Source organism: Triticum urartu, chromosome 5A (assembly GCF_056163025.1).
Source record: "Triticum urartu cultivar PI428250 chromosome 5A, HENAU_Tu73, whole genome shotgun sequence".
NCBI lineage: Eukaryota > Viridiplantae > Streptophyta > Magnoliopsida > Poales > Poaceae > Triticum > Triticum urartu.
Window position 1 is genome coordinate 576,617,694 of NC_141877.1, and position 72,089 is coordinate 576,689,782.

The following is a 72,089-nucleotide window of genomic DNA, read 5'->3' on the forward strand; positions in this document are numbered from 1 at the left end:
GCGGTGGCTATTAGCTGGCGCTTGAAGCGCTCCTGCTCGAGAGGTTCCTCAGGCACGATGAAATCTTCGTTGCCGAGGCTTTCCTCATCCTCGGAGAGCGGATGATAACTATCGTGCTCCGAGTCGTTGGGCCTGGCCTGTTCGTCGGGGCTGGCTTGCCCGTTTTCTTGCTCCTCCAGTTCGGATGTTACCTCAGCAAGGTCTTCATTGTTTTCAGCGTCGTCCAGAGTATTATTTTCTCTGGTGCCAGCATTGTTGTCTTTTGAATGACGTGACTTAGAGTGGCGCCGAGAACGCCAGCGCTTTTGCTGTGTCTCAGGAGGTTTATTCTCAACTGGATTTTCTTTGTCATCGTCGTTGGTTGTTTTGGGTGTGTCCACCATGTACACATCGTACTAAGAAGTGGCCGTCCAGCGTCCAGTAAATGGGGGATTTTGGTTTTGCTCCTCATCAGCATCGTCGTCCATACTGTCGATGTCTTCGGAGCCGTAATGGAGCGCGTCGGTTAAATCCTCCACCGTGGCTATGAAGTGGGTGGCGGGTGGGAAGCAAAATTCCCTGTCATCAGCTTCTAGTTCGAACCAGATATAGTTCGGCTGTGAATCCCCCGCTAAGGATAGATTTTTTAATGAATTCAGCACATCGCCCAAGGGTGAGTGTCGGAAGATGTCCGCGGCGCTGAATTCGGCGATCGATAACCGATCATGCTCGACATGTGCGGACGCACATGGTTCGGAACTTTTAGCCAGAAACAAGCCCGAGGTTCCAGTGACACAGGCATTACCAGAGGTTAGGTCTATGTGCGGCTCCAACGCCGTGGAGTTTGCGGCTTCCATGGCAGGGTTAAGCTTCCTGTCCTCGGATGACGCGACCTACTCCAGATCTAAGGCCAGAGCGGTTACAGGTGCAATTTCCTGGGTATGGCCCGATGAAAGATCTAAATCATGTTCATCGAGGTGACGGGGAGCGATTGCCGTGGTATCGAATCCATCAAAGATCAAGTCTTCGCGGATGTCCGCGACGTAGTTCAAGCTCCTGAATCTGACCTGACGGCCAGGGGTGTAGCTGTCGATCTGCTCCACATGGCCAAGTGAGTTAGCCCGCAGTGCGAAGCCGCCGAACACGAAGATCTGTCCGGGGAGGAAGACCTCCCCTTGGATAGCGTCGTTGTGGATGATTGAAGGAGCCATCAAACCTTTTGAGGACGGCACAGTGGAACTCTCAATGAAAGCACCAATGTCGGTGTCAAAACTGGCGGATCTCGGGTAGGGGGTCCCGAACTGTGCGTCTAAGGTCGATGGTAACAGAAGACATAGGACACAATGTTTACCCAGGTTCGGGCCCTCTCTATGGAGGTAATACCCTACTTCCTGCTTGATTGATCTTGATGAATATGAGTATTACAAGAGTTGATCTACCACGAGATCGAGATGGCTAAACCCTAAAATCCTAGCCTGTATGACTATGGTAATCATTATTCGGCCTTATCTATGGACCTAGCCCTCCGGTTTATATAAGCACAGGAGGGATCTAGGGTTACACAAAGTCGATTACAGAGAAAGGAATATTCATATTTGGTCGCCAAGCTTGCCTCCCACGCCAAGGAGAGTCCCATCCGAACACGGGTAGAGTCTTCGGTCTTCGTATCTTCACGGGCCATCAGTCCGGCCCATATCCAATAGGTCGGACGCCCGAGGACCCCTTAGTCCAGGACTCCCTCAGGGGGCGCCGCCCCTTCCCCTAGTCCTATTTGGACCCAAGGGGGGCGGTCAACCCATTGTGGCCCTTCCTCTCTTCCCACTAAGGCCCATGAAGGCCCATTAGTTTCCGCGGGGGGTTCTGACGGTGTCCTGGACTAGGGGGTACTCACCACATCATCTCCTGTTCAGTTGGATTGGGCCGAGGACACCCATGGCCGTTTACTCATGGGCCAGTTCGGACAGCCGAATACATATACGAGGAAGATTCCACAAGACTTGGTGATCAAGACAAGGACTCCTCTCCACCAACGTATTCGACTAGGACTCTTGTTATCCTAGGCCTCTGGTATGTTATATAAGCCGAGGCCAGGCTAGTCAATGGAGATCTATGATATTATTCATCATACCCTTAGGTTTTAGACCACAACATATGATCTCGAGGTAGATCAACTCTGTACTTGATACTCCATCAATATAAACAAGAGCAGGACATAGGGTTTTACCTCCATGAAGAGGGCCCGAACCTGGGTAAACATCGTGTCCCCTGTCTCCTGTTACTCATCGATCCATGATACACAACTTGGGACCCCCTACCCGAGATCTACCGGTTTTGACACCGACAATGGTGCTTTCATTGAGAGTTCCGATGTGTGATCGGCAAAGGATCAATGCCTCGCCCGTAGATTAACTGCGACGCCGGCATCTTCGTCGCCGGCTCGACTGGTCACCTTGGCTCGACCGAGGACCACGCTCCATCTCCGATCGTCATGTTCGGACGGGGGCCTTCATCAATATCAACTCCGATCTCTATCATGATCGTAGAGTAATCATCCATGGAGCTCAGGGGCTCAACGTCAACATTGCCCTCGGGCGGCCGTGCTGCGTTTTTGGACAGCGAACTTGTATCCGCCGTCACTACCTCCTCGAGAATCGGTTTGACGATTGGTTCGGTAGAATTGTGTGGAATTAAGTCTACAATAGCCATGAAAATTTTCGTCGAGTTCCGATGGAGGAATGTCCGGCAATCTATGATATGCCTGAGCCCTGTCAAATCTGGACGGAAATCTGGATGAGTTTAGGGCGTGGTCTCCAGAGCCCAGCTCGGAGGTCCGTTGGAAGATCCAACCGTTTATCTGCTGCGGAATTCCCATATCTACCACCCCGCAAAATTTCAGCTCGATCCGACGGTTCAAACTCCGGGAACCTTCCGATGAGTGGACCAATTTTCAGACATGTTTCCTGCGCGAATACGGATCCGACCCAAATTCATCTTTCTTTATGAACGCGATATTGGACAACCTTGTTAAAGGAATTTTATTTATGAATCTGGACGAGTTTTTAAACACGTGCCTATAAGATTTTAAGCCTCCTCTGAGGTAATCTTCACCATCATGCTGGTGTCAAACCAGTCCGGCAATATTGCTCCACGGCTGCTGACCTGCGCTAGACACATCGTCGCTTTTTGAGCCGAGCTCAACTTCTTCGGATCATCATCTCGGCGAGCGAACAAGAGTTCAGAATCACCAAGGATAAATCATCACCAACATCGCCGCCCCACGGACTACACGGAGCAGGCACACATGCATCAAGCCGGCATTGACCGCGTCACAAGTTACGACCTGCGTCGGCATGGCCGCACTGTTGCTTCTTCCAGCCGATGTCCATCACGCTGAACTGCTTCAACACCTCGGCTGACATGGCAGCTGCAATGTCTCCTTACCGACCTGCTCCGTCTCCTCGGCTAGACCGAGGGCTTCGCCATCTCTTCATCAACCTACTTCGGAGACTTCGGCGTCACCAGCCGACCAGCTTCATCACATTAGCTGGAGCACGGCCTTTGCCTCGGCGAGCCAACCTTTGCCAGCATCGCCATGTCACCGCTTCATCACCCATCAGGCAATGGGTGTGCAGATCGAGTCCTAATTTTGGGAGTAACCTTTCTTCATATTGCTACAACAGATAAACCAGGTGCTATTAATCCTAGTTTTTTTCTTTTTTGAGTTTATATTTTCCAAGGAATTATTACACTGGTTTGTTTCATCATCTATACGCAGGTCTATCAAATGGTGGCCACATTAACAACGGTCGTGTGGTGGTTCGGTCAGTTTCCATATACAATTTGGCGAATGCCGCATCCGGAACTCAGACCGGCCTGTGAAGTCAGGCTTTGCCACACCTTCGCCGCGTCACGCCGATGCCCTGCATCAACATTGACTTCGGCGCCAGGCTACATCTCTTTCAAGAAATTATTTTTGCGAAAAGCAATTATCCTTTTCGGACCGCACTATTTTATGTGTGTAGGTGATCGACTTTGATTGCGTCACACCGTCACTTTGGCAAGCCGACGTCGTTTTCCCAATCGGCATAAATCGGCTCGCGTGATCACCTTGTTGGTCGAATCACCATACCGACATGTTCGGTTGCCTCGGGGACTTCGGCATCACTGAGAGAGCTCTACCTCATCGAGTGTTCGGCACACGGGCCATATTTTTTATTATTATTCACTTTGCTTAAATTATTAATTATGCAGAGATTTTTTATTATTATTATCATTATTATTATCTCCAGATTGCACTATTTTTTGTGCACAGGTAAATGATTTCGGCCGGGCAGCGCTATTACCTTGGCGCACCAATGTGCTGATGTGGGGGTTCTGTCGTCACCTTGCTGACCTACCGCATCACCTCGGCTGGACAGGGGCTTCATCATCACTTCATTAACACACGCTGGGGGCTTCGGCGTCACACTGCCGGCCTGCTCCGTCGCGCGGTCGGACTGGAGTTTTCATCTCGCCCATCGACTATGCTGCGTCACCACTTCATCAAGCTGAGCTATTTACTCGGGCATCTCGGGGCCGGCTTGGGGGCTGGGATCTCGTCCTGCCACAATCTCGGCCTGCGTCATCGACATCGAGCACATTAACCAGCTAAGTCGCTTTCATGCTCAAAAACTTTCAGTTTTAAATTTTGTTCGCTTCGACCAAGCATTATACTTTTTTGGCACAAAGTTGTTTGTGACAACATTCCTTGTCAAACCTTTGTTTGTGACACACAAATTCAAATACCCCGTTTATTTAGGGGCTTCCTTTATGAAGCCTTTCCTCTTGCATATGATTATACTTGTACGGCTTCGTTCCTTGTTCGTATATTACGCCACAATATGCACCATGTTGACTTAAGTGTTTCGCAAGCTGGGTTGCCTGGCTCCTGTCCTAACCCCTACGTTCCCGATTGTTTGGCTAGGGAGTAAAGGGAGCACCTCTATGATTGTTACTACCGGGTCATCCGAGTTAGTACCTCAGACTGGGTGAAGCCGAAAGCTAGCGCTCTTATTATTTTCAATCATGGTCGGCACACAACGGAACTCATGAGTACAAAAAAAATCTATTGCACAAGTCTCATAGTAACAATGAGCAACCAAAGAAAGGTATCGGTGGGGGTACTATTTTATTTGAAGATGCTTCTTACACTTCATCAGTAATATAGCATAAGTTTCCTGAGCGCGCTTTGTCTGTTACAGTCTTATGGCCTGATTGCCTGGTTATCGGAAACATCATCGATATTCTCGACAAGTGGAATACGTAACACTTTTCGGCCCTGGGCCGAAGAGGGAGAAGCCGACGGTCGGTTAAGACGCGTTTAAAGTTCGGGTGAACACAGATATGATATAAGTACTTCGGTACATACAATCATTATACATAAAATTCTTTTACCCAAGTCACTTGGGGGCTCTTAAAATTTATATGATTTTTTTTATAGTAAATGTGTTTTCTTCTTGGTCGTTGCAAAGTCTTTTTCTACCGCTCCTTTTTCGACTCGAGTGTATGGTCAATAGCCGGATAGCCTGTCTTCTCTCTAGAAGCCGCTCGAGTTTAATTTGCTAAACTGATATCGTAAAAGTACTCCGTCTTTGGGATAATGAGCTTGAAGCCGTAGACTGGCCCGCGTGAAGTCTTGAGATCGGGTGTGTCATGTTAAAGCACGACAAAAGCACAATTTTTTTCTTCCAATTTTCGGATTGGCATCGAACAGTTGATCTTGTCGGACGTCAAGATTTTACTGACGTTTTTTGGTTTTCCAAGCTTATGGCACTTTTAAACTATTTGTGTGTTTTCAGCATAAGTCTCACAGTGCAACGCCAGACACCTTTAGAGATTCGGCAACAACATTCTCGGATATTGCTATATATGCATCGGTTTCAAATTGTCTCTTCGGTCAAATAGTTGGGTTGCCCGGCTCCTGTGCTTGCCCATACGTTCCGTTTTGTTCGGCTAGGTATACAAAGGGTAAACCACTGCGATTGTGCTTCCAGCTCGTATGGTTAAGCACCTCAGTGGAGAAAGCCGAAAACTGACTGTCACAATAAGCATAAACTGGTCAGCGATCCGATGACTATGTTAAAAGACGGGTCGTTCATAACATTGGCCGAAGTATTTATGGCTTGACCTCGGATGTCGCCGAACACTAACCGGGGGCTCGTAGCTAGCTTCCATCGTTTAAATCTCCTATGACTAAGTGAAAGTTATAAAGCCCACATATCTGATTGCCTCATTTCCGCTAACACAACCGCCTTCGGGCACCGAGACGTCGGCTAAGGGTTGTCTTGTTATTATGGAGACACCTTGCGTAGTATCTACAAAGGGGTAGAAGCCGATGGTGGGCCACTTTCAACTGATAAACGGTCGCAACGAGTCAAAATAAACATATCATCGTCATTTTTATTTAATATACAAGGGCTGCCTTCCGTAATCATCATTATAAAGCCATAAATATGCATCAATTTGACTTAAGATTTTTGCCAAGCTGGGTTGCCTGGCTCCTGTGCTTACCGCTACGTTCCCGATTGTTCGGCTAGGCGGTAAAGGGAGCACCTCTGTGATTGTTACTACCGGGTCATACGAGTTAGTACCTCAGACTGGGTGAAGCCGAAAGCTAGCGATCTTAAAGGATCACATTGGTCGGCAACGACGGAAGTAAAAAAATTGGTTCATTAATACCACAGAGTTTGGGAACTTTCACCGAACTAAATCCTCAATATTTTCTTCCCACATTGATCGGAGGTGAGGTTTCATGATCATGATACGCATGACGACCCAAAGAAAGGAACCGATAGCGGGACTATTTTCCTTGGAAGATGTTTCTTACATTAAGTAATATAACATATCTCTCCGCATACCTTTGTTTATAAAACCGTATGGCTGGATTGCCTTGTTTTCCATAAATATTCGCCCTTATAACGGATTTATAAAGTAGGACAAACACTCCTCGGCTACTGGCCGAGGAGGTGGAAGCCGATGGTCGATCAACAAAGTTTTATACAATGCGGATCCGAGCATTAATGATGTAAAAGTACTTGGATACATAGAATCATTACACATAATTTGTGATTTTACTCTGGATATCGATCCTTAATTCGGCCACCCGTGCCCGCATTAAGGCTCGGGGGCTACTGGGCTTCGGGCTTATCATTTACTAATATTAAAGGGCACATCGATCCCCTGATCTGGTGTTGCCACCCGACCAGTGTCTCGGGGGCTACTGCATTGGCAATCCAGTGCAGAAAATTTAAGTACAATATAGTTTTCAAGGAGATTATGATCCTCAGGTTGGTCGGCCGCACCCAACCTGAGTCTCGAGGACTTTGCACACTGCTTTTTGTGTCCTGAAGTATTCTGCCGAGCTAGGAGTTCATCCTCAGGCCGATTTTGAAAATCAACCTGAGTCTCAGCGGCTACTGGGATCAGCGGTCTTATGTCATCCTTCAGGTGCATCTCGGGTTTTAGACCGATACACACCTTGAGGGCTACTGGCTATATATCTCGGTAGAGAATAAATTGCACCAAACAAAAATATTAACAAAAATCGGCTCACAGTCAGGGTGGCGCACCACCTCGGAAGCAGTCCAGCATAAAGCAAGGGCGCCAATGGCTGGCTCCACAGAGGGCATTTCCGGCATTAAGCTCGGCTAAACTCCTTCAACTTTTTTGAACCAAGGTGATCTATGACACCTCGGATATGGTCCGGCGTTGGAGCTCGAATACATTCCGGCGTTGGAGCTCGGAAGCGGTCCGGCATTGGTGCTTGTCTGCAAAAGATATCTCGAATATAGTCCGGCGTTAGAGCTTAGACGCAAGAGGACACTGCTGCCCGGGAACAACTTCAAACCCGAGAAGTGGCATAAAAATAACGAGGCATTGATAAAGGCCGAAGACTTAAAGGGCTCTTTGGATACCCGACGTGTGAGATCTTCAGATTTAGCTCGGCAATCCTCAAGATGGAATATGGGAAGATTTGTTGAACCAGTTTTCAAGACCGATGACCGAAGATGAAGAACGGTTCGGAAGAACCGAGGAGCATCCCCAACTTTAAGACCGGTTCAGGGGGCTACTGAGGGTGTCCTGGACTAGGGGGTACTCACCACATCGTCTCCCGGTCAATTGGATTGGGCCGAGGACCCCCCATGTCCGTTTACTCATGGGCCAGTTCGGACAGCGGAAGACATATACGAGGAAGATTCCACAAGACTTGGTGATTAAGACAAGGACTCCTCTCCACCAACATATTCGACTAGGACTCTTGTTATCCTAGGCCTCTAGTATGTTATATAAGCCGAGGACAGGCTAGTCAATGGAGATTTATGATATTATTCATCATACCCTTAGGTTTTAGACCACAACATATGATCTCGAGGTAGATCAACTCTGTACTTGATACTCCATCATATAAACAAGAGCAGGACGTAGGGTTTTACCTCCATCAAGAGGGCCCGAACCTGGGTAAACATCGTGTCCCCTATCTCCGATTACCCATCGATCCATGATACACAGCTTGGGACCCCCTACCCGAGATCTGCCGGTTTTGGCACCGACAGGTTCTGATAACCCTCCGGCACTCCGATAATTATCAGGTACCTTTCAGAACTCATCCGGTGTTCGAATAATATCATCCAATATATCAGTCTTTATGTCTCGACCATTTTGAGACTCCTCGTCATGTCCGTGATCTCATCCTGGACTCCGAACAAATTTGGGTCATAAAATCACATAACTCATAATACAAATCGTCATCGAACGTTAAGCATGCGGACCCTACGGGTTCGAGAACTATGTAGATATGACCAAGACACATCTCCGGTCAATAACCAATAGAGGAACCTGGATTCTCATATTGGTTCCTACATATTCTACGAAGATCTTTATTGGTCAAACCGCATAACAACATACGTTGTTCCCTTTGTCATCGGTATGTTACTTGCCCGAGATTCGATCGTCGGTATCATCATACCTAGTTCAATATCGTCACCGGCAAGTCTCTTTACTCATTCCGTAATGCATCATCCCGTGACTAACTCATTAGTCACATTTCTTGCAAGGCTCTTAGTGATGTGCATTACCGAGAGGGCCCAGAGATACCTCTCTGATACACGGAGTGACAAATCCTAATCTTGATATATGCCAACTCAACAAAAACCATCAGAGACACCTGTAGAGCATCTTTATAATCACCCAGTTACGTTGTGACGTTTGATAGCACACAAGGTGTTCCTTCGGTATTCGGGAGTTGCATAATCTCATAGTCCGAGGAACATGTATAAGTCATGAAGAAAGCAATAGCAGAAGAACTAAACAATCATTATGCTAAGCTAACGGATGGGTATTGTCCATCACATCATTCTCTAATGATGTGATCCCGTTCATCAAATGACAACACATGTCTATGAAGGAAATATGCCCTAGAGGCAATAATAAAGTTATTATTTATTTCCTTGTATCATGATAAATGTTTATTATTCATGCTAGAATTGTATTAACTAGAAACATAATACATGTGTGAATACATAGACAAACAGAGTGTCACTAGTATGCCTCTACTTGACTAGCTCGTTGATCAAAGATGGTTATGTTTCCTAACCATAGACATGAGTTGTCATTTGATTAACGGGATCACATCATTAGGAGAATGATGTGATTGACTTGACCCATTCCGTTAGCATAGCACTTGATCGTTTAGTTTGTTGCTATTGCTTTCTTCATGACTTATACATGTTCCTATGACTATGAGATTATGCAACTCCCGTTTACCGGAGGAACACTTTGTGCGCTACCAAACGTCACAACGTAACTGGGTGATTATAAAGGTGCTCTACAGGTGTCTCTGAAGGTACTTGTTGGGTTGGCGTATTTCGAGATTAGGATTTGTCACTCTCGATTGTCGGAGAGGTATCTCTGGGCCCTCTCGGTAATGCACATCACCTAAGCCTTGCAAGCATTGCAACTAATGAGTTAGTTGCGAGATGATGTATTATGGAACGAGTAAAGAGATTTGCCAGTAACGAGATTGAACTAGGTATTGAGATGCCAACGATCGAATCTCGGGCAAGTATCATACCGATGACAAAGGGAACAACGTATGTTGTTATGTGGTCTGACCGATAAAGATCTTCATAGAATATGTAGGAGCCAATATGAGCATCCAGGTTCCGCTATTGGTTATTGACTGGAGACGTGTCTCGGTCATGTCTACATAGTTCTCGAACTCGTAGGGTCCGCACGCTTAACGCTACGATGACAGTTATATTATGAGTTTATATGTTTTGATGTACCGAAGGAGTTCGGAGTCCCGGATGAGATCGGGGACATGACGAGGAGTCTCTAAATGGTCGAGACGTAAAGATCGATATATTGGACGACTATATTCGGACATCGGAAAGGTTCCGAGTGATTCGGGTATTTTTTGGAGTACCGGAGAGTTACGGAAATTCGCCGGGGAGTATATGGGCCTTATTGGGCTTTAGGGGAAAGAGAGAAGAGAGGTTGGGCGCCCCCCCAAGGCCTAGTCTGAATTGGACTAGGGGGAGGGGCTGCGCCCCCTCCTTCCTTCTCTTCTCCCTTCCCTTGCCTTGACTCCTACTCCTACTACTTGGAAGGGGGGAATCCTACTCCCGGTGGGAGTAGGACTCCTCCAGGGCACGCCATAGGGGCCGGCCCTCTCCCCCCTCCTCCACTCCTTTATATACGTGGCCAGGGGGCACCCCATAGACACACCAATTGATCTCTTGATCTCTTAGCCGTGTGCGGTGCCCCCCTCCACCATAATCCACCTCGATCATATCGTAGCGGTGCTTAGGTGAAGCCCTGCATCGGTGGAACATCATCATCGTCACCACGCCGTCGTGCTGACGAAACTCTCCCTCAACACTCGGCTGGATCGGAGTTCGAGGGACGTCATCGAGTTGAACGTGTGTAGAACTCGGAGGTGCCGTGCGTTCGGTACTTGATCGGTCGGATCGTGAAGACGTGCGACTACATCAACCCTGTTGTGCTAACGCTTCCGCTTTCGGTCTACGAGGGTACGTGGACAACACTCTCCCATCTCGTTGCTATGCATCACCATGATCTTGCGTGTGCGTAGCGAAATTTTTGAAATTACTACGTTCCCCAACAGTGGCATCCGAGCCTAGGTTTTATGCGTTGATGTTATATGCACGAGTAGAACACAAGTGAGTTGTGGGCGATATAAGTCATACTGCTTACCAGCATGTCACACTTTGGTTCGGCGGTATTGTTGGATGAAACGGCCCGGACCGACATTACGCGTACGCTTATGCGAGACTGGTTCTACCGACGTGCTTTGCACACAGGTGGCTGGCGGGTGTCAGTTTCTCCAACTTTATTTGAACCGAGTGTGGCTACGCCCGGTCCTTGCGAAGGTTAAAACAGCACCAACTTGACAAACTATCGTTGTGGTTTTGATGCGTAGGTAAGAACGGTTCTTGCTCAGCCCGTAGCAGCCACGTAAAACTTGCAACAACAAAGTCGAGGACGTCTAACTTGTTTTTGCAAGGCATGTTGTGATGTGATATGGTCAAGACGTGATGAGATATAAGTTGTTGTATGGGATGATCATGTTTTATTGAAGTTATCAGCAACTGGCAAAAGCCTTATGGTTATCTCTCTATTGCATAAGATGCAAGCGCCAAATAATTGATTTACTTCATCGCTATGCGATAGCAATAGTTGCAAGAGCAATTGTTGGCGAGACAACCATGTGACGACACATTGATATAGATCAAGATGATGGAGATCATGGTGTCATGCCGGTGACGATGGAGATCATGACGATTCTTTGGAGATGGAGATCAAAGGCACAAGATGATGATGGCCATATCATGTCACATATTATGATTGCATGTGATGTTTATCTTTTATACATCTTATTTTTCTTAGTTCGGCGGTAGCTTTATAAGATAATCTCTCACTAAATTATCAAGGTATAAGTGTTCTCCCTGAGTATGCACCGTTGCGAAAGTTCTTCGTGCTGAGACACCACGTGATGATCGGGTGTGATAGGCTCTACGTTTAAATACAATGGGTGCAAAACAGTTGCACACGCGGAATACTCAGGTTAAACTTGACGAGCCTAGCATATAACAGATATGGCCTCGGAACACGGAGACCGAAAGGTCGAGCGTGAATCATATAGTAGATATGATCAACATAGTGATGTTCACCATTGAAACTACTCCATCTCACGTGACGATCGGACATGGTTTAGTTGATATGGATCACGTGATCACTTAGAAGATTAGAGGGATGTCTGTCTAAGTGGGAGTTCTTAAGTAATATGATTAATTGAACTTTAATTTATCATGAACTTAGTCCTGGTAGTATTAGCATATCTATGTTGTAGATCAATTGCTCGCGATATTGCTCCCCGTTTAATTTTTTATATATTCCTAGACAAAACTATGTTGAAAAATGTTAGTAGCAATGATGCGGATTGGATCCGTGATCTGAGGATTAACCTCATTGCTGCACAGAAGAATTATGTCCTTGATGCACCGCTAGGTGACAGACCTATTGCAGGAGCAGATACAGACGTTATGAACGTTTGGCTAGCTCAATATGATGACTACTTGATAGTTTAGTGCATCATGCTTAACAGCTTAGAATCAGGACTTCAAAGACGTTTTGAACGTCATGGACCATATGAGATGTTCCAGGAGTTGAAGTTAATATTTCAAGTAAAATACCTGAGTTGAGAGATATGAAGTCTCCAACAAGTTCTATAGCTAAAAGATGGAGGAGAATAGCTCAAGCAGTGAGCATGTGCTCAGATTGTCTGGGTACTACAATCGCTTGAATCAAGTGGGAGTTAATCTTCCAGATAAAATAGTGATTGACAGAATTCTCTAGTCACCATCACCAAGTTAGTAGAACTTCGTGATGAACTATAATATGCAAGGGATGACGAAAGTAATTCCCAAGCTCTTCGTGATGCTAAAATTGACGAAGGTAGAAATCAAGAAAAACATCAAGTGTTGATGGTTAACAAGACCATTAGTTTCAAGAAAAGGGCAAAGGGAAAGAAAGGGAACTTCAAGAAGAACGGCAAGCAAGTTGCTGCTCAAGTGAAGAAGCCCAAGTCTGGACCTAAGCCTGAGACTAAGTGCTTCTACTGCAAAGGGACTGGTCACTGGAAGCGGAACTGCCCCAAGTATTTGGCGGATAAGAAGGATGGCAAAGTGAACAAAGGTATATTTGATATACAGATTATTGATGTGTATTTTAATAGTGTTCGTAGCAACCCCTCGGTATATGATACTGGTTCAGTTGCTAAGAGTAGTAACTTGAAACGGGAGTTGCAGAATGAACAGAGACTAGTTAAGGGTGAAGTGACGATGTGTGTTGGAAGTGGTTCCAAGATTGATATGATCATCATCGCACACTCCCTATACTTTCGGGATTAGTGTTGAACCTAAATAAGTGTTATTTGGTGTTTGCGTTGAGCATGAATATGATTTGATCATGTTTATTGCAATACGGTTATTCATTTAAGTACGAGAATAAATTGTTGTTCTGTTTACATGAATAAAACCTTATATGGTTACACACCCAATGAAAATGTTTCGTTGGATCTCGATCGTAGTGATACACATATTCATAATATTGAAACCAAAAGATTCAAGTTAATAATGATAGTGCAACTTATTTGTGGCACTGCCATTTAGGTCATATTGGTGTAAAGCGCATGAAGAAACTCCATGCTGATGGACTTTTGGAATCACTTGATTATGAATCACTTGATGCTTGCGAACCATGCCTCATGGGCAAGATGACTAAGACTCCGTTCTCCGGAACAATGGAGCGAGCAACTGACTTATTGGAAATAATACATACTGATGTATGCGGTCCGATGAGTGTTAAGGCTCACGGCAAGTATCGTTATTTTCTGACCTTCACAGATGATTTGAGCAGATATGGGTATATCTACTTAATGAAACACAAGTCTGAAACATTTGAAAAGTTCAAAGAATTTCAGAGTGAAGTGGAGAATCATCGTAACAAGAAAATAAAATTTTCTATGATATGATCGCAGAGGTAAAATATTTGAGTTAAGAGTTTGGCCTTCAGTTAAAACAATGTGAAATAGTTTCACTACTCACACCACCTGGAACACCACAGTGTAATGGTGTGTCCGAACATCATAACCGTACTTTATTAGATATGGTGCGATCTATGATGTCTCTTACCGATCTACCACTATCGTTTTGGGGTTATGCATTAGAGACAGCTGCATTCACGTTAAATAGGGCACCATCTAAATCCGTTGAGACGACATCGTATGAACTATGGTTTGGCAAGAAACCTAAGCTGTCGTTTCTTAAATTTTGAGGTTGTAATGCTTATGTGAAAAAGTTTCAACCTGATAAGCTCAAACCCAAATCAGAGTAGTGTGTCTTCATAGGATACCCAAAAAGAAAATGTTGGGTACACATTCTATCACAGATCCGAAGGCAAGATATTCGTTGCTAAGAATGGATCCTTTCTAGAGAAGGAGTTTCTCTCGAAAGAAGTGAGTGGGAGGAAAGTAGAACTTGATGAGGTAACTGTACCTGCTCCCTTATTGGAAAGTAGTTCATCACAGAAATATGTTCCTGTGACTACTACACCAATTAGTGAGGAAGCTAATGATGACGATCATGTAACTTCAGATCAAGTTGCTACCGAACCTCGTAGGTAAACCAGAGTGAGATCTGCACCAGAGTGGTACGGTAATCCTGTTCTGGAGGTCATGTTACTTGACCATGACAAGCCTACGAACTATGAGGAAGCGATAATGAGCCCAGATTTCGCGAAATGGCTTGAGGCCATGAAATCTAAGATGAGATCCATGTATGAGAACAAAGTATGGACTTTGATTGACTTGCCCATTGATCGGTGAGCCATTGAGATTAAATGGGTCTTCAAGAGGAAGACGGATGCTGATAGTAGTGTTACTATCTACAAAGCTAGAATTGTCGCAAAAAGGTTTTCGACAAGTTCAAGGTGTTGACTACGATGAGAGTTTCTCACTCGTATCTATGCTTAAGTCTGTCCGAATCATGTTAGCAATTGCCGCATTTTATGAAATCTGGCAAATGGATAAACAAAACTGCATTCCTTAATGGATTTATTAAATAAGAGTTATATATGATGCAACCAGAAGGTTTTGTCAATCCTAAAGGTACTAACAAAATATGCAAGCTCCAGCGATCCATCTATGGACTGGTGCAAGCATCTCGGAGTTGGAATATACGCTTTGATCAGTTGATCAAAGCATATAGTTTTATACAGACTTGCGGTGAAGCCTGTATTTACAAGAAAGTGAGTGGGAGCACTACAACATTTTTGATAAGTATATGTCAATGACATATTGTTGATCAGAGATAATGTAGAATTATTAGCATAAAGGAATGTTTGAAAGGAGTTTTTCAAAGAAAGACCTCGGTGAAGCTGCTTACATATTGAGCATCAAGATCTATAGAGATAGATCAAGATGCTTGATAAGTTTTTCAATGAGTACATACCTTGACAAAAAAATTGAAGTAGTTCAAAATGGAACAGTCAAAGAAGGAGTTATTGCCTGTGTTACAAGATGTGAAGTTGAGTAAGACTCAAAACCCGACCACGGCAGAAGATAGAGAGAGAATGAAAGCCATTCCCTATGCCTCAGCCATAGGTTCTATAAAGTATGCCATGCTGTGTACCATACCTATTGTATACCTTGCCCTGAGTTTGGCAAAGGAGTACAATAGTGATCTAGGAGTAGATCACTGGACATTGGTCAAAATTATCCTTAGTGGAATAAGGATATGTTTCTCGATTATGGAGGTGACAAAAGGTTCGTCGTAAAGGGTTACGTCAATGCAAGTTTTGACACTGATCCAGATGACTCAAAGTCTTAATCTGGATACATATTGAAAGTGGGAGCAATTAGCTAGAGTAGCTCCATGCAGAGCATTGTTGACATAGAAATTTGCAAAATACATACGGATCTGAATGTGGCAGACCCGTTGACTAAACTTCCCTCACAAGCAAAACATGATCACACCTTAGTACTCTTTGGGTATTAATCACATAGCGATGTGAACTAGATTATTGACTCTAGTAAACCCTTTGGGTGTTGGTCACATGACGATGTGAACTATGGGTGTTAATCACATGGTGATGTGAACTATTGATGTTAAATCACATGGCGATGTGAACTAGATTATTGACTCTAGTGCAAGTGGGAGACTGAAGGAAATATGCCCTAGAGGCAATAATAAAGTTATTATTTATTTCATTGTATCATGATAAATGTTTATTATTCATGCTAGAATTGTATTAACCGGAAACATAATACATGTGTGAATACATAGACAAACAGAGTGTCACTAGTATGCCTCTACTTGACTAGCTCGTTGATCAAAGATGGTTATGTTTCCTAACCATAGACATGAGTTGTCATTTGATTAACGGGATCAAATCATTAGGAGAATGATGTGATTGACTTGACCCATTCCGTTAGCATAGCACTTGATCGTTTAATTTGTTGTAATTGCTTTCTTCATGACTTATACATGTTCCTATGACTATGAGATTATGCAACTCCCGTTTACCGGAGGAACACTTTGTGTGCTACCAAATGTCACAACGTAACTGGGTGATTATAAAGGTGCTCTACAGGTGTCTCCGAAGGTACTTGTTGGGTTGGCGTATTTTGAGATTAGGATTTGTCACTCCGATTGTCGGAGAGGTATCTCTGGGCCCTCTTGGTAATGCACATCACCTAAGCCTTGCAAGCATTGCAACTAATGAGTTAGTTGCGAGATGATGTATTACGGAACGAGTAAAGAGACTTGCCGGTAACGAGATTGAACTAGGTATTGAGATGCCAGCAATCGAATCTCGGGCAAGTAACATACCGATGACAAAGGGAACAACGTATGTTGTTATGCGGTCTGACCGATAAAGATCTTCGTAGAATATGTAGGAGCCAATATGAGCCTCCAGGTTCCGCTATTGGTTATTGACCGGAGACGTGTCTCGGTCATGTCTACATAGTTCTCGAACCCATAGGGTCCGCACGCTTAACGCTACGATGATAGTTATGTTGTGAGTTTATATGTTTTGATGTACCGAAGGAGTTCGGACTCTCGGATGAGATCGGGGACATGACGAGGAGTCTCGAAATGGTCGAGACGTAAAGATCGATATATTGGACGACTATATTCGGACATCGGAAAGGTTCCGAGTGATTCGGGTATTTTTTGGAGTACCGGAGAGTTACGGAAATTCGCCGGGGAGTATATGGGCCTTATTGGGCTTTAGGGGAAAGAGAGAAGAGAGGTTGGGCGCCCCCCCCCCCAAGGCCTAGTCCGAATTGGACTAGCGGGAGGGGCTGCGCCCCCTCCTTCCTTCTCTTCTCCCTTCCCTTGCCTTGACTCCTACTCCTACTACTTGGAAGGGGGGGAATCCTACTCCCGGTGGGAGTAGGACTCCTCCAGGGCGTGCCATAGGGGCCGGCCCTCTCCCCCCTCCTTCACTCCTTTATATACGTGGCCAGGGGGCACCCCATAGACACAACAATTGATCTCTTGATCTCTTAGCCGTGTGCGGTGCCCCCCTCTGTTGGTGAACGTAGCAGAAATTCAAAATTTTCTACGCATCACCAAGATCAATCTATGGAGTAATCTAGCAACGAGGGAAGGAGAGTGCATCTACATACCCTTGTAGATCGCTAAGCGGAAGCGTTCAAGTGAACGGGGTTGATGGAGTCATACTCGTCGTGATCCAAATCACCGATGATCCTAGCGCCGAACGGACGGCACCTCCGCGTTCAACACACGTACAGTTGGGAGACGTCTCCTCCTTCTTGATCCAGCAAGGTGAGAGGAGAAGTTGAGGGAAAACTCCGACAGCACGACGGCGTGGTGGTGATGGAGCTCGTGGTTCTCCGGCAGGGCTTCGCCAAGCACTACGGAGGAGGATGAGGTGTTGGAGGAAGAGGGCTGCGCTAGGGGAAGGGTGCGGCTGCCCTCTATCTCCCTCACTATATATAGGGGGAAGGGAGGAGGGGGAGGCGCCCTAGGGTTCCCTAGGGGAGGGGCGGCGGCCACAGGGGAAACCCTAGATGGGTTTGGGCGCCCCCACCCCCTAGGAAACTTGCCCCCCAAGCCGGGAGGGGCGGCTGCCCTAGGGGTGGCGCCCCCACCTCTCTTGGTTACGTGAGATGGGGTGGGAGGGGCGCTCATCCCCTTAGTGGGCTGATGTGCCCTCTCCCCTTGGCCCATAAGGCCCCCCAACGCTTGCCGGGGCCTCCGAAACCCCTTTCGGACACGCTGGTCATCACCTGGTACCCCCGGAACAATTCCAGACTCCAATACCCTTCGTCCAATATACCGATCTTCACCTCCGGACCATTTCGGAGCTCCTCGTCATGTTCGGGGTCTCATCCGGGACTCCGAACAACCTTCGCTAACCACATACTATTTCCCATAACAACTCTAGCGTCACCGAACCTTAAGTGCGTAGACCCTACGGGTTCGGGAACCATGCAGACATGACCGAGACAACTCTCCGGCCAATAACCAACAGCGGGATCTGGATACCCATGTTGGCTCCCACATGTTCCACGATGATCTCATCGGATGAACCACGATGTCGAGGATTCAATCAATCTCGTATACAATTCCCTTTGTCCAGCGGTATTGTACTTGCCCGAGATTCGATCATCGGTATCCGATACCTTGTTCAATCTCATTACCGGCAAGTCTCTTACTCATTCTGTAACACATCATCCCGTGATCAACTCCTTGGTCACATTGTGCACATTATGATGATGTCCTACCGAGTGGGCCCAGAGATACCTCTCCGTTTACACGGAGTGACAAATCCCAGTCTCGATTCGTGCCAACCCAACAGACACTTTCGGAGATACCTGTAGTGAACCTTTATATCCACCCAGTTACGTTGTGACGTTTGGTACACCCAAAGCATTCCTACGGTATCCGGGAGTTGCACAATCTCATGGTCTAAGGAAATGATACTTGACATTAGAAAAGCTTTAGCATACGAACTACACGATCTATGTGCTAGGCTTAGGATTGGGTCTTGTCCATCACATCATTCTCCTAATGATGTGATCCCGTTATCAACGACATCCAATGTCCATGGTCAGGAAACTGTAACCATCTATTGATCAACGAGCTAGTCAACTAGAGGCTTACTAGGGACATTGTGTTGTCTATGTATCCACACATGTATCTGAGTTTCCTATCAATACAATTCTAGCATGGATAATAAACGATTATCATGAACAATGAAATATAATAATAATAACTAATTTATTATTGCCTCTAGGGCATATTTCCAAAAGTCTCCCACTTGCACTAGAGTCAATAATCTAGTTCACATCGCCATGTGATTAACACTCACAGGTCACATCGCCATGTGACCAACATCCAAAGAGTTTACTAGAGTCACTAATCTAGTTCACATCACTATGTGATTAATACTCAGTGAGTTCTGGGTTTGATCATGTTATGTTTGTGAGAGAGGTTGTAGTCAACGGGTCTTGCCATATTCAGATCCCTATGTATTTCGCAAAACTTTATGTCATAGATGCTGCTACCACGTTCCACTTGGAGCTATTCCAAATTGTTGCTCCATTATACGTATCTGGTATTTCTACTCAGAGCTATCCGGATAGGTGTTAATCTTGCATCAACGTAACTCTTTATGTCGAACTCTTTATCACCTCCATAACCGAGAAACATTTCCTTATTCCTCTAAGGATAATTTTGACCGCTATCTGGTGATCTACTCCTAGATCACCTTTGTACCCTCTTGCCAGACATGTGGCAAGGAACACATTAGGTACGGTACTCAGCATGGCATACCGTATAGATCCTATGACAAGAGCATAGGGGATGACATTCGTCCTTCCTCTTTCTTCTGCCGTGGTCAATCTTTGAGTCTTACTCAACTTCACACCTTACAACTCAGGTAAGAACCCCTTCTTTGACTGATCTATTTTGAACTCCTTCAAAAACATGTCAAGGTGTGCGTTCTTTGAAAGTATCATCAGGCGTTTTGATCTATCTCTATAGATCTTGATGCCCAATATGTAAGCAGCTTTATCCAGGTCTTCCTTTGAAAAACACTCTTCAAACAACCGTTTATGGTTTCCAGAAATTCTACATTATTTCGGATCAACAATATGTCATCCACATATACTTATCAGAAATATTGTAGTGCTCCCACTCACTTTCTTGTAAATACAAGTTTCTAACAAACATTGTATAAACCTAAAAGCTTTGATCACTCCATCAAAACATATATTCCGATTCCGAGATGCTTGCTCTAGTCCATAGAAGGATTGCTAGAGCCAGCATACCTTTTAGCATCCTTAGGATCGACAAAACCTTTTATTGTATCACATACAACTTTTCTTACAAAAACTGGTAAGACACCTTGTTTTGACATCCATCTGTAAGATTTCATAATCGAAAAATACAGCTAATGCTAACATGATTCCGACGGACTTAAGCATCGCTACGGGTGAGAAATTCTCATCGTAGTCAACTCCTTGAACTTGTGAAAAGATTCTTTCCCACAAGTCGAGCTTCATAGACGGTAACATTACCGCCCACGTTCGTCTTCTTCTTAAAGATCCATTTATCTCAATGGCTTGCCAATCATCAGGCAAGTCCACCAAAGTCCATACTTTGTTCTGATACATGGATCCTGTCTCGGATTTCATGGCTTCTAACCATTTGTCGGAATACGGGCCCACCATTGCTTCTCCATAGCTCGTAGGTTCATTGTTGTCTAACAACATGATATCTAAGACAGGATTACCATACCACTCAGTAGTAGTACATATCCTAGTCGACCTATGAGGTTCGATAGCAACTTGATCCGAAGCTTCATGATCACTATCATTAACTTCCTATTCAACAGATGTAGGTGCCACAGAAAACATCTTTCTGTGTTGCATCACTCTCTGGTTGAAGTAAAGGTTCGACAACCTCATCAAGTTCTATCTTCCTCCCACTCAATTCTTTCGAGAGAAACTCCTTCTCGAGAAAGGACCCGTTCTTAGCGACAAATAATTTGCCCTCGGATCTGAGATAGAAGGTATACCCAACTGTCACCTTTGGGTATCCTATGAAGATGTGTTTGTCCGCTTTGGGTTTGAGCTTCTCCGGCTGAAGCCTTAAGCATCGCAGCCCCAAACATTAAGAAACGACAACTTTGGTTTCTTGCCAAACCAATGTTCATACGACGTCATCTCAACGGACTTATATGGTGTCCTATCTAAAGTGAATGTAGTTGTCTCTAATGCATAACCTCAAAATAATAGCGGTAGATCGGTAAGAGACATCATAGATCGCACCATATCTCATAAGGTTCGATTACGATGTCCGGACACACCATTACCTTGTGGTGTTCCAGGTGGCTTCAACTGCGAAACAATTCCACAATGTCTTAAGTGATTGCCAAACTCATAACTCAGAAGATCCCCTTTTGATCAGATCGTAGGAACATGATCTTCTTTGTTATGATGATTCTTAACTTCACTCTGAAATCGCTTGAACTTTTCAAACGTTTCAAACTTGTGCTTCATTAGGTAGATATACCTATATCTACCCAAATCGTCAGTGAAGATGAGAAAATAGTGATATCCACCGCACACTTCAATTCTCATTGGATCACACGCATCAGCATGCATGATTTCCAACAAGTCACTTGCCCGTTTCATTGTACCTGAAAATGGGGTCTTAGTCATCCTGCCCATGAGGCATGGCTCGCATGTGTCAAGTGATTCAAAATCAAGTGACTCCAAACATCCATCGACATGGAGTTTCTTCATGCATCTTATGCCAATATGACCTAAGAGGTAGTGCCACGAGAAAGTGGTACTATCATTATTAACTCTACATCTTTTGGCGTGAACATGTGTATTACCACGACCGAGATTCAATGAACCATTCACATAGGGTGCATGACCATGAAAGGTATCATTCATGTAAACAGAATAACCATTATTCTCTAACTTAAATGAATGACCGTATTGCAATGAACATGATCTAATCATATTCATGCTCAACGTAGACACCTGATAACATTTATCTAGGTTCAATACTAATCCTGAAGGCAGATGGAGCATGCGATGGTGATCTCATCAACTTTGGAAACACTTCCAACACACATCGTCACCTCGCCCTTAGCTAGTCTCCGTTTAGTCCGTAGCTTTTGCTTCAAGTCACCAATAATAGCAACTGAACCGGTATCCAATACCCAGGTGCTACCAGGAGTACTAGTGAGGTACACATTAATAACACGTATATACTTTGAAGTTGCCATCCTTCTTATCTACCATGCATTTGGGGTAATTCCGCTACCAGTGACTGTTCCCTTTACAATAGAAGCACTTAGTCTCGGGTTTGGGTTCAACCTTGGGTTCCTTCACTGGAGCGGCAACTGGTTTGCCATCCATGAAGTTTCCCTTCTAGCCCTTGCCCTTCTTGAAACCAGTGGTCTTGTTAAACCATCAACACTTGATGCTCCTTCTTGATTTCTACCTTTTGCGGTCCTAAGCACCACGAATAGCACCGGGATCAACTCCATCCCTTGCATGTCATAGTTCATCACGAAGATCTAGTAGCTTAGTGATAGTGTCTAGAGAACTCCATCAAACACTATCTTATCTGGAAGTTTAACTCCCACTTGATTTAAGTGATTGTAGCACCCAGACATTCTGAGCACATGCTCACTAGCTGAGCTATTCTCCTCCATCTTGTTGGCAAAAGAACTTGTCAGAGGTCTCACACCTCTCAACACGGGTATGAGCCTGAAATCCCAATTTCAGCTCTTGGAACATCTCATATGTTCTATGGCGTTCAAAACGTCATTGGAATCCCGATTCTAAGCCATAAAGTATGGTGCAGTAAACTATCAAGTAGTCATCAGGATGTGTCTGTCAGGTGTTCACAACATCTACAGACGATGTTGTAGGGGTTTGCACATCGAGCGGTGTATCAAAGACGTAAGCCTTCTGTGTAGCAATGAGGACACTCCTCGAACTACGGACCTAGTCCGCATCATTGCTTACAATATCTTTCAACTTAATCTTTCTCTAGGAACATATTGAAACAGGGAGCTACAACGTGAGCTATTTATCTACAACATATTTGCAAAGACAATTTAGACTATGTTCATGATAATTGAGTTCATCTAATCAAATTATTTAATGAACTCCCACTCAGATAGACATCCCTCTAGTCATCTAAGTGAAACATGATCCGAATCGACTAGGCCGTGTCCGATCATCATGTGAGACGGACTAGTCATCAACGGTGAACATCTCATGTTGATCGTATCTTCTATACGACTCATGTTCGACCTTTTGGTCTTCCGTGTTCCGAGGCCATGTCTGTACATGCTAGGCTCGTCAAGTCAACCTAAGTGTATTGCGTGTGTAAATCTGGCTTACACCCGTTGTATTCGAACGTTAGAATCTATCACACCTGATCATCACGTGGTGCTTCGAAATGACGAACCTTCGCAACGGTGCACAGTTAGGGGGAACACTTTCTTGAAATTATTGCGAGGGATCATCTTGTTTAAGCTACCGTCGTTCTAAGCAAATAAGATGTAAAACATGATAAACATCACATGCAATCAAATAGTGACATGATATGGCCAATATCATTTTGCTCCTTTTGATCTCCAACTTCGAGGCTCCATGATCATCATTGTCACCGGCACGACACCATGATCTCCATCATCATGATCTCCATCATCGTGTCTTCTTGAAGTTGTCTCGTCATCTATTACTTCTACTACTATGGCTAACGCTTTAGCAATAAAGTAAAGTAATTACATGACGTTTATGTTGACACGCAGGTCATAAATAAATTAAGACAACTCCTATGGCTCCTGCCGGTTGTCATACTCATCGACATGCAAGTCGTGATTCCTATTACAAGAACATGATCAATCTCATACATCACATATATCATTCATCACATCCTTTTGGCCATATCACATCACAAGGCATATGCTGCAAAAACAAGTTAGATGTCCTCTAATTGTTGTTGCAAGTGTTTACGTGGCTGCTATAGGTTTCTAGCAAGAACGTTTCTTACCTACGCGAAAACCACAACGTGATATGCCAATTTCTATTTATCCTTCATAAGGACCCTTTTCATCGAATCCGATCTGACTAAAGTGGGAGAGACAGACACCCGCTAGCCACCTTATGCAACTAGTGCATGTCAGTCGGTGGAACCAGTCTCACGTAAGAGTACGTGTAAGGTCGGTCCGGGCCGCTTCATCCCACGATGCCGCCGAATCAAGATAAGACTAGTAACGGCAAGCAAATTGACAAAATCGACGCCCACAACAACTTGTGTTCTACTCGTGCATAGAAAACGCATAGACCTAGCTCATGATGCAACATGTTGGTGAACGTAGCAGAAATTCAAAATTTTCTACGCATCACCAAGATCAATCTATGGAGTAATCTAGCAACGAGGGAAGGAGAGTGCATCTACATACCCTTGTAGATTGCTAAGCGGAAGCGTTCAAGTGAACGGGGTTGATGGAGTCGTACTCGTCGTGATCCAAATCACCGATGATCCTAGCGCCGAACGGACGGCACCTCCGCGTTCAACACACGTACGGTTGGGAGACGTCTCCTCCTTCTTGATCCAGCAAGGTGAGAGGAGAAGTTGAGGGAAAACTCCGACAGCACGACGGCGTGGTGGTGATGGAGCTCGTGGTTCTCCGACGGGGCTTCGCCAAGCACTACGGAGGAGGATGAGGTGTTGGAGGAGGAAGAGGGCTGCGCCAGGGGAAGGGTGCGGCTGCCCTCTATCTCCCTCACTATATATAGGGGAAGGGAGGAGGGGGAGGCGCCCTAGGGTTCCCTAGGGGAGGGGCGGCGGCCACAGGGGAAACCCTAGATGGGTTTGGGCGCCCCCACCCCCTAGGAAACTTGCCCCCCAAGCCGGGAGGAGCGGCTGCCCTAGGGGTGGCGCCCCCACCTCTCCTGGTTACGTGAGATGGGGTGGGAGGGGCGCTCATCCCCTTAGTGGGCTGATGTGCCCTCTCCCCTTGGCCCATAAGGCCCCCCAACGCTTGCCGGGGCCTCCGAAACCCCTTTCGGACACGCTGGTCATCACCTGGTACCCCGGAACAATTCCGGACTCCAATACCCTTCGTCCAATATACCGATATTCACCTCTGGACCATTCCGGAGCTCCTCATCATGTTCGGGATCTCATCCGGGACTCCGAACAACCTTCGCTAACCACATACTATTTCCCATAACAACTCTAACGTCACCGAACCTTAAGTGTGTAGACCCTACGGGTTCGGGAACCATGCAGACATGACTGAGACAACTCTCCGGCCAATAACCAACAGCGGGATCTGGATACCCATGTTGTCTCCCACATGTTCCACGATGATCTCATCGGATGAACCACGATGTCGAGGATTCAATCAATCCCGTGTACAATTCCCTTTGTCCAGCGGTATTGTACTTGCCCGAGATTCGATACCTTGTTCAATCTCGTTACCGGCAAGTCTCTTTACTCGTTCTGTAACACATCATCCCGTGATCAACTCCTTGGTCACATTGTGCACATTATGATGATGCCCTACCGAGTGGGCCCAGAGATACCTCTCCGTTTACACGGAGTGACAAATCCCAGTCTCGATTCGTGCCAACCCAACAGACACTTTTGGAGATACCTGTAGTGAACCTTTATAGCCACCCAGTTACGTTGTGACGTTTGGTACACCCAAAGCATTCCTACGGTATCCGGGAGTTGCACAATCTCATGGTCTAAGGAAATGATACTTGACATTAGAAAAGCTTTAGCATACGAACTACACGATCTATGTGCTAGGCTTAGATTGGGTCTTGTCCATCACATCATTCTCCTAATGATGTGATCCCGTTATCAACGACATCCAATGTCCATGGTCAGGAAACTGTAACCATCTATTGATCAATGAGCTAGTCAACTAGAGGCTTACTAGGGACATGGTGTTGTCTATGTATCCACACATGTATCTGAGTTTCCTATCAATACAATTCTAGCATGGATAATAAACGATTATCATGAACAATGAAATATAATAATAATAACTAATTTATTATTGCCTCTAGGGCATATTTCCAACACCCTCCACCGTAATCCACCTCGATCATATCGTAGCGGTGCTTAGGCGAAGCCCTGCGTCGGTAGAACATCATCATCGTCACCACGCCGTCGTGCTGACGAAACTCTCCCTCGACACTCGGCTGGATCAGAGTTTGAGGGACGTCATCGAGTTGAACGTGTGCAGAACTCGGAGGTGCCGTGCGTTCGGTACTTGATCGGTCGGATCGTGAAGACGTACGACTACATCAACCGTGTTGTGCTAATGCTTCCGCTTTCGGTCTACGAGGGTACGTGGACAACACTCTCCCATCTCGTTGCTATGCATCACCATGATCTTGCGTGTGCGTAGGGAAATTTTTGAAATTACTACGTTCCCCAACAGTCTATGGCTAGGAAACTTAACCATCTTTGATTAACGAGCTAGTCAACTAGAGGCATACTAGGGACACTCTGTTAGTCTATGTATTCACACATGTACTAAGTTTCCGGTTAATACAATTCTAGCATGAATAATAAACATTTATCATGATATAAGGAAATATAAATAACAACTTTATTATTGCCTCTAGGGCATATTTCCTTCACTTGATGTACCGCGAGCTTTGTTACTATAGTTAGATCATATGGTGTTTCTCCCCCTCTACCTTCTTGTGATGAATTGAGTTTTACCTTTGAGGTTTCACTATTATGGATTTGAAAACACTTGATGTATGTCTTGCGTGGGATACCCGTGGTGGCAATGGGGTGTTCTATTGATTCACTTGATGTATGTTTTGGCATTCAACTCGCGGATTCCCGAGGTGACATTGGGGTAATCTATGCATATGGGTTGATGCACGTTTTCGTCCTTGTTTCTCCGGTAGGAATCTTGGGGCACTCTTTGAGGTTCTTTGTGTTGGATTGAATATTATGAATCTGAAGTTGTTTGATGCATATCGTATAATTGACCCACGGATACTTGTGGTGACATTGGAGTATCTAGGTGACATTAGGGTCGATTGATGTGTATCATATGATGTTATTTTACTACGAACTCTAGGGCTATTTGCGACACTTATATGAATAGCTCAATGGATTTATCGGAAAGAATAACTTTGAGGTGGTTTTGTACCCTACAAGCAATTTCATCTTATGTTCTCCGCGATAGGAACTTTGGAGTGACTTTTGTTGCACGTTGAGGGATTGCCATATGATTTAATTATATTATCATTGTTGAGAGAATTTGCACTGGTGAAAGTATGAACCCTAGCCTTGTTTCCAAGCATTTTAATACCATTTTTGCTCACTTTTGTTACTTGCTACCTTGCTATTTTTATATTTTCAGATTACAAGAACCTATATCTACCATCCATATTACACTTGTATCACCATCTCTTTGCAACTAGTGCACCTATACAATTTACCATTGTATTGGGTGTGTTGGGGACACAAGAGACTCTTTGTTATTTGGTTGCAGGGTTGTTTGAGAGAGACCATCTTCATCCTACGCCTCCCATGGATTGATAAACCTTAGGTCATCCACTTGAGGAAAATTTGCTACTGTCCTACAAAACTTTGCGCTTGGAGTACCAACACGAGTCTACAAGAAGAAGGTTGCGTAGTAGACATCAGTGAACTTGAGAAACACCCGGGATAACTTGCTTGATCAGAGAGGAGCTACGTTCAATCGCGAGGCATAGGAGAAGAGCTGGTCATCTCTTTGGAACACCAAAGTCCCTGGGAAAATTATAACTTTCCTTTGGAGGCTGGCAAAACATTATTTGCTATCGGAGGACGTGCGCCACCATAAAAATATGTGCAACGCGGATTTTTGCCAACTTTGTGGAGCTGTCGATTCCTGGAGGCACTCGTTGATTGATTGCACAACTTCGAGGTGTGTTTGTGCCTTAGGTGATGAGAAATTAACTGATCAAATTGTTGAGTCTCATGAACCCAATGCGAAAAACTGGCTTTTTAACATGATGGATTCATTATCACATGCGGAGTTTGTGAAGATGGTCGTCACTCTTTGGGCACTATGGATCGCTCGTCGAAAAGCAATACATGAGTCTATCTTCCAAAGACCAATGTCTACCCACCGTTTTGTCTGAGAGCTTCATCCCCGAGTTGGATGGCCTCAACATTGCCAGGACTTCCACTTCGGCAGGACGTGCACTTGTAATACCAATGAGAAGCTGTTGGAAACCCCCTCCGAATGGACACGTTAAAATCTATGTAGATGGGGTTTTGTCCAATGATGGGCGTGTTGGAGCTGCGGCGGCAGTATACAGGGATGAACACGGTCACTACCTTGGGTCCTCATCAATTGTTCCACCCGGTGTTATTAACCCTACAGTTTTTTTTTGCGGGGAAACCCTACAGTTTTAGAGACCATTGCTTGTCGTGAGGCTTTAGCACTTGCGGATGATCTATCTTTGGATCACTTGATAATTGCTAGTGTCTGCAAACCGATTGTGGATGACATCATAAAAGGGGTAGGAGGCCCTCATATCACAGTCGTCAAGGAGATAGATAACAGAAGAGCACATTTTACTTGTTTTGATTTTATGTTCGAAGGTCGTGCTTCAAATGATGAGGCTCGCAATTTTGTAAAATTTTCGCTTATTTCCTCTCATGATCCTCTTTGTATCCCTTTGAATATTGTTCCAAATTACTAATAAAGTATGGGATCCTAAAAAAGAAGTAAACTGTACTACTCCTAGGCCAGCGTGTGGATTCCACGAACGACTCTCGCGAAACAACAAAGGGGGAAGCATGCACATGTGGACCAGGTCCGGCCAATGGGGATCCATCTAGCCACCAATTGGACCTTCTCCTTTGGAGGAGCAAGGATAAACTGCCCTCCGGCCACCGCCCGTTGCCTCCCGCACCTTATCCTCCCCTGATCCCCCGTACAAAACCACTCCTTCCTTTCCCTCCATGTGACCCACCCAACCCCAAGCACCGCAGCCGGCCACACTCCCTCCTCCTCCTCCTCCTCCTCCTCCAGCTCCAAGAACTCCAAAAGGTAAGCGATCCAAGCCGCATTCCCGTACCAGATCGCAGCTCGCCACCAATCAGCTGCGGATTACTCAGTCCTTGCTTTGTTTCCGTGGGTTCGCGTGCAGGTTCAGCCGAGCTCGATCGATGGCGTCGCTCTCCGTGGCCACGCTCCCGCAGCTGGCCGGCGCGCCGGCGGCGGCGGCGGCGAAGAAGAGGTCCGGCGTGACGTACGTGGAGGGCATGAACGCCTACAGCGGCCTCAAGGGGCTCAACAAGGTGACCATGCTGGGCGTGCGCAAGAGCGCCGACTACAAGTTCGCCAGGATCGTGGCGTCGCTCAGCCCCGCGGGCAAGAGGCGCGGGGGCTCGTTCGGCGCGCAGTGCAACGCCGCCGGCGAGATCTTCCAGATCGCCGTCGTCATGAACGCGCTCACGCTCGTCGGCGTCGCCGTCGGCTTCGTGCTGCTCCGGGCCGAGGCGGCCTACGAGGAGTCGGAGGAGTGAGTGAAACCCAACCCACCGCCGTGTGCCTGCCCTGACCAGCCGTTTCAGTTCGGTTCAGGCTGCTGCTGTTTGGCTGGCGCGTAAGCCGTGATATATAAAACGTGATGTATGCTATTTTACATTTGGTTTTGTATCAATGACAATTGATTGATGAATACCCCGGAAACACATTTTTGGAGGCTCAGCCCTGCAAATTTGTCTCTCGATTGTCCGCCGCTTGTATGATTCTTCTCTAGAAAGAGTACACTTCTTAAGGGAAAATGTTCATAGGTCATAGTGCACCATTGTCTAACAACTTTCAGACCCAAAGTCATACATACTTGGTAGTAAGGTGAGAAATCTGAAACAACAGTGTACTCTCTTCAGGCTTGGAGAATAACTACAAGATTTTCACCCGCGGGGCATTCGATTCACAAGAATATGCCCATGTTGACCTTAGTTTCTTAGAATTCCTAGGAGGAATACACTTCGAAAGGGAAAATGTTCTGCAAAACTGATAGCACAACATTCAGAAGTCATAATGCAACATTGTCTGACATCTTCCTGAAACGACGGTGTATTTTCTCGTAAATCTGTGAATGTCCTGGCTTCAGACTAGAAGATGCAATGCTATTGAGCAGAATATGCAATACACAGAACAGGGAATAAAGGTGCTACGTTTTAGCTCGATTCCTACAAGAGCACCTGTTACAGTAGCGCTCATTAGATCATGTGTTTCTGCACTATAGCAAACAAATAAGTAAAACGTTCTGCTAAAGAACCCTCAAAAAATAGTTATGGTAGTGGCAAGGCTCTAAGCAGCATTCTAATTTTGCCCAAGTACAACAAGAGACATCTCGGGAGCGCCCGATCTCCGGTAAATCTAGCAGTGCTTTGTTCTGTTGATTACATTGGCCTCTGGCAAGCCGAGAACAGCTGCCAGCTGATGAAAGCCATAACCAGCGAGGAGAAGAGCTCGAAGCCGACCACCTTGGGAGTCTGCCACTCCAATGATCTCCGTAAGTAACTGCAGCATCGTTTCAGCATGTTTAGCAGCGTGAACAAGAATGAACAAAAAATAATTGAATAACATGGCCGTGAAAGTGCAGCACATAAACAAATGGACCAAATGGTGATGAATACAGAACGATGTTTCAACTGAAAACAGGTAGAAAATAATTTGATCATTCTAAATATTTTAGTACGTATCCACTAAAAATGTCAACATGAGCATGCCTGATTTGAAAGAAACTGCCCTAGTAAACTTGGCAAACAAGAGATATTACTTCCAAGATAATATTTACTCAAGTTGCAATGGCTTGTGATGTTTCATACACATGCTATTGTGCAGCACACGATAGGGCTTTACTTCGGATACCATTAACTGAACTCTCTGTGTGTCCTAAAATTTCAGTGGTCCACAAGGAGAGATAAAGTTCTAAGACAATCATTACTGACTTGTAACTAAGGATATTCCATGGATAGGAGAGATGCACCGACTTTAGAGTTAGCATGATAGGACTGTAATGAAATTTTGGACAAGAATGGCAGTAGGTCAAAAGTTATATGGAATACAGCAGAAATGTTTGTGGATGGATATATTTTTCTCAGATCCGTATTGACCACGTGTAGGAGGTAGGTATTAAGCCAATATACATAGATTGACACAAATCCTGCAAGATTTACCAACATCTACTTGCTAGTACTTCATAACCAAGAACAGTTTCTCAAAAAAAAAGGAAATAAGAACATCAACATATGTTGAAGCATGATAATTATTCTTTTTGAGGATTACTGCAGATAGAAACGGGATTACCTGGTGATAGATGGCATTGTTGCCAGAAGCAGAGCACATGCATAAATTATTGGAATTAAAGTCCTAGGTTTGTTCTTCCTCAGCCACATCAAGGATCCTAATGCGGCAAGGGAGAGGGTCATCACCTGCAGAAGTACAAAAGTAAGTCTTCTGAAATTAGGATAATCAAAAAAAGGAAGCTGACATTATATTTTTCACACTATATAGTAGCATTACAAGATTGGCATTTGCTTCGAGCCCTTGGAATATGTACTCCCAAGTAAATTCAAGCCCTCGTGCCCCAATCCAGAGAGGTGCCAGCCGGTGCAGAACTGAATCAGCAAAAGCCCAGCCTGAAACCCCAAAAAAGTCCAATAGATCAATGGTAGTCAAGATAAGGTTAAATTGCAGCTGGAAATAAGTCAAAGTATTGTATCACTTCCCAATTTATCTGGAGTAACAAACTTAAGGAGGCCCAATTCAATTTAAATAATAAAGTGAAGTAAGAGCATTCAATTTCCTGAGAAACGCTATCAGTAGCCAAAATAAGCATGTCTCTATTCTTTCAATTGTGTGAATGACAAAAGCATGAGCACGAAAACAAATTTCAGTACAGCTAAAAGGCAAGCAGCAATTACAAACATCAACATCAGAAATGCATCTGTTTATAAAAAGGTTGACCAGCACAGTATAGAAGGAAAAGTTGGAATTTAAAGGTGTAGTGGGGAAGGTGAACATACAGAATGGAGATGGGAAATGAGATTAAAACAAACATATGTGACTATCGATGAAATGTTATAATTTGACAAGACACACTTCAGCTAAATGAAATCAGAAAGTGAACAAGCACAACTACGAACTCACCAAGACCAACAGCCTGGAACTTATGGTTCTGGGAGATGTTTCTGTGGGTCAACTGTGTCAAAGCAAAATAAAGGCCAGCAACATCTATAAACCCAATTAGAATTTTCATTAATTCCTGCAGGGTTGAAAATAATCGGAAGATTAGATACACTGGCAAACAGGGTAAATCCAGGCATGTTTTGTCAAAGTGCGTAAAATATACCTGGTAGGGATCAAAGCTATCATTCACATCAGGCACTTTGAGGAATGTTGCTAAGCAAACAAGCTGCCATTATAAAATAGCAATGGTTAGCAATCCCACAAATCTCTTCCATGCAACTGGTGATAAGCATAGAAAACTATATGCCAAAACTAAAACATAAACTAGGCAATGTAAAACATCATGTGGTAATAAAAAGAACCAAGAATAACAAACAGGCTAAGCTGACAGTATCAGGATGACAAGCTTCAACTTGTACTGTGATTTTTGGACAAACAGGACTGCATAGCAGGGAAGATAACCAGTACAAACCATGAAAATTGAGATGCCATTTACAACCTTTTAATAACTAATGGAATTTCAAAGAAAAAAAATCAGCCTGCTGAGTGGCATACAACCCTCGAACGATCAGTTTGCTGTCAAAACTGGTACATGAATGTTAGATAAAGAAAAAGACTAGTTGAGTGGTCATTCCAAAGAACATATTAATTGTAGAAGTCAAGTAGTTGGCAAGGGCACATTGATCAAACAACTAAAAAGTTTCTCAAGCAATGACAGATTAATGAATGGTGGATTGTTTGGGCATGTCAATCATGGTACTAAAAATCCACAACTAGTTACTCACCTTTACAAGTGCTGCTCCCAGATAAACAACAGCTGCTTTTACACTAGTGCCAATCGTGTCATACTCTGACCTGCAAAAGGTAGTATGGGAAACTTATTACTGCTTTTACACCAGTGTTTAATGCAGCAGATCAATACCTCATTTATGGTTCTTATTTCGATGAGTCACACACGATAGTATGTGAAAGTTATTACTGGACTACACCCCTTAACCATTGGTACTTATCTTTTAACAATCACACACTAGTGTGCAACTCTTATTACTGGAGTATATAACCCGCTCATCAACCACCAGAAGGGACATATGGAAGTAGGTTGGCAGCGTGCTTCCCATATACAGCAGCCTCATCGCCATCATAGTATGCATAAAGAACCTGATGCATGTTCAGCAACATCTGGCAGCTGACACCATGCCCTGGAGCTGCACACAACACTGCTTCCACAGGAAAGACATGGGTTTCCACCTGTGCTGAATGCCACTGCCTATACAGATCCATGGCACCCACTGTCATAATTGGTGGGAAGTACTGTAGATTGGTAGTTGCCATAGAAGCACGGGCAAAAAGAGCAATGTGCGCAAAAGGGAAAGATGTTGATGGTGTATGCTACCATTGATGATACTTCAGATGCTTAACAAAATTGCAAGATGGTGTAGATAATATGGGTGCGTGTGATGGGCTGATGATTGATCATGGACCTGTAATAAAAAATATGTGGACTAGCATTTGTGCAGGCCAAGCTAGGTCTTGCCGTTTAAAAAACTACCTGCTGGAGTCCGGATAAGTTAGAGATCATATAGTGTAAGATTTATTTACAAATTTGCTAAGTGATTCTTGGATGATGGGGAGGTGGCAAGATGTGTAGTAGATATTTTTCAAAGGTTGTTTCTGCTGATACTTTTTCTATGTGTGCCGAAGGATGTTGTTCACATATGAAGGTCATACCACAATGGTTTGCTGTTTATTTTTTGTAGTGCTCTGATTGGTCGTGATCAGAAACTTTGTTGAACTGAATTTGCCCAGGACTTGTAGCATGTCTTACATAACTCACAACTCACACTTGTAACATTCCAGGGACAGGCTAATTGTCATGCATGACTAATCGAGTAGGCAGCTTTGGAGCTTTGTAACTGTGCTTTAGTATAATGCAAACTTTGAAATTCTGTGAAGGTGCTTTAATAGAACGCATACTTACTGTAGTCACAGCGGCGGCGCTAGGAGTCAGACCCAGTGATGTCAACGCTATATACTTATGCAATATGTGGATCAGCTATAGTTAATCACAAGCCTATTAGTGCAGCTAACCCAAATTTTATGTTGTCACTTGACATCACAAACAAGGACTAGCACCACCACTGTGTAGTCGTATACATTTGGAGTATTGCTAACAAGAAACAAACCTAAGAGTAAAAATTATCCGGGCGTATGCCTTGTCTATGATTGACGCAACTAAACAACATTTCCATAAAGGAAAAGAATACAAATTGAAAGGAGAAAGTGCCTTCTAGACCTAGCCCAAAAATAAAAGCAAAGTCTTCTTCCACACTCTTTGTAACCCTTGGTTGCTCCTTGTGTGGAATTAGTGCCTCTGTCTTACAAAGTAAAAATGAAAAAATAAAGGAAACGATCATTTTTTTGTTTCAAATCAAATCTGATTAGCTTAGTATTGGTTGGGCGTTACACCAATTACAAATAACGGTGTCTACTTAAATACAGTTACTACCTTCCTAGAATTATTATCAATACTTCAAATGTCTTCACCGCAGCTAGAATGTGTTACAGCTTCATATCACTATCAGACAATCGCATAGTAACTCTTTACTCAGCACATGGATAAAATTACCATGTATTCTCTTGTTTAACTAACATCAAGTTCTTGACGAGGTTCGAGTTCATTACTCAGAGCACTTCATATTGTTAGCGTGCAACTCACACAGGCAAGTCTTCTACTGTATCATCTTCCCATCCAACTTACAAAATGAGCTACAATGCTCTGAACTTACTTGACAGTAGAGGAGACATAAACCACACTAATTATGACTAAACCAATCAGATTCAATTCGAACAGCACAATTCAGCCGACAAAGCCCGAATCCAAGCGAACATTTCAGTAGAAACTCGTCTACACCACGCATTAAACCAATACCCTCCTAACCCTGCCTCAACTGAGCAAAATTCACTGAAACCGCACTGATCAAAACCCCATCCGACGAGCCAAAATCGCACGCGGAACCAACAGTGTCCGGCACTCCTACTCCGCCGTGCCCGGATCACGCAACCAAGCAAGGACCAGACAGCTTGACGGACACAGATCTAACACGTTTGGGATACGGATCTCGTGGATAGAGAGGGGAGGAGGGGGAGAGAGGAAGTTAGCTTACAGGGGGGTGGCGGAGTAGTAGACGACGTGGGGGCCGAAGGTGAGGACCGCGCAGTTGAGGAAGTGGAACACCGTCATCTCGTCGGCGTCGTCGTCTCCGGCGCCTGAGCAACGGCGAGGTCGAATCGCCTGATGCTGCGCGACGATTTCGAGATGCAGCTGGGTAATGGGCTCGAGATGGATCCGGTCGAGCTCTAAGTAACAAACACGCTCGGCGCACGTGGATTGGTTCGTGGGCTTCGCTCTAGTCGACAGGCAGATGGGCCTAAATGAAGTGCTACCCCCCTTGTGTTAGAAAAAAACAATATCCTACTGCCCTTCCCCACAAAAAAATCCTATACCCCTAAAAAAATGTTAGAAAATCCTTAAGAGAGAGTCAATCGAGAAATGCTAAAAAAACATAAAAAATACTCCCTCCGTAACAAAATCTAAGACGTTTTTTATGCCCTATACAAAACCAAAAAAGTCTTACATTTTGACATGAAGGGAGTACTAGTAATTACTAAATGTTCTTTGTTTATGGTAAATGCTAAATGTTATGCTAAAACAAAGAAATGGAAACTACCCTAAGAAAATGCTAATGTTCTAAAATAACTGAAGACATATTAAAGAGACAACACACTCTCCAAAGTACAGAAAACTTGCGTGTTGCTCACTCGCATATGCTAGGAGAGAGATGTAGAAGAAACACAATGGACAAGAAACTATCCCGTGGAAACCAATAACTCGGTGGAAACATCGAAACCCAAACATGAGCCATCAGATCTAAAACGTGGGTAGCTTATTAAATCTTGTGTTTTTGCATACAAGCACCCACAATGCTAGTTATTATTTTGCACAAAGGATCTAAGCTTTTGTGAAATATGCGGAATGTGTTTGTGGGTGAAGCGCCCCTAGATTTTCATATCCAACGACCACATATGAGTTTCCATGTTTCCACTGAGTGAGTGGTTTCCATGTGATACTTCCTCCACAATGCCACAATGGGCATCTTGATGTTGTCTTGTTTTGCTTCTTTAAGAGACGGTTACATAAAACACAATGACTTTCGACCGAGCCCCAAGTCTTGATTCGTTCTTAGTATTGTACTTCTCATGGCGAGATATGAAAGACGCAGCTTTACTTTTGCTGATCTTTATGGTGTTTTCAAGTCACTTTTTCATGGTCTATTTTCTAGGTTGAGGACACGGTGACTTGAACCCTCGGTGAAACTGCAATGCACATATAACATGTGTCACCTTTGACAGGAGAACCCTCATTTGGGGTTCCCTTTACTGTCTATATGAAAAATTAAATGCCAAAGATGTTTTGACTTGACATAAGTCAGTATAGTTGTGAAGCATGTCGTATTTGACAAACTACTACCATCGGAGAGAAAAATCGATAGAAAGATCACCTACCGATAGAAAAATAAAAGACGAAGGTAAAAGTAATAGTTTTTGTAGTAGGGTGGAAAGAGTTTAAAAAACATTGGACACACAAGATAGCATCTGTTGTCTACACATGGCGAGTGGTGAGGCATCCGACGGGCGCTCCGCCAATGGAACCCCCACCCTACTCCGAAGAAAATAGAACTATATGTGTGACAGTGTCCTCTTGTTTCACAAATCATATCGATAGAAGTGACTTGTCTTCATACGAAGAAACAAGCTAGTTAGGACCAAATTGGCTATGAGAATCAGCCAAGCCATAGTCCCTAGCCGCCATAGAAGGGGAGCACCATTATCGTATGTTTCTGATGGTTTCCCTCGTCTTCGGAGGTCTCTCAAACACCAAGAAGCAAGGAAATTATAGGTATTAACATTGGGGGATAGTTTTAGTCCCTTTTATGTCATATTAACATATTATTGGCGATAATCTCGCCATTGATGTCGTACAGATGAAGTCTTATGACTCTATTACCATCCTAGCATGGTCATGATGGTTAGTTCATCTGCCATGAGAGAGCCACGGAAGGCCTCATCTTAATTATATGGACCTTTACATTGCATGCTGCAATGCACATAAAGTTTGTCAACGTGACCGACTATATATAGTCAGACAAAGCATCATCGGCAAATATCTATGCCTATTGGACGAGGCGACGGCCGAGTTGCATACTGCAACATCGGATTCCTATTTCGTTTTTGCCCTTCCGTTTTTGTTTCGATTGTTACCCAGTCTAGCATGTAATTGGTTTCTATTAATCCTGCTTATTTAGATAAAATGAACATCGAGTACCAGATAAGGGGTAGTTTGAATCCACAAATATACAAAAAAGCCTAAAGAAAGAGGGAAAACAACTAAGATTCTTAAGCTTTACAATTCTCGCCAAAGCCACAATTGTACTCGTTGTGGTTGCGCCATCATAACTCTCGTCAATGATGGGCAACATAAAGAAATTCAACTAGGAAGCACTTGCAAAAAGACATGTAGAGGACCAAATCTTGTTGATTCGCCACAATAGAAGATCATTGTGTATGATGAAGATGTTGGAAATATGCCCTAGAGGCAATAATAAAAGGATTATTATTATATTTCCTTGTTCATGATAATTGTCTTTTATTCATGCTATAATTGTGTTATCCGGAAATCGTAATACATGTGTGAATACATAGACACCAACATGTCCCTAGTAAGCCTCTAGTTGACTAGCTCGTTGATCAACAGATAGTCATGGTTTCCTGACTACGGACATTGGATGTCATTGATAACGAGATCACATCATTAGGAGAATGATGTGATGGACAAGACCCAATCCTAAACATAGCACAAGATCGTATAGTTCGTTTGCTAGAGTTTTTCCAATGTCAAGTATCTTTTCCTTAGACCATGAGATCGTGTAACTCCCGGATACCGTAGGAGTGCTTTGGGTGTACCAAACGCCACAACGTAACTGGGTGACTATAAAGGTATACTACGGGTATCTCCGAAAGTGTCTGTTGGGTTGACACGGATCAAGACTGGGATTTGTCACTCCGTATGACGGAGAGGTATCTCTGGGCCCACTCGGTAATGCATCATCATAATGAGCTCAAAGTGACCAAGTGTCTGGTCACGGGATCATGCATTACGGTACGAGTAAAGTTACTTGCCGGTAACGAGATTGAACGAGGTATTGGGATACCGACGATCGAATCTCGGGCAAGTAACGTACCGATTGACAAAGGGAATTGTATACGGGGTTGCTTGAATCCTCGACATCGTGGTTCATCTGATGAGATCATCGAGGAGCATGTGGGAGCCAACATGGGTATCTAGATCCCGCTTTTGGTTATTGACCGGAGAGTCGTCTCGGTCATGTCTACATGTCTCCCGAACCCGTAGGGTCTACACACTTAAGGTTCGGTGACGCTAGGGTTGTAGAGATATGAACATGCAGTAACCCGAAAGTTGTTCGGAGTCCCGGATGAGATCCTGGACGTCACGAGGAGTTCCGGAATGGTCCGGAGGTGAAGAATTATATATAGGAAGTGCAGTTTCGGTCATCGGGAGAGTTTCTGGGGTCACCGGTATTGTACCGGGACCACCGGAAGGGTCCCAGGGGTCCACCGGGTGGGGCCACCCATCCCGGAGGGCCCCATGGGCTAAGTGGGGAGGGGAACCAGCCCATAGTGGGCTGGTGCGCCCCCCTTGGCCCACCCCATGCGCCTAGGGTTGGGAACCCTAGGGTGGGGGGGCGCCCCACCTGGCTTGGGGGGCACTCCACCCCTTGGCCGCCACCCCCCCCTAGGAGATCCCATCTCCTAGGGCCGGCGCCCCCCCTAGGGGGCCTATATAAAGGGGGGGAGGGAGGGGCAGCCGCACCCTTGAGTCTTGGCGCCTCCCTCTCCTCTGCTACACCTCTCCCTCTCGCAGTAGAACGGCGAAGCCCTGCTGCGGTGACCCCTGCATCCACCACCACGCCGTCGTGCTGCTGGATCTTCATCAACCTCTCCTTCCCCCTTGCTAGATCAAGAAGGAGGAGACGTCATGCTGACCGTACGTGTTTTGAACACGGAGGTGACGTCCGTTCGGCGCTAGGATCTCCGGTGATTTGGATCACGTCGAGTACGACTTCCTCATCCCCGTTCTTTGAACGCTTCCGCGCGTAATCTACAAAGGTATGTAGATGCAATCCGATCACTCGTTGCTAGATGAACTCATAGATGGATCTTGGTGAAACCGTAGGAAAATTTTTGTTTTCTGCAACGTTCCCCAACAGTGGCATCATGAGCTAGGTCTATGCGTAGTTCTCTTTGCACGAGTAGAACACAATTTGTTGTGGGCGTAGATGTTGTCATCTTTCTTGCCGCTACTAGTCTTATTTTGCTTCAGCAGTATCATGGGATGAAGCCGCCCGGGCCAACCTTACACGTACGCTTACGTGAGACCGGTTCCACCGACTAACATGCACTAGTTGCATAAGGTGGCTGGCGGGTGTCTGTCTCTCCCACTTTAGTTGGAGCGGATTCGATGAAAAGGGTCCTTATGAAGGGTAAATAGAAGTTGACAAATCACGTTGTGGCTTTCACGTAGGTAAGAAAACGTTCTTGCTAGAACCCTATTGCAGCCACGTAAAACTTGCAACAACAATTAGAGGACGTCTAACTTGTTTTTGCAGCAAGTGTTTTGTGGTGATATGGCCAAAGTTGTGATGAATGATGAATGATATATATGTGATGTATGAGATGTTCATGCTATTGTAATAGGAATCACGACTTGCATGTCGATGAGTATGACAACCGGCAGGAGCCATAGGAGTTGTCTTTATTTTTTGTATGACATGCGTGTCATTGAGAAACGCCATGTAAATTACTTTACTTTATTGCTAAACGTGTTAGCCATAGTAGTAGAAGTAATAGTTGGCGAGCAACTTCATGGAGAAACGATGATGGAGATCATGATGATGGAGATCATGGTGTCATGCCGGTGACAAGATGATCATGGAGCCCCAAGATGGAGATCAAAGGAGCTATGTGATATTGGCCATATCATGTCACTATTATTATTTGATTGCATGTGATGTTTATCATTTTTTGCATCTTGTTTACTTAGAACGACGGTAGTAAATAAGATGATCCCTCATAATAATTTCAAGAAAGTGTTCCCCCTAACTGTGCACGGTTGCGACAGTTCGTTATTTCGAAGCACCACGTGATGATCGGGTGTGATAGATTCCAACGTTCACATACAACGGGTGTAAGACAGATTTACACATGCAAACACTTAGGTTGACTTGACGAGCCTAGCATGTACAGACATGGCCTCGGAACATAGAAGACCGAAAGGTCGAGCATGAGTCGTATAGAAGATACGATCAACATGAAGATGTTCACCGATGTTGACTAGTCCGTCTCACGTGATGATCGGACACGGCCTAGTTAGCTCGGATCATGTTATACTTAGATGACTGGAGGGATGTCTATCTGAGTGGGAGTTCATTGAATAATTTGATTTAGATGAACTTAATTATCATGAACTTAGTCTAAAATCTTTACAACATGTATTGTAAATCAAATGGCCAACGTTGTCCTCAACTTCAATGCGTTCCTAGAGAAAACCAAGCTGAAAGACGATGGCAGCAACTATACGGACTGGGTCCGGAACCTGAGGATCATCCTCATAGCTGCCAAGAAAGATTATGTCCTACAAGCACCGCTAGGTGAAGCACCTGCTCTCCCTGCAGAATAAGATGTTATGAACGCTTGGCAGACACGTACCGATGATTACTCCCTCGTTCAGTGCGGCATGCTTTACAGCTTAGAACCGGGGCTCCAAAAACATTTTGAGAGACACGGAGCATATGAGATGTTCGAAGAGCTGAAAATAGTTTTTCAAGCTCATGCCCGGGTCGAGAGATATGAAGTCTCCGACAAGTTCTTCAGCTGTAAGATGGAGGAAAATAGTTCTGTCAGTGAGCACATACTCACTATGTCAGGGTTACATAACCGCTTGACTCAGCTGGGATTTAATCTCCCGGATGACGCGGTCATTGACAGAATCCTTCAGTCGCTTCCACCGAGCTACAAGAGCTTTGTGATGAACTTCAATACGCAGGGGATGGAAAAGACCATTCCTGAAGTATTTGCAATGCTGAAATCAGCAGAGGTAGAAGTCAAAAAGGAACATCAAGTGTTGATGGTGAATAAAACCACTAAGTTCAAGAAAGGCAAGGGTAAGAAGAACTTCAAGAAGGACGGTAAGGGAGTTGCCGCGCCCGGCAAGCAAGCTGCCGGGAAGAAGCCAAAGAATGGACCCAAGCCCGAGACTGAGTGCTTTTATTGCAAGAAAAGTGGTCACTGGAAGCGGAACTGCCCCAAATACTTAGCGGACAAGAAGGCCGGCAAAACGAAAGGTACATGTGATATACATGTAATTGATGTGTACCTTACCAGTACTCGTAGTAGCTCCTGGGTATTTGATACCGGTGCAGTTGCTCACATTTACAACTCAAAGCAGGAGCTGCGGAATAAGCGGAGACTGGCGAAGGACGAGGTGACGATGCGCGTCGGAAATGGTTCCAAGGTCGATGTGATCGCCGTCGGCACGCTACCTCTACATTTACCTACGGGATTAGTTTTGAACCTCAATAATTGTTATTTAGTGCCAAGTGTGAGCATGAACATTGTATCAGGATCTCGTTTAATACGAGATGGCTACTCATTTAAATCTGGTGCGCCCCCTTGGCCCACCCCATGCGTCTAGGGTTGGGAACCCTAGGGTGGGGGGCGCCCCACCTGGCTTGGGGGGCACTCCACCCCTTGCCCCCCCCTAGGAGATCCCATCTCCTAGGGCCGGCGCACCCCCTAGGGGGCCTATATAAGGGGGGGGGGAGGGAGGGGCAGCCGCACCCTTGAGTCTTGGCGCCTCCCTCTCCTCTGCTACACCTCTCCCTCTCGCAGTAGAACGGCAAAGCCCTGCTGCGGTGACCCCTGCATCCACCACCACGCCGTCGTGCTGCTGGATCTTCATCAACCTCTCCTTCCCTTTGCTGGATCAAGAAGGAGGAGACGTCACGCTGACCGTACGTGTGTTGAACACGGAGGTGCCGTCCGTTCGGCGCTAGGATCTTCGGTGATTTGGATCACGTCGAGTACGACTTCCTCATCCCCGTTCTTTGAACACTTCCGCGCGTGATCTACAAAGGTATGTAGATGCAATCCGATCACTCGTTGCTAGATGAACTCATAGATGGATCTTGGTGAAACCGTAGGAAAATTTTTGTTTTCTGCAACGTTCCTCAACAGAAGATTGGCAATCATACGAAGCATGTTAGCGAGGGCACCACACCAATCTAGACAGACAACTGCACCAGTATCGTGAGGCCAATTCGATGATATTGCTAAAAAATGCTTGAAAGGGGAGATTGTTGAGGAAGACGATGTTGTTGATGATGGCGATAGAGTCATCCCGACGAGCATCAAAGAATCAATCCATGAAGATCGACAGGACAAAAAATATCAAGCTCCTCGGCAACACTGCCATACCAAGTGTTGTCGAGATGGGATCAGAGCCAGAGGACTTTTGTGCAAGATAACAATGTCAACCATGATACGGAAACCTAACCAAAGACTTTCTTTGCTCCCAAAGAGAGATGAAAATCATCTCCCCGTCGCCCCGGTGTCGGAAAATTAGAGGGAAGCGAAGATTCGATATGTCCCTAAAGCCTAAACACCAAGAAGAGCAGCTTAGTGTTAATTAACAATGACGGATCGTGTGGCCTGTAACTCTTTTCTTTTCTAACGAGAAAAGCAGAACATCTGCTATTCCTGGGGAAATGTGGACACTTGTACAGTTACGCTGGTTGGTGTATTCTCAGTTCATGAGTTCTTCTCTTTTTTTTGCGGGTGCTCAGTTCATGAGTTCAATCAATGCTTAGCCGCACAACGTGGCCAGTGCCCAGTGCCCAGTGGCCTACACCTGGATGCACTCATGCACTTAACCGAAGCGCGGACCGCCAAATGACTCGTTTTTGAACACCTGGCGAGCCGCGCCACTGTCACGCAGGTGGCATGGCCGCTACTCCTTGGACGCGACCGCGTTCTCGCGTAAACACCGCATCTACACCCCGCGTGTTTGAAGAAGACGCGACGAGGCTCCTTTTTTTTTTTTTTTTTTTGCGGGTGGACGCGACGAGGCTCCTCCGTGGCCTCGTCACACCAGCTGCTTCCGCCTTCAATTTGATCGACGAGCTGACACGTACAGATAGTCGGACGCTAACGGAGCTGGCAGCGACGAGATCCGCTTGGATATCCGTGTCGCCCATGCATGCACCGCCCCCGTCACCGTCAGTCGGGGTCAGGTCGATCGATCGCCCCACCGCAACCGCAAGCCGGACGGGGAGCCGGCAAAAGGTAGGGAAACCGGGCAATAATCGCGCGGAAAAGGCACCGGCGCCCACCCGAAAGGTGGCCGCGTCGCCTTTGGACGCTTCCGCCGCCCGGTGTACGGCCAGCCGGGTTGGGCCATCGCCGGAGCCCGGAGGGAGACCGGTGGGCTAGGTGCCCTCCGCCTAGGCCGCGCGCCGGGGCTGGCCGGCTCAATCATGGCGCGCTGGTGACCTCGCCGATGCCGCTGCGCTGCGTGTTGCACATGCGTGCCCGCGCTGCAGCTTTAGGCTTAGCCAGCGGGCCACGGCGCCGATGGTGCGCCCACTGCCCGGCACCGACCGCTGACACGCACACGCCTTTGGAAGGAAGAAAGTGAACGGGTTCGGGAAGCACTCAGTCGGAGAGGCCACCGCAACAATGTTCCGAGGTCCACACACGCCATCTATCCATGCATCGACCGTATCGAGTAGCGCGCTGCCCCTGTGCACGACCACGGGCGCGGAGATCCACGAAGGTAGGCGTGCATGCAGAGCATATAAGTACGCACGTACGTACTCGTGCTGCTGCGGCGCCGTGCCGTGCCGTGCGTGGCGAGTCTACTCCGCGGAATATTATCACAAACAGAACAGATCGAGCCGGGCGATGTGAGTGAGCAATGTTCATTCGAGCTAGTGTTCCGCGTCAATGCATGCACCGAGCCAGTGTTCCACGTCAATGCGCACATAAAAATGTTCTAGGACAAAGATGGCACATCGTACGTACGTACGTGCGTGCATGGAATTTCAAGGTTGCACGCAAAGACATTCTGCGCAGCTCGATCTCCCATGTCATTGTTCGAGGGTCAACATGAGTTACATACAATACAACGCCACGTCTATGTAGTAGTACTATCAATGTAGAGTTTCAGGCTTTGTATTTCTTTTTCTTTTCTTTTTTGATCTGTGCAGGCTTTGTATTTCTACTAGTACTACATAGACGGACCAATTCTTTTTTCTCCAACCAGGGAAACAAACTGCTTTTCTTGTCTCTGTGATTATGAGCTAGGCAGCAGCCTATCCGGCACAAGAGACATGGCCTGGCTCCGGACAGCCAACGTACTGTGCGCCCGACACGGGCTATTGGCGAATTGGACGTGGCAGAGTCGTCCCTCACCTTCTGTAGCTAGCACGTCGATGAGGGTCGCGTGTGAGATGACATGCTAGTGTAGCGTGTCCTTGTTACTTATTACGGTCCCCATGGCAAAAGCTAATTTCGCTGTTAGGCGCGCAGCTAGCTAGCCCCGGCCGGCCCATCGGCCCCGCAATTCTGCCGTGCTTTTCAGTGGCGACTTCCGGTCTAGCCAAGACATGGGAATGATGCCATTTGCACCGGACGTACACATCATATCAGGTCTCGTCCCAGGGGAGGCACGCAGATATATAATGTGTGTGTGTGAGTGAGTGAGAGAGAGGGGGAAATAGAGAGATCTGCACAAACGAACGAAGGATTATATATACTAACTAGAGTAATATACTACGTACTGTAATAGACAATGGCAGATGCAGTGAGCATGGACGACAGTACTGCTACCAACTACACAATGCACATTGCGTGCATGCATGCAACAAAGAGAGAGACAGGGGTAGCTACCAACTCCCACAACGTCGACTAAACAAAGCAGAACCGGACCCAAACGATCACCAAAACCAACGTAGAAGCATTCGTTCGACCAGAGCACGCACATAGTCGTGGATCAGATCCAGACACTTGCCATCAACGCATTAACTCGCGAGCGATGATCAGATTCAGACAGTGCCGCGCGAGGAGAACCCGCCGCGATGGGCGCTGACCGGCCGGGGGCGCTGGTTTAGCGCCTCGAGAAGTTCTTCTCCCTTGTTCGCATCCCCCCGGCCAGCTGCATGCACACGCTAGCTACTCGTACAAACAAGCGGATCGAGCCCGGTCGGGAACGGGAATCGGCCGCCGTACGCGCCGCGCGCGCGGACGCCTTTTGCCCCTCTTCGTCGCGCGCGAGGTTTTTGTTGCGACCTCGCGGCCGGCGCCGGCACGCACGGCGGGCAGGGCCCCGTGCTTCTCGAGGCCTTGATCGGCGATTACATTATGGAGATCGTGTCGCCCCAACACGACGAGATCCGAATGTAGGGCTCGTACCTTTGCCCCCCTCCTCTCCATTGTTTTACCACTCCCTCCTAGCCTCCTAGGAGATGGAGAGATCTACTGCCCGGCCTCTCCTCGCGGATCACGTGACGCCCACACGTGCGTGCTGGTTCGACCGGCCTCGAATGTGGATTATTAGGACTACCAGATGCAACAACACTGCGATGGCCATCAATTATTCAGCTGCAGGAATAAGCGGATGATCGTGCATGCTAGCTACCGGCCTAGCGAGCTGAATCAATCACGATCAACGGCTCAGCTCTTCCGCTAGCTACTAGCTAGCTAGCCGCTCCGGTCCCGATTCATCTCGTCAGTCGGCCATGCCCTGAGCCTCCTGGCGGATCGTGTCACTCTCACTCCCTCAGTCTCTCTCTCTCTCTCTCTCTCTCTCTCTCTCTCTCTCTCTCTCTCTCTCTCTCGTACCAGCGAGCGCCCCATGCCGTGTTGTCGCATTCCACGGCATTCAATGGCGACCTGCGGCGTCCTTCACCCTCCACCGTCGCACGGCGCGAGCCCGATCGACGCACGAACCCGCTCCGCCACCCTTTTCATGAATATGGAAAGATCCCGGCCGCCCTCGCACGGGGGCGTTATACCTCTGCTTTGCTGAAAATGTTCACTGTCAGCCCCGTCTCACAGCCCCTTGGTCCTGCCCCCTGCCCGCGCCAGGCCTGCTGACTCGCCTGTGGATCAAAAGCTAGGTAGCTTTGCAGCTAGCACGACCCGTAGTCAGTCCCTACCGTGCTTCCATATTGGTCCACTCACTCACTCACCCACCAACAAGGAAGCACGAGAAAGATGCCAAGTCCTTAGTGCTGGCCAGTTTCTAAAAAATCTCCGTTTTTATCATTGTGTTTACAGACTAGCTCGTGGAAATATGTTCCGGTGGTGGCGTTATGGTACATGGTACTACCAGGATTCCAAAATCTTAAACTGTAGAAAATTTTGGGTCAGCACTCTAGGAACAACTATGTCATGTCTCATGTGTGTCTCCTTGAAACCGTCCGGGGTTTGCAAACATGCAACATGTCAACAGATGTTGCACGGAGGTGTTTTTGTGATTATTACTTTAAAACATCATTTTTTCGAAGAGTGAATGAACACCAATTTCTTTATGTATCCAAACTAAAAGGTGTAACTAATATTTTTGGCCAAACTTCGGACAGTTTCCTTGTACGCATCATAGAATGTCGCTCTCTTTTCCTTAAATAATCATGCCTTCAATTATTGCATTCCATGGGACGATCCACGTGTGAAAAATCAATCCTACCACAGTCCGAAATGTAAGTCTCTTAATTAATTTTATTAATAAACATTATTTGGTGTGAGCATTGGTACAACAAGAATTAGAAACATGGTATTGTGAGTGAATTACTGAAAACAACCACATTTAGGGCAGCCCATTGGAGAAAGTTGTGACCGGGCGTTGGCACACACAACCAATGGTGTGTAGGTCTCCTTGTTGGGCATGAGTAAATCCGATGGCTGGCTTAGTGACCACCTTTCATGCGCATCCTGGTGCACCACTTGGGGAGGGCCAGATAATCCGTTACTACTCTACTGCATCAAACACATCATCGACACAACTCTATGCACGCCACCCACCCAGATCAGAGCAATGCTACACATACCGGCGACATATTACGGGATTAACAGAGATACTTAGCTAGGATTTTTTTGATTCGATATAAATCAGGTTGAGGGGCCCACAACGGCCAAAATTGGGGAGGAGGGGGGGGGGGCTAGTTATAATACTACTACTAGGTCTTAAATTGTAGATTTTTTTATTGTTGTTAAATTGTAGAGCTGAAAGCCAAAAGTTTGGGTCAACGCTCTATGAACAACTATATCATGTGTGTCACCTATGAAACCATCAGTGTTTTGGCAACATGCAACATGTCAAGAGATGTTACACGTATATGTTTTCATGATTCTTAGTATAAAGCATCATTTCCGAAAAGTGAAGGAACACCATTTCTTTGTGTATCCAAACTAAAAGTGTATAGGCTTAACTTCACACAGTTTCCTTGTACGCTTCATAGATTGTCGATCTCTTTTCCTTAAATAGTTGTTCGTTCAATTATTGCGTTCCCAATATTACGTGAGTGTGAAGCGAAATATGTGGCTGCCCACGTGCGAAAAATCCATACTACATAATCTGAAATGTAAGTTTTTAAATTATTTTTGTTAATACATTATTTCTAAGTGTGAGCGATAAAACAAGATTATAGCATAAAAACATCATATTATGAGTAAATTACTAAAAATAACCACATTTAGGTCAGCACATTGGAGAAAGTTGTGACTGAGCATTGGCACACACAACCAATGGTGTGTAGATCTCGTTGTTGGCATATGAGCAAATCTCATGGTTGCCTCATAGGCCACCTTGCATGGATATCCCAGTGCACCACTCGGGGAGGGCTAGATCCTTCGTTAGTACTTTGTTGCATCAAACACTTCCTCGGCGCAACCCTGTGCATGCCACCCACCCAAATTTGGTTGTTGGCGTCCTTGGTAGAACACGAAAAGATGGTGGAAGCACACCCTCATGGAGGAACCATGCTAGATCTCGGTGCACCGAAGCGAGCACCACTCCCTTCTATGAAACACACATACATTTGATTGCCCCCCCCTGACTTAAGTACATGGTAGCACTAGCAAAGGGGACTGACATGGGACATTGCCCCCCTAATCTCTTACAAACACATGTATTACTACTCCTAATCCTCTATTTAACTAAGAAATTAGCTAGATTTAGTTGATTTGGCCCCTCCTAACCTTATACGACTAGTTTGGTCCCCTTTACGTGCAGCTCTGGCTCCACTAATGCGAGCTTGACGATGATACCCCATAGATGAAGGGGAAACACGGTGGAGGGTCAAGATCAACACTGGCGAGCACGACAACTCACTAGTGCAGAACAGGGCAATAGCACCGGTTCGTAAGGCCCTTTAGTGCCGGTTTCGGAACCGGCACTAACATTTCGGCACTAAAGCCCCCCCCCCCCCTTTAGTACCGGTTCAGCACGAACCGGTGCTAAACGGCAACCACGTGGCACGAGCCAGCTCCGGGGGCCGGGAGCCCTTTAGTACCGGTTGGTAACACCAACCGGTACTAAAATGTTTGGGGGATTTTTGGTTTTATGATTTCTTTTTCATTTAATTTTGTGTTTTCCATTTTAATTCTTTTTTGTTTGCTGGTATTTTACGGTACTACACATTGTACACGTTATGCATATATATATATAAATAGAATTTCTAGTAGAACCAATCATATATATATATATATCATCAATGTCTCATAAACCACCATATTAATTTACACATACACACATGTATAGCTATATACAATTTCTCCTACATATGCATGTTGCCTTCGGAGCCAGTGGCATTAGCCTAATTGGTGCCTTCGGAGCACGATGACAATTGGAAGTGGTTCATGACATGTTCGATGGGGGCGGTAGCGGGTAATAGTATTCTCCCTTCGGATTTATGACCTGGTCGAGCAAAAATACCGCTATTTTCTCTTGAAGTGCTTCTACGCGCTCCGTTTCTAGGAGCTTGTCCCGCACCTCTTTGAACTGTTAAGAAGGAGATCAATATGCATGTGTATTAGTTGTGTGACTAGATATCGATAATGGTGTAAAAATTGTGAATAGTGTTCTGACAAGCGTACCCATTCCTGTCTTTGAGATCTGCTCCTTTCGAACGCCATCATGCGAATGTTCTCGCAAACGCAGTATGCACACAGATTAGTCCCCTGCGCCTGCTTCAGGGCCTTTATTACGAGAATGGAATTTAATTTGATCAGATAATAATTAATCAAGCATGATAATTAAATAGATGGCAGCTAGCTAGCTAGCTAGTACTACTTAATTACTTACCTTGGATCGAAACCATTTCAGCTGTGGTTTCCATTCGCTTTCCGTGACGCTGATGAACCTTGCCCAAGCCCTGCCCGCCGACGAAGAAAATGAATAAAGGGGTTATTAAATAGTTCATATCATGAAATGACGAACTAAATAGGCCGAGATATATAGTTAATAATGATTGAAATTACCTGTTGACTATCCCATACAAGATGTTGTAGTCACTATTTGCTTTGAGTAGCGAGTCTAGTATTTCAACTGTTCCGGCGTCAACTTTAATGATACACAAGATCCAGTGAAATCTGCATGCACACACGTTTGCATGTCTTAATTAAGCGGGCATATGTAAGCAAAAACATGTAGCTAGCTAGTAGGCAAAAACAGAGAATTTGTAGTACAAGAAAGTGTGACTCACTCGAAGTTGTAAGAAAGTAGTATATCTTCATTGTATTTGAGGCGCTTCAAGAACTCTAGCATACTGTCCTCTACCTCTTTTTCTTGATGATTGTTTATTTTCCATGTGTATTCATTAACGGTGTTTGGGTCAATGAACCCAATGCCATAGCGTCCACCTTTTCTCATTTCATACATCTTCATCCTGCATAATACCACAGAAAAGAATATAGTGAGGATAATTATAGCTAATGATTGATCAAAAGGGTCACTACAGCTAGCTTGAGACTTAAATTACAGAAAGAAATCACTTACAGACAATAGCAACTGACGATAGATTTGTCGAGTGCGTCTTGATTGTATAACTAAAACAGTTCAGGATACTCAACGACCACAGCTTTCTCATGGTAGTAATCATCCTTCTTGACATACACCATGAGGGACTCTCGATTGGATCTCTTGGTAATGTCCATGTACCATTGATGCAATTCATACATTCTCGTTGGGAGCTTGTTGACATCTTCTGGCTCGACCAAAGGTTGGCCCCGGACATATTTCCGTTTTATTTCCTCCTCTGTAATCCCAGGCATGTCCTCGATCTCGAGGAGTTGTCCAACGGTGATCTTGAGTTCTTCAGCCTGCATTATATGCTCCTGGGTTATTACCACATCGCCCACCTCGGGAACGTAAACTGTTTGGCCACAATAATATTGGGCGCGCGTACTGTCACGTGTTGTTGGCGGCACAACAAGCGGGGGGATCGATTGCGCCGCTTGTTTTCCCAGCTGGGCAACGGTTTTCCCGCATTTTTTGACAATTGCTTGTTGTTTGCTCAAGCTCGATCTCGCCTCCTTCTGCAGACGTCGTCGATGTGGCGCTCATAGTCTGTGTCAACAGGCTTAGGAGCTGGTGGTTGAGCCATACGAATGAAGTGGTCAACTACTTCCACAGGCACTTTCTCCCTTGGCGGCGGTGGCGGTTTCGGTCCAAAATGGGCGTCGACTTCTGCCCGCACTATGGCATTGGTTTGCTCCTCGATCCTGTCGTAATCCCTCACAGGAAGAGGAGTAGTGAGGTTTGGACCATATTTATATCGCTTGCCTCCGCCTGTACTTCCTGTACTATGACCTCGACTGGTACCGCTATGCACCATAGCTGCGGGGTGTCTCTTCTGCGATTGCTGAGGCGGCGGAGACGGCTGACGGGGCTGAGTTGGACGAGGAGGAGTGGCCTGAAGCTGTGCCGGACTTGGAGGAGGAGTGGCCTGAGGTTGTGCCGGACTTGGAGGAGGAGTGGACGTCTGACGCTGTGTCGGACTTGGAGGAGGAGTGGCTTGACACTTTGCCGGACTTGGAGGAGGAGGAGTGGCCTCACGCGTTGGTGGACTTGGAGGAGCGGGAGTCTGCTGACTCGGTGGCGGACTTCGACGAGGAGTCGGGTGACGCGGTGTCGGTGGCCTTCGAAAAATGATGCAATCCTTTCTCCATAGGATGATACGATGTTTGGCATCTCCGAGTGTGTGCTCCTCATCACCTCCAGGAATGTCAAGCTCTAGCCCCGAATATTGGTCCACCACCTCATCAACCAAGACACGAGCATAGCCCGCTGGAATCGGGTTGCAATGGAAGGTTGCCTCGGGGGAATTTGAAAAAGCAACGACGTCCGCCACCTTCATGGATATGTTCTTCATTTTGAAGTGTAGCTCGCAGTTAGTGTTCTCCGTGATGTCATCCACGGGGTATCTATCCAGCACTACTGCGTCGCCTGGGGCGGAACCCACGCTGCTTCTCGGCATGGATGGGGCGGTGGTATCCAATGCTGGATCATCCGCTAGCTGCTGCAGCTGCTGAGACCCCCTTTGCTGGCTAAGTGAGTCGATCTGCTCCTGCTGCCGTTGGAATTTAGCTGCCAATTCCGCTTGACTTGCTTCTAGGCCTTGAAGGCGTTCATAGTCGAGCTTCCTTTGCTCCTCCTCCATCTTCCTCTTCTTCTCCTCCGCAATCTTCTTTCTCGCACGGGTTCTGTAGTCGGCGTTCCAGCCCGAAAACCCCTCATACCACGGAATAGCGCCCTTGCCTCGTGTTCTTCCCGGGTGTTCAGGATTTCCCAGGGCACGCGTAAGCTCGTCGTTCTCTCTGTTGGGCTGGAACACCCCCGATCGAGCCTCTTCTATTGCAACAAGTAGCGCATCGTCGGCTCCGTTCAGACATGCCTTCGTCGAAACATTGCCTGTCTTCGGGTCCAACTCCCCGCCATGCGCATAGAACCAAGTCCTGCACCTGGGGGGCCATCTCTTACTAACCGGAGTGACACCTGCATCCTCCATCTCTTTCTCAGACTTATCCCACTTAGGCATTGCCACCGCGTAGCCACCTGGCCCCAGCTTATGGAACTTATCCTTTTTTTCGGCATTCTTCTTGTTTATTCTCGACCGTTCCTTAGCTAATTCTGAATCCTTGAATTTCACGAAATCGTCCCAATGAGCACTTTGATTCTCTAGTATCCCCTCGAATACTGGAGTCTTCCTTCCTCCCTTGACGTACTTCTCCCACGTCATTCTCTTGTGGTTCTTGAATGCAACCGCCATCTTCCTAAAAGCAGCGTCCTTGACTTTCCGCACGTCTGCTTCTGTGAAATTATCTGGTAGGGTGAAATGTTCCATGAGAGTATCCCAAAGCAGATTTTTTTGATTCTCGTCGACAAAAGTAACATCTGGACGTGGATTTGCTGGCTTTCTCCATTCTTGAAGGGAGAACGGGAGTTGGTCCTTCACAAGAACTCCGCACTGACGAACGAACTTGTCCGCAATCTTCTTAGGCGCTAATGGTTCGCCATTAGGTCTGATTGCCTCGATATTGTACTTTACGCCCTCCTTCAACTTTTTATTCGGGCCTCGTTTCGTCCTTTTGCCTGAAGATTTGCTCGATCCGGATGGCTGAAAGAAGAAAGATCGATTCGTTAATATATCTTCAACTCATTTAAGACATGCGATGATCATCAGATTCCTGCTTATATAAATATATATACCTCGTCGGTGTTTGTTGTTTCAGGATCAACATGTTCTTCGTCGTAGTTCATGACTTCATCTTCTCGGTCGTCGCGATCGAATATCATATCACCCTCTCCGGTGTTGTTTAGAAATTCGGAGCCGTCAAAATCTTCTTCATTCTGATCATCATCTGGCCCGCGTATGATATCGAGCATGGTCTGTTCTCTCTCTCTGTCGGTATTGTCCGCCATAGCTTTTATTTAACTATGCCAAAAGAAATATAAAACAATTTAGTATAATCTCGAATAATAGATATAATCTCGAATACATCGTCTCGAATAATAGATATAATCTCGAATACATCATCTCGAATAATAGATATAATATTGAATACATCACTAGCTAGCTAGCTAGCAAGCTAATAAAGATCGAATAGTACAGAATAATCTAGGCCACTCACGGTTCCTGAGGTGCGTGCGGTGGACACCCAAAGAGAAGGAACCATCACTGGATCATAGCTTGGGTGATCTCCCCAAAGAACCTGCCAGGTATTGGAGAACCTGACGTCCATAGCAGCCATGTAGCGATGGACGTGCTCGTCCTCCTCCCTGACACGGCGACGTACCACCTCCGGCGGGGCCGGCTCCCTCCGCACCGAAAGTGGCCCACGTGAATGCCACCAAAGGAGATGAGGGTCGATGACGGGACCCGGGGCCGGGTTCCTCACCAAGCGTCGCGCCCCTGAAGGTAGCACCTCCCAGTGCCAGCCCGGCGGAGCCCAGTCCCGGACATGGGTCCTCTGAAGCAGGACGTCGTCGCGGACGTGTCGACGGCGAGGATGCGGGCCGGGCATCGTCGACAACAAAATACTATATGCCGCAAAAGTAAAGTAACATTTTTTAAATGATGGATTGTGATGATTTCATATATGCAAATTCTAAATTTTATAACTAAAAATATAAGAAACTAAAAAAACATTGATCATCGTCTAACAATTTGAAATTAATCTAATTCATCTAGCTAGCTAAAACTAACATTTCCAAAATTTCTAACATTTCTATAACATTTGACATTATATATATTATAACTAACATTTCTACATACTATTTGACATTAATCTAATCTAATTAATTAATTCATCTAAAACTTTGTATGAAAAACAGAAAAACAGAAAAAACTAAAAGCTAAAAACAGAAAAATTGTGTGTGTGTGCGCGTCTAGTATGTGTGTGTAGTGTGTGTGTGTGTGTGCATGTAGTGTGTGTGCGCGCGCGTGTGTGTGCGCTACGGTCGGCGCCGGCGCCGGCGCCGGTGTGCGGTACGATCGATTGGAGGGAGGAGAGGGGCCGGGGGAGGGGCTCACAGCGCGCGCGGGCAAGGTCGAGGCGATGGCGAGGGCGAGGTCAATCCAAAGGCGACGGCGATGGCGAAGCGAGGGGATCGGCGACCGGGACGGCGAAGGGGGTGCCGCGGAGTCGACGGGGACGACGCGACGAGGACGGGGGCGTCGCGGAGTCGACGGGGACGGCGCGACGGGGCGGCGACGGCGCGGGACGGGGCGGCGGCAGAGAGAGGTGGGAGATGAGAAACTGAAAATTTTCGAAGTGTTTCTTATATAGGGGACACCTTTAGTACCGGTTGGAGCCACCAACCGGTACTAAAGGCCTGTTTTGGCCAGGCCAAGCGGGGGGGGGGGGGGGGGAGCACCCCCCTTTAGTACCGGTTCCTGGCTCCAACCGGTACTAAAGGCCCCCCCCCTTAGTACCGGTTGGTGCCACGACCCGGTACTAAAGGGGGTGCGCTGCCAGGCGAGGGGTGCAGAAGTTTAGTCCCACCTCGCTAGCCGAAGGGCGCTCACACCTGCTTATAAGCCCCGCCGCCGCTGCTGTCTCGAGCTCCTCTCTAAAGCAGGCCTTCTGGGCCTACCTCTGCTACTCTGCCCTGTGGGGCCTATTGGGCTTGCGGGCCTGCATCCTGGCCCAACAACAGGTTGGGTTTCTAGTCGTATGCAGGCCGCTGTGGCCGGTAGGTGGGCTTTTTTCATTTAGTTTTTTATTTTCTGCTTTATTTATTTTGTTTTATTTATTTTTAGTTGTTTTTTGCTGTATTTAGAGTTTCTTTGTGAATATTTTTGATAGTTTTTAGAAACTTTCAGTTAGTGCCGGTAGTTTTTAAATTTGAATAGTTTAAATTTTGAATTATTTGAAATTTGTGTGAATCACTAGTTTGTGAATAACTTGACTTTAAAAATACATTTTCCAGTGATTCTTTTTTCTTATGTTTAATATTAGTGTGTTTTATCATTATATTCAATTTGGTAATGCTTAAGTTATTTAAAAATGAAATGCCTTTTTAACGGATGAGTTTTCGTCCGAAACCATGATACTTCGAAACATATTGTCCATTTTGTACACGAAGTGCATCCAGTTTTTGCGGTAACCCTCTCTACTTTTTTTGCACATGCTATGTGGGTGAAATTATGATACCATGCCAACTTTCATCCTTTTCTGAGTTCATTTGAAATGCTTTTCAATTTCAGGGTCATTTAGCTGAAAAAATCAATAAATGCATGAAAGAATTTGCTTGCACATAAAATTTCTTCGCGTTTCAAATGCCAAAACACATAACTAGCTACCCTAACTATTACAGAGATTCCCTCCTGGGTGTGAAACACAGAAGAAAGTGATGATAGCTAAGCCGATCACATCCCAGATCTTTGGGTGTGAAACTTTTTCTTCGCGTGTGTCCCTTTGCGTCGTAGCCATGGAAAATCTTCATCATTTAACGGGATGCTCGGGTCAATATTCACTGTGAATGGAGCAATTTCATCAAACTTTTCATAATCTTCTGACTTGTCTGTCTTGTCATCCACTCCCACGATGTTTCTCTTCCCAGAAAGAACTATGTGCCGCTTTGACTCATCGTACGATGCATTCGCTTCCTTATCTTTTCTTTTTCTTGGCTTGGTAGACATGTCCTTCACATAGAAAACCTGTGCCACATCATTGGCTAGGACGAATGGTTCGTCTCCATACGCAAGATTGTTGAGATCCACTGTTGTCATTCCGTACTGCGGGTCTTCCGTTACCCCACCTCGTGTCATATTGACCCATTTGCACCGAAACAAAGGGACCTTCAAACCACGTCGATAGTCAAGTTCCCATATGTCATGTATATAACCATAATATGTTTCCTTTCCCGTCTTGGTTTCTGCATCAAAGCGGACACCGTTGTTTTGGTTGGTGCTCTTCTTATCTTGGGCGATCGTGTAAAATGTATTTCCATTTATCTCGTACCCTTTGAAAGTCATTATATTCGAAGATGGTAACTGGGACAGCAAGTACAGGTCATCTTCAATAGAGGTGTCATGCATGGTACGTGCTTGCAACCAGCTGGCGAAACTCCTGGTTTGTTCACGTGTAATCCAGTCATCAGACCGCTCCGGGTGTTTGGAGCGTAGCAAATTCTTGTGTTCATCCATATACGGAGCCACCAAGGCGGAATTCTGTAGAACTGTGTAGTGTGCTTCAGTGAGAGAATGTCCGTCCATACATATTATTTGTTCCCCTCCTAGCGTGCCTTTTCCATCCAGTCTGCCCTTATGCCGCGATTCAGGAACACCAATCGGCTTAAGGTCAGGAATAAAGTCAATACAAAACTCAATGACCTCCTCATTTTGACGGCCCTTGGAGATGCTTCCTTCTGGCCTAGCACGGTTATGAACATATTTCTTTAAGACTCCCATGAACCTCTCAAAGGGGAACATATTGTGTAGAAATACAGGACCCAAAACGTTAATCTCTTCGCATAGGTGAACTAGGACGTGCGTCATGATGTTGAAGAAGGATGGTGGGAACACCAACTCGAAACTGACAAGACATTGCACCAAATCATTCTGTAACCTTGGTATGATTTCTGGATCGATTACCTTCTGAGAGATTGCATTGAGAAATGCACATAGCTTCACAATGGCTAATCGAACGTTTTCCGGTAGAAGCCCCCTCAATGCAACCGGAAGCAGTTGCGTCATAATCACGTGGCAGTCATGAGACTTTAGGTTCTGGAACTTTTTCTCTGCCATGTTTATTATTCCCTTTATATTCGACGAGAAGCCAGACGGTACCTTAATACTGAGCAGGCATTCAAAGAAGATTTCCTTCTCTTCTTTGGTAAGAGCGTAGCTTGCATGACCCTGATGTATGCCGTCTTTTCCATGCATACGTTGCTGGTCCTCCCGTGTCTCAGGTGTATCTTTTGTCTTCCCATACACGCCCAAGAAGCCAAGCAGGGTCACACAAAGATTCTTCGTCACGTGCATCACGTCGATTGCGGAGCGGACCTCGAGGTCTTTCCAATAGGGAAGGTCCCAAAATATAGATTTCTTCTTCCACATGGGTGCGCGTCCGTCAGCGTCATTCGGAACAGGTTGTCCACCAGGACCCTTTCCAAAGACCACCTTCAAATCCTTGACCATATCATGTACATCAGCACCAGTACGGTGGCGAGGCTTCGTCTGGTGATCTGCCTCACCTTTGAAATGCTTGCCTTTCTTTCTTACGGGATGCCTGCTCGGAAGAAATCGACGATGTCCCAGGTACACATTTTTCTTACAATTAGCCAAATATATACTGTCGGTATTGTCCAAACAGTGCGTGCATGCGCGGTATCCCTTGTTTGTCTGTCCTGAAAGGTTACTGAGAGCAGGCCAATCATTGATGGTCACGAACAACAACGCCTTTAGGTCAAATTCTTCCCCCATGTGCTCATCCCACGCACGTACACCTGTTCCATTCCACAGTTGTAAGAGTTCTTCAACTAATGGCCTTAGGTACACATCAATGTCGTTGCCGGGTTGCTTAGGGCCTTGGATGAGCACTGGCATCATAATGAACTTCCGTTTCATGCACAACCAAGGAGGGAGGTTATACAAACATAGAGTCACAGGCCAGGTGCTATGGTTGCTGCTCTGCTCCCCAAAAGGATTAATGCCATCTGCGCTTAGACCAAACCATACGCTCCTTGCGTCATCTGCAAACTCCTTCCCGTACTTTTTTTCGATTTTTCTCCACTGCGACCCGTCAGCGGGTACTCTCAACTTTCCGTCTTTCTTACGGTCTTCTCTGTGCCATCGCATCGCCTTGGCATGCTCTTTGTTTTGGAACAAACGTTTCAACCGTGGTATTATAGGAGTATACCACATCACCTTGGCAGGAATCTTCTTCCTGGGGCGCCAGCCCTCGACATCACCAGGGTCATCGCGGCTGATCTTATAGCGCAATGCACCACATACCGGGCAAGTGTTCAAATCCTCGTACTCACCGCGGTAGAGGATGCAATCATTAGGGCATGCATGTATCTTCTGCACCTCTAACCCTAGAGGGCAGACAACCTTCTTTGCTTCGTACGTACTCTCGGGCAATTCGTTGTCCTTTCGAAGCATATCCTTTATCATTACCAGCAACTTTCCAAATCCCTTGTCAGATACACCATTCTCTGCCTTCCATTGCAGCAATTCCAGTGTGGTGCCCAGCTTTTTCTTGTCACCTACGCAATTCGGGTACAACAATTTTTTGTGATCCTCTAACATGCGCTGCAACTTCTTCTTCTCCAAATCACTTGCGCAGTTTCTCTTTGCATCGGCAATGGCCCGACCTAGATCATCAACGGACTCATCTGATGCCTCTTCTTCAGCTTCTTCCTGCATTGCCGGCTCAGCTTCTTCCCGCATTACCGGCTCAGCTTCTTCCCCCATTGTTGTATCATCGTATTCAGGGAACCCATGGCCAGGATAGTTGTCGTCGTCCTCTTCTTCTTCATTGTCTTCCATCATAACCCCTCTTTCTCCGTGCTTGGTCCAAACATTATAATGGGGCATGAAACCGGTCTTAAACAGGTGGACGTGAATGGTTCTTGACGTAGAGTAATTGTGACCATTCTTACAGCGAGCACATGGACAAGGCATAAAACCATCCGCCCGCTTGTTTGCCTCAGCCGCAAGTAGAAAAGTACGCACGCCCTCAACGAACTGGGGAAAGCATCGGTCATCGTACATCCATTGCCGGCTCATCTTCATTACACAACACCGAATAGACCAAATTAATACAAGTTCATACATAAAGTTCATACAGCACTTAAATGCAACAAACAAATAACTCTCTAGCTAAAGCATTTAAATGCAACAACAAATACGATCAAGATCGCAAAACAATGGATCCAACAGCATAATGATACCAAGCCTCACTATCGATGGCATATTTTCTAATCTTTCTAATCTTCAAGCGCATTTTCTCCATCTTGATCTTGTGATCATCGACGACATCGGCAACATGCAACTCCAATTCCATCTTCTCCCCCTCAATTCTTTTCAAATTTTCTTTCAAGTACTCGTTTTCTCTTTCAACTAAATTTAACCTCTCGGCAATAGGGTCGGTTGGAATTTCAGGTTCAGATACCTCCTAGAAAAAATTTCTATGTCAACTTGATGGGCATAATTTGTCATAAACACGAAATGCAACTAGTTTTAAAAGAGAATATACATACCACATCCGAATCATAACAAGGACTAGGGCCGACGGGGACGGATATCAAAACCATGGCACTATATGTATAACAAACAACGTACGGGTAAGATAATTATACGAGTAACTATATATCCAAATCACACACATCAATTTTTATATAAAATTTCATGAACAAGAGGCTCACCACAAGGTGGTGCCGGCGACGGGACGGTGCGGGCGATCGACGGTGGCTACGATGGAGATTTAGAAGGCACTAAGTAAACCACACCTACATATGCAAACTAAGTGTTATTTTTGACCTCAAATTGCATATAAATCAAATACTAGCACATATATATATATCCTCCCAAATTACTAAACTCACAAATTAATCACTATATAAACCAATGCAAGAGCTAATCTAGCAATGAGAGATGAAAGGACAAAGTTGCTAACCTTTGTGATCATTTGAATGGATGAGGGCCTTCAAATCTTGACAAATTTTGGGCAAATTTTGTGATGAACTTGAGAGGAAGAAGGGAAGAACAGAGGAGAGGGCCGGAGAGGGGAAAGGGGGAAGAACAGAGTGCTGGTGGACGAAGGGTTTATATAGGACGACCTTTAGTACCGGTTCGTGGCACGAACCGGTACTAAAGGTGCTGGAGGGGCCCCACTCTGACAACATCCTGCCACCACTCTCATTAGTACCGGTTCGTGGCACGAACCGGCGCTAAAGGTTCGCCACGAACCGGTACTAATGAAAGCGGCCCGGCTAGCCGTTGGAACCGGCACTAATGTATACATTAGTTGAAGGAAATATGCCCTAGAGGCAATAATAAAGTTATTATTTATTTCCTTATAATCATGATAAATGTTTATTATTCATGCTAGAATTGTATTAACCGGAAACATAATACATGTGTGAATACATAGACAAACAAAGTGTCACTAGTATGCCTCTACTTGACTAGCTCGTTAATCAAAGATGGTTATGTTTCCTAACCATGAACAATGAGTTGTTATTTGATTAACGAGGTCACATCATTAGTTGAATGATCTGATTGACATGACCCATTCCATTAGCTTAGCACCCGATCGTTTAGTATGTTGCTATTGCTTTCTTCATGACTTATACATGTTCCTATAACTATGAGATTATGCAACTCCCGTTTACCGGAGGAACACTTTGGGTACTACCAAACGTCACAACGTTACTGGGTGATTATAAAGGAGTACTACAGGTGTCTCCAATGGTACATGTTGGGTTGGCGTATTTCGAGATTAGGTTTTGTCACTCCGATTGTCGGAGAGGTATCTCTGGGCCCTCTCGGTAATACACATCACATAAGCCTTGCAAGCATTACAACTAATATGTTAGTTGTGAGATGATGTATTACGGAACGAGTAAAGAGACTTGCCAGTAACGAGATTGAACTAGGTATTGGATACCGACGATCGAATCTCGGGCAAGTAACATACCGATGACAAAGGGAACAACGTATGTTGTTATGCGGTCTGACCGATAAAGATCTTCGTAGAATATGTAGGAGCCAATATGGGCATCCAGGTCCCGCTATTGGTTATTGACCGGAGACGTATCTCAGTCATGTCTACATTGTTCTCGAACCCGTAGGGTCCGCACGCTTAAGGTTACGATGATAGTTATATTATGAGTTTATGCATTTTGATGTACCGAAGGTTGTTCGGAGTCCTGTATGTGATCACGGACATGACGAGGAGTCTCGAAATGATCGAGACGTAAATATTGATATATTGGAAGCCTATGTTTGGATATCGGAAGTGTTCCGGGTGAAATCGGGATTTTACCGGAATACCGGGAGGGTTACCGGAACCCCCCGGGAGCTATATGGGCCATAGTGGGCCTTAGTGGAAAAGAGAAGGGGCTGCCCTAGATGGGCTGTGCGCCTCCCCCTTCCCCTAGTCCTATTAGGACTAGGAGAGGTGGCCGGCCCCCTCCTCCTCTTTTCCCCCTCCGCGAATCCTATTCCGACTAGGATTGGGGGGGGGGATCCTACTCCCAGAGGGAGTAGGACTCTCCTGCGCCCTCCTCCTTGGCCGGCCAGCCCTTCCCCTTGGATCCTTTATATACGGGGGCAGGGGGCACCTCTAGACACACAAGTTGATCCACGTGATCTATTCCTTAGCCGTGTGCGGTGCCCCCTGCCACCATATTCCTCGATAATACTGTAGCGGAGTTTAGGCGAAGCCCTGCTGCTGTAGTACATCAAGATCGTCACCACGCCGTCGTGCTGACGGAACTCTTCCCCGACACTTTGCTGGATCGGAGTCCGGGGATCGTCATCGAGCTGAACGTGTGCTCGAACTCGGAGGTGCCGTGGTTTCGGTGCTTGATCGGTTGGATCGTGAAGATGTACGACTACTTCCCCTACGTCGTGTCATCGCTTCCGCAGTCGGTCTGCGTTGGGTACGTAGACAACACTCTCCCCTCTCGTTGCTACGCATCACATGATCTTGTGTGTGCGTAGGATTTTTTTTGAAATTACTACGAAACCCAACAGTGGCATCCGAGCCTAGGTTATTTATGTTGATGTTATATGCACGAGTAGAACACAAGTGAGTTGTGGACGATACAAGTCATACTGCCTACCAGCATGTCATACTTTGGTTCGGCGATATTGTTGGACGAGACGACCCGGACCAACCTTACGCGTACGCTTACGCGAGACCGGTTCCCTCGACGTGCTTTGCACATAGATGGCTTGCGGGCGACTGTCTCTCCAACTTTAGTTGAACCAAGTATGGCTACGCCCGGTCCTTGCGAAGGTTAAAACGGAGTCTATTTGACAAACTATCGTTGTGGTTTTGATGCGTAGGTGAGATTGGTTCTTACTTAAGCCCGTAGCAGCCACGTAAAACTTGCAACAACAAAGTAGAGGACGTCTAACTTGTTTTTGCAGGGCATGTTGTGATGTGATATGGTCAAAGCATGATGCTGAATTTTATTGTATGAGATGATCATGTTTTGTAACCGAGTTATCGGCAACTGGCAGGAGCCATATGGTTGTCGCTTTATTGTATGCAATGCAATCGCGATGTAATGCTTTACTTTATTACTAAGCGGTAGTGATAGTCGTGGAAGCATAAGATTGGCGAGACGACAACGATGCTACGATGGAGATCAAGGTGTCGCGCCGGTGACGATGGTGATCATGACGGTGCTTCGGAGATGGAGATCACAAGCACAAGATGATGATGGCAATATCATATCACTTATATTGATTGCATGTGATGTTTATCTTTTTATGCATCTTATCTTGCTTTGATTGACGGTAGAATTATAAGATGATCTCTCACTAAATTATCAAGAAGTGTTCTCCCTGAGTATGCACCGTTGCCAAAGTTCGTCGTGCCCAGACACCACGTGATGATCGGGTGTGATAAGCTCTACGTCCATCTACAACGGGTGCAAGCCAGTCTTGCACACGCAGAATACTCAGGTTAAACTTGACGAGCCTAGCATATGCAGATATGGCCTCGGAACACGGAGACCGAAAGGTCGAGCGTGAATCATATAGTAGATATGATCAACATAAACGATGTTCATCATTGAAAACTACTCCATCTCACGTGATGATCGGTTATGGTTTAGTTGATTTGGATCACGTAATCACTTAGAAGATTAGAGGGATGTCTATCTAAGTGGGAGTTCTTAAGTAATTTGATTAATTGAACTTAAACTTATCATGAACTTAGTACCTGATAGTATCTTGCTTGTTTATGTTGATTGTAGATAGATGGCTCGTGCTGTTGTTCCGTTGAATTTTAATGCGTTCCTTGAGAAAGCAAAGTTGAAAGATGATGGTAGCAATTACACGGACTGGGTCCGTAACTTGAGGATTATCCTCATTGCTGCTCAGAAGAATTACGTCCTGGAAGCACCGCTGGGTGCCAGGCCTGCTGCTGGAGCAACACCAGATGTTATGAACGTCTGGCAGAGCAAAGCTGATGACTACTCGATAGTTCAGTGTGCCATGCTTTACGGCTTAGAATCGGGACTTCAACGACGTTTTGAACGTCATGGAGCATATGAGATGTTCTAGGAGTTGAAGTTAATATTTCAAGCAAATGCCCGGATTGAGAGATATGAAGTCTCCAATAAGTTCTATAGCTGCAAGATGGAGGAGAACAGTTCTGTCAGTGAGCATATACTCAAAATGTCTGGGTATAATAATCACTTGATTCAATTGGGAGTTAATCTTCCGGATGATTGCGTCATTGACAGAATTCTCCAATCACTGCCACCAAGCTACAAAAGCTTCGTGATGAACTATAATATGCAAGGGATGAACAAGACTATTCCCAAGCTCTTCGCAATGCTGAAAGCTGCGGAGGTAGAAATCAAGAAGGAGCATCAAGTGTTGATGGTTAACAAGACCACTAGTTTCAAGAAAAAGGGCAAAGGGAAGAAGAAGGGGAACTTCAAGAAGAACAGCAAGCAAGTTGCTGCTCAAGAGAACAAACCCAAGTCTGGACCTAAGCCTGAAACTGAGTGCTTCTACTGCAAGCAGACTGGTCACTGGAAGCGGAACTGCCCCAAGTATTTGGCGGATAAGAAGGATGGCAAGGTGAACAAAGGTATATGTGATATACATGTTATTGATGTGTACCTTACTAGAGCTCGCAGTAGCACCTGGGTATTTGATACTGGTTCTGTTGCTAATATTTGCAACTCGAAATAGGGACTACGGAATAAGCGGGCACTGGCAAAGGACGAGGTGACGATGCGCGTGGGAAACGGTTCCAAAGTCGATGTGATCGCGGTCGGCACGCTACCTCTACATCTACCTTCGGGATTAATATTAGACCTAAATAATTGTTATTTGGTGCCAGCGTTGAGCATGAACATTATATCTGGATCTTGTTTAATGCGAGACGGTTATTCATTTAAATCAGAGAATAATGGTTGTTCTATTTATATGAGTAATATCTTTTATGGTCATGCACCCTTGAAGAGTGGTCTATTCTTATTGAATCTCGATAGTAGTAATACACATATTCATAATGTTGAAGCCAAAAGATGCAGAGTTGATAATGAAAGTGCAACTTATTTGTGGCACTGTCGTTTAGGTCATATCGGTGTAAAGCCCATGAAGAAACTCCATACTGATGGACTTTTGGAACCACTTGATTATGAATCACTTGGTACTTGCGAACCGTGCCTCATGGGCAAGATGACTAAAACACCGTTCTCCGGTACTATGGAGAGAGCAACAGATTTGTTGGAAATCATACATACCGATGTATGTGGTCCGATGAATATTGAGGCTCGTGGCGGATATCGTTATTTTCTCACCTTCACAGATGATTTAAGCAGATATGGGTATATCTAATTAATGAAACATAAATCTGAAACATTTGAAAAGTTCAAAGAATTTCAGAGTGAAGTTGAAAATCATCGTAACAAGAAAATAAAGTTTCTACGATCTGATCGTGGAGGAGAATATTTGAGTTACGAGTTTGGTGTACATTTGAAAAACTGTGGAATAGTTTCGCAACTCACGCCACCCGGAACACCACAGCGTAATGGTGTGTCCGAACGTCGTAATCGTACTTTACTAGATATGGTGCGATCTATGATGTCTCTTACAGATTTACCGCTATCATTTTGGGGTTATACTTTAGAGACGACCGCATTCACGTTAAATAGGGCACCATCAAAATCCGTTGAGACGACGCCTTATGAACTGTGGTTTGGCAAGAAACCAAAGTTGTCGTTTCTTAAAGCTTGGGGCTGCGATGCTTATGTGAAAAAGCTTCAACCTGATAAGCTCGAACCCAAATCGGAGAAATGTGTCTTCATAGGATACCCAAAGGAGACTGTTGGGTACACCTTCTATCACAGATCCGAAGGCAAGACATTCGTTGCTAAGAATGGATCCTTTCTAGAGAAGGAGTTTCTCTCGAAAGAAGTGAGTGGGAGGAAAGTAGAACTTGACGAGGTAACTGTACCTGCTCCCTTACTGGAAAGTAGTACATCACAGAAAACTGTTTCAGTGACACCTACACCAGTTAGTGAGGAAGCTAATGATAATGATCATGAAACTTCAGATCAAGATACTGCTGAACCTCGTAGATCAACCAGAGTAAGATCCGCACCAGAGTGGTACGGTAATCCTGTTCTGGAAGTCATGCTACTACATCATGATGAACCTACGAACTATGAAGAAGCGATGGTGAGCCCAGATTCCGCAAAGTGGCTTGAAGCCATGAAATCTGAGATGGGATCCATGTATGAGAACAAAGTATGGACTTTGGTTGACTTGCCCGATGATCGGCAAGCAATTGAGAATAAATGGATCTTTAAGAAAAAGACTGACGCTGATGGTAATGTTACTGTCTACAAAGCTCGACTTGTCGTGAAAGGTTTTCGACAAGTTCAAGGGGTTGACTACGATGAGACTTTCTCACCTGTAGCGATGCTTAAGTCTGTCCGAATCATGTTAGCGATTGCCGCATTTTATGATTATGAAATTTGGCAGATGGATGTCAAAACTGCATTCCTGAATGGATTTCTGGAAGAAGAGTTGTATATGATGCAACCGGAAGGTTTTGTCGATCCAAAGGGAGCTAACAAAGTGTGCAAGCTCCAGCGATCCATTTATGGACTGGTGCAAGCCTCTCGGAGCTGGAATAAACGCTTTGATAGTGTGATCAAAGCATTTGGTTTTATACAGACTTTCGGAGAAGCCTGTATTTACAAGAAAGTGAGTGGGAGCTCTGTAGCATTTCTGATATTATATGTGGATGACATATTACTAATTGGAAATGATATAGAATTTCTGGATAGCATAAAGGGATACTTGAATAAGAGTTTTTCAATGAAAGACCTCGGTGAAGCTGCTTACATATTAGGCATTAAGATCTATAGAGATAGATCAAGACGCTTAATTGGACTTTCACAAAGCACATACCTTGACAAAATTTTGAAAAAGTTCAAAATGGATCAAGCAAAGAAAGGGTTCTTGCCTGTGTTACAAGGTGTGAAGTTGAGTAAGACTCAATGCCCGACCACTACAGAAGATAGAGAGAATATGAAAGATGTTCCCTATGCATCAGCCATAGGATCTATCATGTGTGCAATGCTGTGTACCAGACCTGATGTGTGCCTTGCTATAAGTTTAGCAGGGAGGTACCAAAGTAATCCAGGAGTGGATCACTGGACAGCGGTCAAGAACATCCTGAAATACCTGAAAAGGACTAGGGATATGTTTCTCGTATATGGAGGTGACAAAGAGCTCACCGTAAAAGGTTACGTTGATGCAAGCTTTGACACTGATCCAGACGATTCTAAATCGCAAACCGGATACGTGTTTACATTAAACGGTGGAGCTGTCAGTTGGTGCAGTTCTAAACAAAGCGCCGTAGCGGGATCTACATGTGAAGCGGAGTACATAGCTGCTTCGGAAGCAGCAAATGAAGGAGTCTGGATGAAGGAGTTCATATCCGATCTAGGTGTCATACCTAGTGCATCGGGTCCAATGAAAATCTTTTGTGACAATACTGGTGCAATTGCCTTGGCAAAGGAATCCAGATTTCACAAAAGAACCAAACACATCAAGAGATGCTTCAATTCCATCCGGGATCTAGTCCAGGTGGGAGACATAGAGATTTGCAAGATACATACGGATCTGAATATTGCAGACCCGTTGACTAAGCCTCTTCCACGAGCAAAACATGATCAACACCAAGGCTCCATGGGTGTTAGAATCATTACAGTATAATCTAGATTATTGACTCTAGTGCAAGTGGGAGACTGAAGGAAATATGCCCTAGAGGAAATAATAAAGTTATTATTTATTTCCTTATAATCATGATAAATGTTTATTATTCATGCTAGAATTGTATTAACCGGAAACATAATACATGTGTGAATACATAGACAAACAAAGTGTCACTAGTATGCCTCTACTTGACTAGCTCGTTAATCAAAGATGGTTATGTTTCCTAACCATGAACAATGAGTTGTTATTTGATTAACGAGGTCACATCATTAGTTGAATGATCTGATTGACATGACCCATTCCATTAGCTTAGCACCCGATCGTTTAGTATGTTGCTATTGCTTTCTTCATGACTTATACATGTTCCTATAACTATGGGATTATGCAACTCCCGTTTACCGGAGGAACACTTTGGGTACTACCAAACGTCACAACGTTACTGGGTGATTATAAAGGAGTACTACAGGTGTCTCCAATGGTACATGTTGGGTTGGCGTATTTCGAGATTAGGTTTTGTCACTCCGATTGTCGGAGAGGTATCTCTGGGCCCTCTCGGTAATACACATCACATAAGCCTTGCAAGCATTACAACTAATATGTTAGTTGTGAGATGATGTATTACGGAACGAGTAAAGAGACTTGCCGGTAACGAGATTGAACTAGCTATTGGATACCGACGATCGAATATCGGGCAAGTAACATACCGATGACAAAGGGAACAACGTATGTTGTTATGCGGTCTGATCGATAAAGATCTTCGTAGAATATGTAGGAGCCAATATGGGCATCCAGGTCCCGCTATTGGTTATTGACCGGAGACGTATCTTGGTCATGTCTACATTGTTCTCGAACTCGTAGGGTCCGCACGCTTAAGGTTACGATGATAGTTATATTATGAGTTTATGCATTTTGATGTACCGAAGGTTGTTCGGAGTCCCGGATGTGATCACGGACATGACGAGGAGTCTCGAAATGATCGAGACGTAAAGATTGATATATTGGAAGCCTATGTTTGGATATCAGAAGTGTTCCGGGTGAAATCGGGATTTTACCGGAATACCGGGAGGGTTACCGGAACCCCCCGGGAGCTATATGGGCCATAGTGGGCCTTAGTGGAAAAGAGAAGGGGCTGCCCTAGATGGGCTGTGCGCCTCCCCCTTCCCCTAGTCCTATTAGGACTAGGAGAGGTGGCCGGCCCCCTCCTCCTCTTTTCCCCCTCCGCGAATCCTATTCCGACTAGGATTGGGGGGGGGGGGGGGATCCTACTCCCAGAGGGAGTAGGACTCTCCTGCGCCCTCCTCCTTGGCCTGCCAGCCCTTCCCCTTGGATCCTTTATATACGGGGGCAGGGGGCACCTCTAGACACACAAGTTGATCTACGTGATCTATTCCTTAGCCGTGTGCGGTGCCCCCTGCCACCATATTCCTCGATAATACTGTAGCGGAGTTTAGGCGAAGCCCTGCTGTTGTAGTACATCAAGATCATCACCACGCCGTCGTGCTGACGGAACTCTTTCCCGACACTTTGCTGGATCGGAGTCCGGGGATCGTCATCGAGCTGAACGTGTGCTCGAACTCGGAGGTGCCGTGGTTTCGGTGCTTGATCGGTTGGATCGTGAAGACGTACGACTACTTCCCCTACGTCGTGTCATCGCTTCCGCAGTCGGTCTGCGTTGGGTACGTAGACAACACTCTCCCCTCTCGTTGCTATGCATCACATGATCTTGCGTGTGCGTAGGAAATTTTTTGAAATTACTACGAAACCCAAAAATTAGTGCCGGCTTAAATACAAACCGACACTAATGTGCTTCACGATTGACCCTTTTTCTACTAGTGACTAGGTGAAGGAGACAAATTGTGGTAGGATACTGCCAATGAGGGCAGTGCAAGCCATTCATGCAACAAGTTGTGGGAAGTCCAAGGAAGGTCAACGACGAGTCCAAGGGAGGTGGTGGCGTGCCCCGACCCAATGGTCTTGAAACGACGACAGAAAGAAGAGAGCGTAGAAATTCAACTAGTGTTATTGTACCTAAATGGTTGCCTAATCAGATGTTCATGTATTGGGTGGCACCTAATCAGCATGGACTATGGGACTGGGTAGTCTTTTTCATGTTAAAACTCAATCAATCGACAAATCAGTGATATGTTGAAACAACTTGTCCCAAGAGTGGTGGTTTTGTGTTGTTTTTTTGTTTGAATGTTGTGGTTTCATTGGAAGTTTGCCCCCAAAATGTGTTAGTTTTAAGTTATTTGCTCCAGGTTCTTATTTCCAAGTTGGCGGCAGTGCAAGTTGGATGTGTAGCAAGAGGTGGTAAACGCATGGGAGGTATGTGTCGAGTCAAAGGAATGTGTGATACATCTCAACGTATCTACAATTTATGAAATACTCATGCCCTATTTATATGAGTTCTACATGGTTTTGGTGCCCTTTTATATTGTTTTTACGGACTAACATATTAATCTAATGCCTAGTGCTAGTTCTTGTTTTTGCATGCTTTTTGTTTGGTAGAAAAGCCATAATTACAGAAGTCCAAATACGATAAAAATTTACAACATTTTTTTATGGAAGGATTAAGACCCGGAAAGCTTCCGGGGGGAGCCGAAAGGTGCTTGGGGGCCCACAACCTTAGGGGCGCCCCCCTAGGGTGCGCCATGTGATCTTGTGAGGCCCTCGAGGCTCCGTCTGCCGTTAATCCAACGCTGAAAAATCCTATATATTCAGAAACCCCCGAAAAGTAAGCTAGAACTTTTACTCCGCCGTTGCAAGCCTCTATTCTGAAGCGAACTCTCGGTACCTTGCCGGATGGGGAAGCCATCACAGAGGCCATCTTCATCATCTTTACTGACTCCATGGTGATGCGTGAGTAGTTCATCCTCGGGGCTGAGGGTTTGTATCAGTAGCTATGTGTTTGATCTCTCTCTCTCTCTTTCTCTCGTGTTCTTGATTTGACACGATCTTGATGTATCATGAGCTTTATCAATATAATTGGATCACATGATGTTCACCTACCTCTTTTATTTTCGTGGTGAATTAAGTCTTGCTCTTTGAGGTTTCTTTATGTTGGATTGAATATTTTGGATTTGAGATCACTTGATGCATGTCTCACTCGCGGATACTCATGATGATATTGCAGTATCTAGGTGACATTATAGTTGATTGATGCGTATTATATGATGTTGTCATAGTATGATCTCTAGAACTATCTGTGACACTTTGGGGTGGTTCATAAAATTGATTGGAAACACAACTTTGAGGTGGTTTACTACCTACAAAATTTTATCCTATTTTCTTCGATAGAAATAAAGTCTTTGGAGTGTTTTTCGTCGCACTTTGAGGGATTGTTATGTGATTCAATTATATTAATGATCTTGAGAGATTGCATTAGTGAAAGTATGGACCATAGGCCTTGTTGCTAAGCATTGAGACACCGTTTTCACACACTTTTGTTATTTCTACCATCCATATTACACATCTATCATCACCTCTTTGCCGAATATTGGGTATGTTGGGGACACAAGAGACTATTTGTATTTGATTGCAGGATTGTTTGAGAGAGAACCATCGTCATCCTTGATAAATGTTAGGTCATTCACTTAAAAAAGATTTACTACTATGCTACAAAACTCTGCGCTTAGAGGCCCAACTAAGTCTATAAAAATAAAGTTATATAGTAGGCGTCAATGTGTTGGCCATGCGTGGAGGCCTAATGATCTTGGAATGACGGCGGAAGGAATAGAGCGGGCGAAGCTAGCTAGCATAGTCGTACCTAACGGGTTGACGTGCATGGCACCTAGTCAGGATGGACCATGGGGCTGAGTCATCGTTTTTTTTTTGTTAAAACCCAATAATCGATAAATTGGTGATGTTTTGAAACAACTCATCCCAAAAGCGATGGTTTTTCTATAAATTTGCTCCAATGTACTCCCTCCGTTCCGAATTACTTGTCGCAGATATTGATGTATCTAGATGTATTTTAGTTCTATATATATCCATTTCTGCGACGAGTAAGTTGGAACGGAAGGAGTAGTAGTTTTAGTAATTTGCTACACATTGTTATTTCCATACTGAAATATAATTTAATACTTGTACAATCGTTTTTAGGTGAGGTAACATCTTGGACCTAATCACCACATCTCCAATGTAGTGCTTTATGATTTGCAAAGGAAATATATGGTCAAAATACCATCTTGAAAATTATGTCGCTTTCCCAAAAGAACTGTATTTTGGACCAAAGAACTCCTCGTCACCATTCCTATTGCCGGTAAAATTTTGCATGGGCAGGATTATTGTTCCATGGAAGCTTTTTGTGTCCATGCTCACAAACCTTGACATCTCGCATACAAAGGTCACATGGATCAGTATAGAATAATAACTGAGGTTCGGACGATGTGCCTTGATAGAAAAGTGTGGGTGTGTTTTCCTTTATTAGCGGTGCTTTGTTTGGTTCCGGCATCTGATTTTCCTTATAAACCCAACCAAGTCTCTTCTTCTTAATGTAATGTGGGAGCTCCTCGTCCTCCGATGAGATTCCGTAGAAATACATAAATAACTGACGGCATTTATCTGCAAGAAAGCGTACCACCGTACACATGAAGGATTTGAAGTGTGTAGATC

At 45.3% G+C, this 72,089-nt stretch overlaps 2 protein-coding genes across 2 annotated transcripts; one reads left to right on the forward strand and one right to left on the reverse strand.

Moving 5' to 3' along the window:
- Positions 1 to 28,970: 28,970 nt before the first annotated feature.
- LOC125510746 (cytochrome b6f complex subunit (petM)) lies at positions 28,971 to 29,827 on the forward strand. Its single transcript, XM_048676002.2, has 2 exons — positions 28,971 to 29,193; positions 29,294 to 29,827. The coding sequence occupies exon 2, from the start codon at positions 29,313 to 29,315 to the stop codon at positions 29,670 to 29,672; it is 360 nt and encodes a 119-aa protein (XP_048531959.1). The 5' UTR covers positions 28,971 to 29,193; positions 29,294 to 29,312; the 3' UTR covers positions 29,673 to 29,827.
- Positions 29,828 to 30,212: 385 nt separating this feature from the next.
- On the reverse strand, positions 30,213 to 35,741 carry LOC125510745 (seven transmembrane domain protein). Its single transcript, XM_048676000.2, has 7 exons — positions 35,514 to 35,741; positions 33,135 to 33,204; positions 32,513 to 32,575; positions 32,311 to 32,425; positions 31,684 to 31,799; positions 31,468 to 31,592; positions 30,213 to 30,678 (listed from the first exon to the last, which is right to left on the reverse strand). Exons 1-7 carry the CDS (start codon positions 35,588 to 35,590, stop codon positions 30,558 to 30,560), a joined length of 687 nt encoding a protein of 228 aa, XP_048531957.1. The 5' UTR covers positions 35,591 to 35,741; the 3' UTR covers positions 30,213 to 30,557.
- Between the last annotated feature and the right edge of the window lie 36,348 nt (positions 35,742 to 72,089).

Excerpts from the sequence above, each read along its gene's own strand:
- LOC125510746 (XM_048676002.2), top strand. The coding sequence starts at position 29,313 with ATGGCGTCGCTCTCCGTGGCCACGCTCCCGCAGCTGGCCGGCGCGCCG.
- LOC125510745 (XM_048676000.2), bottom strand. The coding sequence starts at position 35,590 with ATGACGGTGTTCCACTTCCTCAACTGCGCGGTCCTCACCTTCGGCCCC. Across the intron at positions 33,205-35,513 it reads TACTACTCCGCCACCCCCCT|GTCAGAGTATGACACGATTG; the intron begins GTAAGCTAACTT and ends TACCTTTTGCAG. Across the intron at positions 31,800-32,310 it reads GTTCCAGGCTGTTGGTCTTG|GCTGGGCTTTTGCTGATTCA; the intron begins GTGAGTTCGTAG and ends TTGGGGTTTCAG.